Consider the following 70,254-nt stretch of genomic DNA (forward strand, 5'->3'; position numbering starts at 1 on the left):
TCCTTTCTTCCTGGAATGCTCTTCCCCGATATCCACAAGGCTATTCCTTCCGGTCCTTCAATCTTTGTTTAAATGTCACTGACCAAAGCATGCCATGGCCTTCCATTTAACCATGAACTGGACACTTCACTCACCTTGCTTTACGCTTTCTTTTCTCCTAGGCCTTGAGAATCCTTTTAGCATCCAATATAATTTACATGTTATGTTTGTCTTTTGTTCATTATTTCTTCCTCCTAAGATACAAGGTCCAGGAGGATCTTAGTCTGTTTTGTTCACAGCACCAAGAATAGTGCCTAACACATTACAGTCAATCATGAAATTCAAAATGTATTAAATTGTGTTGATTCAAAATGAATCAGTCAGTGAACTTACCATGTGGCTATTTACATAAATGCCACCACACAACACATTAGACACTTAATTCACTTACTCAACGAATCCTGATGAAACACATGCTTAACCCCAGGAAGTATGGGGATTAAACCCTGAGATGTGACTCGCTCCAGAGAATGGAATATTATTCAGCGATAAGAAGAAATGAGCTATCAAGCCACGAAAAGACACGGAGGAAACTTACATGCACATTACTAAGTGAAGGAAGCTGGTCACAAAAGGCTACACGAAGTATGACTCCAACGATCTGATATTCTAGAAAAGACAACACTGGAGGCAACAAAGAGATCAGAGGTTGGCCCGAGTTTGAGGAACGAGAAGGAGGGTGAATAGTTGAGGCACAGGGTACCTTTAGGGCAGCAAAACTATTCTGCAGCACGGCAATGGTGGATACGTGACATTACACGCTTGTCAAAACCTCTCGAAATCGACAACCCAAAGAGTGAGCCGTATGGCCAACTATGGACCTTAGTTAATAATACTGTTCCCATATTGATTCATCAGTTGTAACAAATGTAGCACACTAGTGCCGACTGGGAGAAGGAATGTACTGGAGCTCATCGTACTTTCTTCTCCGCTTTTCTGTAAAACTAACCCCACTGTCAAAACAAATTAAATAAAGTCTAAGGGTTAAAACACCAGCACCAACGCTCACCAGCTAACTTCTCCCTAAAACCCAGGAATCCGGGAGTTGACTTGATCCCTTCCCACACTCAATTCTGCGTGTCATTCATCAGCAAGATGTGCGGCCTTGACCTCCTGAACGGTTCTGAATTCGCTCTTTTCACGTCCACCACCCTTCCTGTTCGTCACCATCACATGGACCGCTACGGCAGCCTCCTCGCGGTCTACCTGCCTCTGTCTTGACGTTTCCATTCTCTTTTGCATGGCGTCTACCGTGACTTCAAAACACAAACCTGTGGGGCGCCTGGGTGGCTCAGTCGGTTAAGCTTCCGACTTCGGCTCAGGTCACGATCTCACGGTCCGTGAGTTCAAGCCCCGCGTCGGGCTCTGTGTTGACAGCTCAGAGCCTGGAGGCTGCTTCGGATTCTGTCTCTGTGTCTCCCTCTCTCTGACCCTCTCCCGCTCATGCTCTGTCTCTCTTCCTCTCTCAAAAATAAATAAACATTAAAAAAACCCCTCCACAAATCTGAAAGTATCAGTTCCTGCTTAAAACCTTATGCCTTCCTATTCTTTTTAGGATGAAGACAAACCTTTTTTTTCTTTCCTTCCATATGGCTTCTCTTCAATATCTGTCCCTGCCAACTCTTCCGGGCCCATTTCCCGCCGCACCCCCTTGTGTATTTGAGGCATGTCCAGGGTCACTCTTTTTCACGACTCACCTTTGCACATTCTGTCCCTTCCCCTGGAATGATTCTTTCTCCGTTCTCCTCACTGGGTGGCTTCTCCTCAATCCCGTAACCTTCAGTTGACTTACTACGTCTTTAGAGAAGCCTTCTCTAACCCTGGATCACCTCTCCGCATTTATGCTTCAAGCACCTTGGACTTGGATGTTAATTTGTGATCGGGGCCAGTCTGTGGGCTGTACAAACCGCACACCAGGAAGGGCCCCACGCTCCCGGAACGTAGAACGGAGCCCGCTTTTGCGGATTGTTGTTTCTCGTCCTTGACCACAGCGCTCAAAACAATATCTGTCGATGGGTGGACAAATCAGCAAATAAAGCGTCACTGATGATTTCGAGGTGGTGAATATCCACTCAAGCTCTCACGCGTGGCCATCACCTTTGCCTCTGGTTTAAAGCCAACAAAGAGACTGTGTCCTTCGTGTCTGCGTCCAGGCAGCAGACCTGTTCGAATGATTCAGAATTTCAGAGGGAGCTGCAGGTGTTGAATCTGTTATTGAAAACAATTTTTTAAGGTTTATTTATTTTTGAGAGAGAGAGAGAGAGAGAGAGAGAGAGAGAGAGAAAGACAGAGCACAAGTCGGAGAGGGGCAGAGAGAGAGAGGGAGACCCTGAATCCAAAGCAGGTTCCGGGCTCCGAGCCATCAGCACAGAGCCCGATGCGGGGCTCGAACTCACGGACAGCGAGATCGTGACCTGAGCTGAAGTCGGACGCTCAACCGACTGAGCCACCCAGGCGCCCCTCGAATCTGTCATTTTAGAATGCTGCTTTTTCAGAAAGCTCACCGACTCAGCTGTAAGTATTCACTCCGTCCGTGATCTCATTCAGGGAGGGAGCCTTTTGGATTTAAACACATTTGGCTGTTGAAGAATCCTGATTTCAAAATAGGGTGACTTCATGCTCGTCATTACAGCCCCCTTTAGAAAAAGCACAGCTCTCTTTGCACTGGGCCAGCCTGGTGAGAAGTTCCCTGAAGGAACAGAAAAACAGCCTTTAAGAGACATCCAGTGCTAGCTTCATAAAAGGACCATTGTAGTGGGGTGTTTGTGTGTTTTTTTTTTTTTTTTTTTTTACGTGTCCATTTGTAATGAAATTTCCATGTGTCTGTTACAGAATGTCACAGCATCAGGCATTAGGTTTTCCAGTTTGGATGAAATTTTTTATTACCCCCTTCCTGGGGTTCAGAGACCCACCCACCTCTGCAGATACCTTCCCATGCTTGGCATTTACTACCCATTTCTCCTTTTTTGTGGAGGGGGTGGGGAGCGGGGAGATTAGAACTCTGGTTTTCCCTGGGGGGAAAAAATCCTCATCCTACTTTCAGACCCTGGGGTAGTGGGTGGAGGCCAGCCCTACGCCCAAGATTTAAGTCACTGACACTGGCTTCTAGGTCTTTTGTTGGAATTCCTTAGAAAAGAAGCTCTCCTCCCAGAGGGCTTGACCCAGGAGAGTTGTGGGTCTGTCGTGTCTGAGAGTTACCATGTAGCGACAGCTTGCCTGGGAGTGGAGCCCAGACTGAGGAGAGCCCAGCTTAGAGAAATCGAGAAAAATCGAGTTCTGATGACCCGGCGTTTTCTGCTTTAGCTGGTGTCTATCCGTGTTAGTTTCCCGGACCTGTTGCCACAAAGTATCGCAAACCGGGTGGCTTAAAAGTCGGCTCATTTGGGATTCAGGCCCACCCCGATGACCTCATTTTAACTTGATTACCTCTGTAAAGACTCTGTTTGCAAACAAGGGTCACCCACGCAGGTGCTGGGGGTTAGGGCTTCCAACATTTTGTCTTTATTTGGGACGCAGTTCAGCCCAGAACACATGTCATGCGGTCTGAGATCTGTCCGTGCGTCATGTTTCAGTTCCGCGGAGCAAATCCTGTATTTTGCGGGCGGCCATCCAAATGAAGGACAGGGATTTCCATTTCTTTTCATACAAGTTTTCTATGTCACCGGGAGGAAGGAGGCCAGAAACAAAACAACAAGACGGCAAACTGGATTTGAGGGAGAGAAGGCAGCACTGTATGTATCTTTTTGTTTGTTTTAATTTTATGTTTATGTTTGAGAGAGGGAGTGACAGAGTGCCAGCAGGGGAGGGGCAGAGGGAGAGGGAGACACAGAGTCCGAAGCAGGTTCCAGGCTCCGAGCTGTCAGCACAGAGCCCGACAAGGGGCTCAAACTCACGAACTGTGAGATCAAGACCTGAGCCAAAGTCGGACGCTTAACCGACTGAGCCACCCAGGGGCCCCTGTATGTGTCTTGATAAACATAAATATCCATATACACACACGTAAACACACATATATGTGTACTTATATGAATTCTATATAATTCTATCTTATCTATCTATCATCGATCATCAATCAATCATCCGTCATCTCCATGCTTATGGTACAGAATGTCTCAGGGTGCAAATGCTTTCTTTCTCATGTGTTAATCCCAGGATAAAAACAACATCTAACCTGACTACTATTCGTCCCCTCAAAAAGGGGATTCTTCTTATTTCCCTGAATGCCTTTTGGGGGGACCAATAGCAGTCTCCCCCTGAGAAAGTCTCCCCCTGAGGCCACAGGTCACCCCGCCCAGCAGCCGGAGGTCTGGCAGAAAGGCGCAGAAGCTGGAGTTGGAGGCTACCCCAGCCCGGGGCGGCTGATGTCGCAGATCGGGTCTCCTCTGCGGCAGGTGCCCCAGGGGCTGAACCGACGCCCGATGTCGACATTTCTCTCTCAGGCTGGTTTCTTAGCAAGTCCACAACACCATCGCAAGAAGCTCTTTGGTGTCAGGCGCTCTTCTAGGTGCTGAGGACCCGGAAGTAAGCAAGAGAAACAGAGACTTGGATGTTACGGAGCTTACGTTCCGGTGGGGTTAGTGGAGTCTTTGTGTCATTCTAGGGAAGCGGGTCCAACACCATGAGCCCCCCGGCCCCGTCTTAGGGAGAATGCAACATAGAGAAAGGTCTTCCTTCCTTCCTTCCTTCTTTTCTCTTCCTTCTTTCTTTCTTTCTTTCTTTCTTTCTTTCTCTTCCTTCCTTTCCCTTCCTTCCTCCTTCCTTCCTTCTTTTCTTTCTTTCTTTCTTCCTTCCTTCTTTCCTTTTCTCTTTCTTTCTTTCTCTTCCTTCCTTCCTTTCCTTTTCTTCTTTTCTTTCATTTTCTTTCTTTCTCTTCTTTCTTTCTTTCTTTCTTTCTTTCTTTCTTTCTTTTCCTTCCTTCCTTCCTTCCTTCCTTTATTTCTTTCTCTTCCTTCCTTCTTTCTTTCTCTTCCTTTTTTCTTTCTTTCTTTCTTTTCCTTCCTTCCTTCCTTTTTTCTTCCTCTTCCTTCCTTCCTTTCCTTTTCTTCCTTCCTTTCCTTTTCTTTCTTTCTTTCTTTCTTTCTTTCTTTCTTTCTTTCTTCCTCTTCCTTCCTTCCTTTCCTTTTCTTCTTTTCTTTCATTTTCTTTCTTTCTCTTCCTTTTTTCTTTCTTTCTTTCTTTCTTTCTTTTCCTTCCTTCCTTTTTTCTTTCTTCCTTCCTTCCTTTTTTTTTCTTTCTTTCTCTTCTTTCTTTCTTTTCCTTCCTTCCTTTTTTTTCTTCCTTCCTTTTTTTCTTTCTTTCTTTCTCTTCTTTCTTTCTTTTTTTCTTTTCCTTCCTTCCTTTTTTCTTCCTTCCTGCCTTCCTTCCTTTTTTTCTTTCTTTTTCTTTCTTTCTTTCTTTCTTTCTTTCTTTCTTTCTTTCTTTCTTTCTCTTCTCTATGTTTACTTATTTTTGAGAGAGAGAGAGAGAGAGAGAGAGAGAACGAGCAGGGGAGGGGCAGAGAGAGAAGGAGACACAGAATCTAAAGCAGGCTCCAGGCTCTGAGCTGCCAGCACAGAGCCCAATACATGTCTTGAACCCACAAGCCATGAGATCATGACCTGAGCCGAAGTGGGATGCTTACCCAACTGAGCCACCCAGGCGCCCTGACAAAGGTCTTGTTTTCATGTTACCCGTGGGGACTGTGCCCATGTGCCTAGCATCTCTCACCAGGCTTCCTTGGGATATATGTCACCTAGACCCTCTTCCAAAGGGACACAAAATCCAGTAACGAGTCTGATTTTTAGTTGTCATTTTTGGCTGCTGCAGTTCCCATACTGTCGATGGTTTAACCTATCTCCAGTCCTTTGGCACCTCGAACCAGCAAATACCATGAGAGTCTCTATCCTTTTATGTACAGTAGCTTTTAGCTACCACTGTGAAAAAAATTTTTTTACTCATTAGATGTACCACATCAGATGCATCAAACATAGTGTGTTTTGAATTTCTTTTCTTTTTTGTTGAAAAGTCCTTCAAGCTTTCAGGAAAGTGGAAGTGATCTCTGCTCTGTCCCAGGAAATGAGAGTTTAGAGTGGCTTCTCACCGAGGGTTGAACAAATCTATGGACGGCCAGGGAAACTTGACCACTCTCTCTGGGATGGGGGAACCACGTAAGGCGGGGAAAGACTGTGGCCCCACGGGACACCTTGCTTTGAGTCTCAGTCTGACTGCTTCACAGCTGTGAACAATTTGGGGTCAGGTCCACTGGACTCAGCTTCCTCATCTAAGGACTTTGAAAAAAATATCCATTTCGTGGGCTTGTTTAGAAGTCACTCGGGAGGACTCTGGGGTCTTGAGTGGGTACCAGCGGGGGGCGTCTGAGAACCATTGTCGGGCGAAAACCCAACTGAAATTGATTCACATGATCAGCGCTATGTTGGGGAGTTGGTTAAACCAATCAGAATTTAAGGGACTCAAAGTCTGGCTCTGCCCCTCTCCAGCTGTGTGTCTGAGCGAATCGCTCACCCTCTCTGTTGAGTTCGCGTCTGTAAAATGTTTAGATCGGGGCCTGGCGCATAATACACTTTCAGTACATGTTAGCTAGTATTATTATTATTTTTTAAGTTTTATTTTTATTTATTCTGAGAGAGAGATAGAGAGCCAGTGGGGGAGGGGCAGAGAGAGAGGGAGACAGAATCCCAAGCAGGCTCTACACTGACAGCGCAGAGCCCAATGCAGGGCTCGAACTCACGGACGGTGAGCTGAAATCGAGTCGGACGCTTAACCGGCGGAGCCACCCAGCCGCCCCCAATTTTAGCTGTTATTATCAATCCCCCCCACTTGGAAGTAGCTGATAACCCCAAGAGTGGCTTTCAGCTGGGGAATCATACTGGAATCATGATATTTAATTTCTAGTATTTATTTATTTGAAACTTCAAATTGCATGAAGGATCTCCATTTTCATTTTCCAAAAGAAGTATGGGATTAAAAAAACGGTTGTCCTGCTACATAGTAAGATTGGGCTTGCCTAGTACTGTGCGCATTACTTAGCTCTTGCTTCGTACGGTGGTGAGTCTATTCTGTGTCAAATGTTTTATTTTGCACGTAGATGGAACTATTCTCCGTGCCAAGCCTGGCTAATCCACTTATAAAGAAGAAGCTGATAGCAAAACTCGTACATTGGCATGGTCCTTGGACAGTTTATGAACATTTCCAAATCTATTCTTTAATTTAATGCTCCAAGTATCCTTGCAAAGTGAAGAGAACACGTGCTATTATGGTCTCTGTTTTATTTTATTTTTTAATTTAACATTTATTCATTTTTGAAAGGCAGAGAGAGACAGGGCACGATGGGGGAGGGGCAGAGAGAGAGGGAGACACAGAATCCGAAGCAGGCTCCGGGCTCCGAGCTGTCGGCACAGAGCCCGACGCGGGGCTCGAACCCACGGACCGTGAGATCATGACCTGAGCCGAAGTGGGCAACTCCACCGTTTGAGCCACCCAGGCGCCCCACGATCTCTGTTTTATCATGAAGAAATTGTGCCCTTTGAGAAGGAAAGGGTCTTTCCTAAGGCTCCTAGGTTAGCAAAAAAAGCAGAACGCAATCCCTTCCCCACTGCCCGGAACAGGAATACTTTCCGCCTGGGGTTTATAGGTGATCAGTGGCCACGAGAGCAATATGCTGGGAAGAGACCACGGCTATGTTGGGTCAGTAGGCAGAGACATGACTTATGGGATTATTATAGGCACACGGCATCCTGTCATCTAGGGCTGGAAAGGAAATGGAAATGGTATCACCTTTGTCTCATAGAAAAACCACCAACTCCTGGCACTGGTCCCTCTTAAAGGAATTTGGCAACAACGTAGCACGTTATCAGCGGTTATTTCCTGAATACTCTCTATGTGGGACTTGGATGTGCGCGCAGGGTCTGTTGTAGGTCAAGAGGGCCACAGGCCGCTTGAGGGTCCCTAGTTTTGTCAAACGCAGAAATGACAGGTTTCCAAACGTGCTGTGGTATACGCTCTTAGTATATGAACCGGCAATTCATTCCTGGGTATTTATCCAAGTGAACGCGCGCCTCGGTCCGTACAAAAAGCTGCACACACGTGTTTATAGCGGCTTTATTCATAATCGCCAATACTTGGAAGCAGCCAGTGTTGTTCTTTAGTAGATGAAGAGTTGAAGAAACTGTGGTGCCTCCAGACAACAGAATGTTATTAGCATTCAACAGAAATGGTTGAACGTCCTGCCTGACTCTTGATTTTTGACTCAGGTCGTGATCCCAGGGTGGTGGGATTGAGCCCCCAGTCAGGCTCCACGCTCAGCGTGAAGCCTGCTTAAGACTCTCTCTCTCTCTCTCTCTCTCTCTCTCTCCCTCTGTCCCTCTCCCCTGCTCGTGCTCTCTCTTTCTAAAATAAAAATAAATAGGGGCGCCTGGGTGGCTCAGTTGGTTGGGCGTCCGACTTCGGCTCAGGTCACGATCTCGCGGTCCGTGAGTTCGAGCCCCGCGTCGGGCTCTGGGCTGACGGCTCGGAGCCTGGAGCCTGCTTCCGAGTCTGTGTCTCCCTCTCTCTCTGACCCTCCCCCGTTCATGCTCTGTCTCTCTCTGTCTCAAAAATAAATAAATGTTAAAAAATAAAATAAAAATAAATAAATTAAAAAAAAAAAGAGAGAGAGAGAGATGAGCTATCAAGCCATGAAAAGCCATGGAGGGACCATAAATGCGTATCAGTTATGAGTGATAGCATCTGAAAATGCTGCCTACGCTGTGATTCCAACTATGTGATATGGAAAAAGCGAAACTATGGAGACCATTAAAAAAAAAAAATCCACGGTTGACAGGGGATGGGGAAGGCAGATAAAGACGTGGAGCCCAGCGTGTTTTTAAGGCGGTGAAAATATTCTGTGTAATATCACGACGACGGACGTATGTCACGCATTTGTCCGAACCCAGAGAACACACACCACCAGGAGCGAACCCTAAGATAAGCTACGGGCTCCGGGTGATTCTGAGGTGCCCGTGTAGGTCCGCCAAGCGTTAACAGGTTGTACCAGCCTGCTGGGGGATGTTGATCACGGAGGAGGTGATGCATCTGTAGGGGCAGGCGGTACATGGGACATCTCGGGGCCACCCTCTCAACGTTTTTTTTTTTTTTTTTTTTTTTTTTTGGGACAGAGAGAGACAGAGCATGAACGGGGGAGGGGCAGAGAGAGAGGGAGACACAGAATCGGAAGCGGGCTCCAGGGTCTGAGCCATCAGCCTAGAGCCTGACGCGGGGCTCGAACTCACAGAACGCGAGATCGTGACCTGGCTGAAGTCGGACGCTTAACCGACTGCGCCACCCAGGCGCCCCTTAAATAATTTTTTTAATGTTTATTTATTTTTGAGACAGAGAGAGACAGAGCATGAGTGGGGGAGGGGCAGAGAGAGAGGGAGACACAGAATCGGAAACAGGCTCCAGGCTCCGAGCCATCAGCCCAGAGCCTGACGCGGGGCTCGAACTCACGGACCGCGAGATCGTGACCTGGCTGAAGTCGGACGCTCAACTGACTGCGCCACCCAGGCGCCCCGTCGGGGCAACCCTCTCAATTTTGCTTAGACTAGACATCACGGCAAGAAAAAGTCTTTGAAAACCAGTAATGCTTTTCAGTATACTAAGAGGGCCGTGCAATATACTTGCGTTCTTTGCATTCGTTCTGGGATTTCTAAAAAGTAGTCATTCAATCGTGCACAGCGGGAGGTGTGGCCGGCCCTGTGCCAGCCCTTCCTGCCTTGGATACAGTGGTAACTAAAACACAGCCGCTGCCCTCTGGAAGCCGCTGACCCCCTGGAGTAAACAAATGAGAAGGGCCGCCAATGTCCCAGTGGGGTAAGTATGAATGGCCTGCTAGGGGAAGTCCGAAAGGAGTGGGGAGCTTTGCCCGGGGGGATCAGAGGGAGCCTCCCAGAGGTGAAGCTGGCACTGAAGGATGGGTAGAGCTTTGCAAAGTAGAGGCGAGAACATTCCGGATGCGGGCAGCAGCGTGAATGTTCCTGATGTAGCCAAGAACGGTAAGCGTCCTGGACCGTACCCCTGACACTCAAGAGCGAAATCCTATGATATGTGTCCATTTTAAATGGTTTTAGTTTCCGTGGGGCAAGATTTTGCCTACGTGCCTCCGACTCCTTACGAGACAGTTGAGTCCTTCCTTCCGCTCGGTTCTGGGGACTGATGAACAGTAGACGGCCCTAGTTGATGGGTCGGTGAGGGTCCCCAGCGGACGCCAGCTGGACACAGGGTCCCTTCCTCTCAGTGCTTCAGGACTCTTGGTTCAGAGAATCTCTCTTTTCTCCTGTCTCGCTTCCTGTTCCCTCTGCTGGCACCCTGGGTAGCTCCGGGCTTTCTTCTGGGACCGAGAACTTGTGTGAAGAGTTGCCAGTGAAAAATGGAATTAGGCGAGCGGGTCTCTTGCAAAATAGATTACGTAAAGTGTCCCAAAGATAAAAGAAATTCCTATGGGTTGGCTATTCTGGATAACTGTATTACAACATTGCTTCTTCATTTCAAAGCTGAACGGTGGCCGGGTGAGATATGCCTTATGCTCCAGCTGGATGACGCGATTCAAAGGGGGTAGTTTTGAGGTACATCTTAAGAGAAGTAACAGGCACCCCGAATGATTGGGGGCACCGGAACTGGTGAGAAAGTGCCAGGGGAGCTGGCGGAGGAAGGACTGTGTCTAGATAACTTGGTGTTTATTACTACCGTCTTTGCTGTTTGACATTTTCTTATTTTATTTTATTTTAATTTAATTTAATTTAATTTAATTTAATTTAATTTAATTTAATTTTATTTTTGAGAGAGAGAGAGAGAGAGAGAGAGATATGGCGCATGAGCGGGGGAGGGGCAGAGAGACAGGGAGACACAGAATCCGAAGCGGGCTCCGGGCTCCGAGCCGTCAGCACAGAGCCCGACGCGGGGCTCGAACCCACGAACCGTGAGATCATGACCTGAGCGGAAGTCGAACGCCCAAGCAACTGAGCCACCCAGGGGCCCCAGAAGAGCATGTGATTTTTGATCTTGGGGTCATGAGTTCAAGCCCCACGTGGCGTGTAGAGATGACTTAAAGAAAAGAGTTTTATTGAGATATAACTCACATTCCGTATAAGTCATCAACTTAAATCGTACCGTTCAGTGGTTTTTCATATATTAATAGAATTGTGAAAACGTCCCCACAGTCAACTTTTAGGGCACTGTTATCACCCCAGTGAGAAACCCCATAGCCTTTGGCTGCTCCTTTCGAGATTGTTCCATCCCTCACTCCCCACCCCCCCATCATCCTTGGAAACTACCACTCTACTTTCTGTCTCTGGGGATTTGCCTATTCTGACATTTCAGATAAATAGGATCGTACAATATGGTGTCTTTCATGAGTATTTCCGCTTAGCCCAATGTTTTCGAGGTTTAACCAGATAGTAAGTGTTGTTCTCTTTAAAATTTTTTTTAATGTTTATTTATTTATTTTTATTTATTTATTAAAAAAAATTTTTTTTAATGTTTGTTTTTGAGAGACAGAGAGAGACAGAGCGTGAGCAGGGGAAGGGCGAGAGAGAGGGAGACACAGAATGTGAAGCAGGCTCCAGGGTCCGAGCTGTCAGCACAGAGCCCGATGTGGGGCTTGAACGCACAGACTGTGGGATCATGACCTGAGCCGAAGTCGACCCTTCACCGACGGAGCCACCCAGGCGCCCCCAAATTCAACACTTGCGAGCAGGCAGTCACCCTCCTTCATGAATTAGGCTCATTTGTTTGGGACATTTATGTTCCCAGCCTGTTCCTTGTGGCCCTTGAGTTCTGTGCCCCGCTGTGGAAGATGGCCTTTGACCTGGAGCTTGAAGTCTGGATCTGAATTAGCCAGACAGGGGGCAAAAGGGGGCAGGATGAAGGGGTGAGGATTTCTTATTTACTTACTCCCAAGTAGACAGTCCCACAACATGGATTAGTGTCACATACTTCCTTTTAAGAGTTAGTTTTTTGGGGCGCCTGGGTGTCTCAGACGGTTAATCGTCCGACTTCGGCTCAGGTCACGATCTCGCGGTCCGTGAGTTCGAGCCCCGCGTCGGGCTCTGTGCTGACGGCTCGGAGCCTGGAGCCCGCTTCCGATTCTGTGTCTCCCTCTCTCTCTGCCCCTCGCCCCCTCTCAAAAATAAATAAACATTAAAAGAAAATTTTTTTTTCAATTAAAAAAAAAAAAAAGAATTCGTTTTCCCACAACAAAGAAGTCATGCAGGCACGTGGTAAAGCAAAACTGTGGAACCCAAAGCAAGGCTCCCATCTTGGTCTGTGGTCTTCCTCTCTCTCCTTGGCTGCCGTCGGAATTTTGGAATTCCGCAGCCCCCCAGAAGCCGATCACCCGTGCGGATTCAAACATTTACACGCGCGTGGATCCCCTCTCCTCCTTTTGGCTTTTCTTTGAAAAGGGCCACGCTTTGAAAACACTTTTAAAATAAAAAGTGAGGGAAAACCCACAAAAAATGAAAACACAGCCCAGAACCCTGTGGTTTTGTTTTGGTTTTCACTTTTATTACAGACGTTTTTGCAGAGTACAAACGAACAGAGACGCGAGCACAACGAACCCTCGCATACCTCCCATCTGCGCCTACAGTGAACTCCCTTTTGCCCTTTTTTTTTTTTTCATTCATAACCTGTTTTCTTTCATTTTGCTCGTTTTCCCTTGGGGTTGGAGTATGTTAAAGACCTTGCCGTTTTTGCGTAAATATGTGTTGTGATCGTTGTGTAGAGAGATTTGCCTCGTTCGTGGAAACAGAGATGTAAAATGTCCATTACGTGGATATTCCATATATTAAAAAAAATCTTTTTTAGGTTATTTACTTATTTTGAGAGAGAGGGCGAATGTGAGCAGGGAGGGGGAGAGGGAGGGGGAGAGAGAGAGAATCCTAAGTAGGCTGCGCATTGTCAGCGTGGAGCCTGATGTGGGGCTCGAACTCACTAACCGCGAGGTCGTGACCTGAGCTGAAATCAAGCGTCTGACGCTTAACGGACTGAGCCACCCAGGCGCCCCTGCGTATCCCGTATTTTAATCCACCCCCCTTCCTCCTCTTATATCAGCATTGAGTTCGTTTCCAGACTCTTGACATTATAAACAATGTCACCAGATGCATTCAGTTTCAGGACATGATGTCATCATTTGACCTTACCCAGGCCATGATGTCATCATTTGACCTTACCCATTCTCCTGCCTGGGAAGTAGCACTGAGTGGCAGAGTTAATATTCCCCACCACTAGCCGGAGGGTCCGTACATGGTTCAGTGGAGAAGATATTTGCGTTACATTTTGCCTCCCCACTCCCTGGGTAGGAGTTTTATCAGTTAGGATTAGGTTCAACTGTGAGTGGCAGAAGATCGCAAGCAGTGGCTGAAGCCAGATAGAGGTTCACTATAGAAGTTCGTTTCTGTCTCACGTGAAAACCTTTCCGTACTGGCTCCAGGGTGGGAGTGACCCTCCACGGTGTCAAGAACTCGAGCTCTTTTTACCTTGTTCTCCTGTGAGTGGTTTCCATTCCCAAAGTCATCGTATGGTACAAAGTGGCTGCCCTAGCTCCAGCTATCGTGCCTGTATTCCAGGCAGCGAGAAAGAGGAAAGAAAAGGAAAAAGCACACTTCTGCTTTAGGCGCCTTTCCTGAAAGTTGCACATATCACTTCCACTTACGTTTCATGGGCCAGAACTTAGTCGCCACGGCCATCTGGTTGCAAGGGTGGTGAGAAAGGCAATCTTTATTTGGGGTGAATGTGACCTCGGCTACAAATCAGATGTAGGCATTTCACTGCTAGTGTGTGAACAAGGTGTGGTGGGGGCTGCCAACGACGCCTGAAGGGAGATCAGGAAAGGCTTCCTAGAGGAGGTGATACAGGAATTTGCCTAAGACAGGCGAGGTTTGCTTTTTATGAGATGAAACAGAATAAGCTGGGCATTAACGGGAAATTCGATTTAAAAACTTGAAGTTGTTCCCAAACCTTTCTCATTTTCTAAGAAATTCTGTATTGAGTCCATGGCAAGAGTTAACTACCCCAACTGAGGAATTATTTGTTGCGTGGATGAGTGAATGAGTGAGGAGAGAGGGTTGTGAATGACTCCCAGCGCTCTGACCCTGGGGGGTTCCTGGGGCAGACCTTCTTTTCTGAAGGTAGCCACGATCATCCCTCTCGCCTCACGGGCCCTTGCGCAATTTGTCCTTGTCGCTCCTCCGGAAGGTGGGATCTATCGCACGACCCCTGGGAATCTGGGCAAACGCTGTGGCTCCTTTGGCCCACAGAGCCGGGCACACGTGATGCTGCGTTAATTCTAGAAGAAGCCCTTAACTGGCCTTGTGGTTTCCACCCCCTGCTTCTCGTGACGACCCGGCTGGTGAGGAGCCCGAGTCACATGGGGAGGCCTGGAGGAGGAGACCCCACGGAGAGAGAGACAGAGAGACAGAGAGAAAGAGAGAGAGGAAGGGAGAGACTAGGGCGGGTCAAGATGCCAGGCAAGTAATAAAGAAGTTACTTATCTTGGAAATGGACCTTCCAGTCCCGCTGCCCTGGCTGATGCCACGTGGGTTGGAGAACCGTCCCGCCGAGTCCTCCTTGGATTCCAGACCCACAAGTGCTCACGTGAAATAAATGTGGTTTGTAGCAGAGCAACGGATCTCTGGAAACCCGCCTTGAAAGGCTAGGCTATGGAGCATGCTGGGCTGTCCCTGGCAGAGCCCCATGACGGAGGGCCAGTGGAGGACATCTGGGGTGCGCTGACGGGGTGACCAAAGCCAGCCGTGGGCGTAAGTCTCGTGTGGCCTCCGTCAGCCACCAGCCATTCTGCACGGGGAGAGAGAGGGCTCCTTAGAGGCACTATTTCACGTTTTAGATGCGCCCAGAACTAGCCTGTCAGAAAAACAGCAAGGGAGCTCTCAGAACACATCTAGGCTCCTATCAAAAGGACTCAGGAACCCGCTCGAAAAGGTCCAGACTGGCCAGAGAAGAGACAATGTGAGCCTTCGTGAGGACAAGAGCCGGGATGGGCCTCGCCCCTCCCGGGAACTCCTCTCCCCGCCATGACACGAGCCTGCCTTGACTGCCCATGAGCCGGAGCCCCGCTCGGACCCTTCCTTTGTGTCTGTCGTTCTCCAAAAGGCTTGCTCTGTCTTCTCGATCCTCCCTTCTCTCCAGACGCCAGATCGGCACGTCTTTCCCACCCCGTGACTCCCACAGCGGTGGGGCCATGGCCCCAGCCTCTCCTCGGGCATCATGGAGGCCACTCCAAGCAAGGATGGAGTGCGTTGGGCCTGGCAGTTCGGAGGGGCCGTAGGGCATGCATGCGCAGGGAAGGAAACGAGGTCTAGGCCCGTTCCGTCCTGTCTCCTGGTGAGTCCGGGGAAGACGGCGGGCGTCTTTGTGTGCAAAGGCCAGGAGCAGGGATGGGTTTGGAGTGCGGGGGATGGCCGGTTGACCTACCCCACGGTCTGGCAAGAACCTCCAAAGGAGAAGCCTTTAAAGCTTTTGGCAGCTTGAAGGGGTTGAGTTGCTGGTAAGCCCAATGCCACGGGTGACCTGGACTGGAGCCCGGATGGGAGCCAGATCTATTTTCCTCCCACAGGACCTGCCTGGCCTTTGTCGGCTGTAGGGAGGTGCATTTCCCCCTCCTCTGTGGGCAGCAAATTCCCCACGAGTCAGCAGGAAGTGCCTCTGGGCTCACCCACCGGCTTCTATTGGCTTGTGAGATGGACGAGCCAAGTGAGTGTGCAAGGCCTCTGTGCCTCCCTGGGGCCCACCAGCCCGGAGACGCCCGCGGGTGTCCCTCAGTGTACCTCACCAGCCCGGTCACTGGCCCTCCTTGTCACCTCCCGACATCCAGGTGCTGAGCATGGGCTCCTTCCCTTCATTCAGTGGAGAATAAACTAAGGCACCTGGGGTCAAGGCTTAAGGCTCTCGGTCCCCTGTGCACGTACCCCGTGCCGGGCACCGTCCTCAAGTTTTCACGCGCTAACCGGCCCAACGTCCGAACTCTGTTGCACGGACCCAACAGGTACGTTCTACTATTTTACTCCCCGCTTCACAAATGCAGAAACCGGGGCGCAGAGAAGTCAGGCGAGCGACCCAAGGACGCACGGTGCCTCGGTAAGATAGCCAAGTCCCGCCTGGCTCCCAGAAGCTGTCCCAGGTTGACACCCGCAATGACCGTGCCTTGTGTCCCAGCCGGCTCTGACTCTCCCCATCCTCTTGGGATCTTGGAGGATCTTTCAGATTTGGGGTCACGGGTGAGGCTAGAAGGTGCGTCCCCAGCCCGCTGCAAACGTGGTCGGGTCGCCGGAGTGGCGGAAGAGGGGCCGATTCCAAACAGCTGCTTGGTGACAACAGTTCTCTCCTCCTGTTCATCCGGAGAGCATTTCGTTTCACAAGAATGCTGTAAGGGGCTGGCCGGAGAGGGCTCCCCGCCCGCGTCAGGTACTGATCAGAAACTCCGGGCTGGGACCAATAACGCGCTGTGTCTTCATAAGCTCTAGATGATTGTTGGCCGTAAGGAAGCTGACCGTTGGTCTCATCCGTCCCTGCACCTGGCCAGGGGTGGCACAGAATAAGTGTGCGTTACAAAGAGTGAGATCAATAGCTCGTCTGCTGCTCTGCCGTCAGAGACCTCAAATGAGACCGTGGACATAGAGTGCCTGATTGAAGGCTCAGCACACAGTAGGCCTTCACTAAGGGGGGGCAGGAAGGATTGTCCCGGCACCAAGGTTGGAGGGCTGCGCGCTGGGAGCCGGTGGGGCTCGCCGAGGAGGGAGAGAACCAGGACGGAAGATTCAAGGTTGGGGGGCATGGCGACTGCTGATGTCACAATGCCCCCATTTGCCTGGATGTGTCGGGCTCCTGGACCCCCCGAGGGTGGCAGAGGGGATGGCCGGCAGCAGCGAGAAGATCACCGGGGAAGTGGAATCCAGGACCAGGGGGACATTTGCGGACCAGAAATAAGCACGGGGCAGAAGAAGCACCAAGATACTGGCGGAGGCATGGGGAATCACCGAGACCTGTCAGGTACTGGTCCGGGTGGACCGGCAGGTGTCCCTGACGGGGAGAGTCCAGGGTCCAAGTGAAAGTGCACACCCCCAGCTACCAGGAGGGCACGTCCTTCACAGGAGCCCCCCCCGTTTGTTTGCGGGTTCCCGGGGCATCAGGCGGTCGTTTCCTGGAGCGGCCTCAATTCTGGTCCCACGGCCTCCCGGGGACTCTGTCCAACGTACTGATGTCCCAGCCCCACCGCTCAGACCCTGATTCATTTTGCAGAGGGCTCGGGCACGGGTACATTTAAAAAAAATGGTCAGGTGATTCTACTGTGCTTTCAGGGCGACAATTCTACTTAAACAAGAAAACAAAACGCACACACACACACACCCCTACACGATCCAGCTATGTCTTCTAATGAGCAGCGGGGGTCGCGTGTCGTGTCCCCCCAGAGATGCTCAGACTCTGGACAGAGCTCAACACCAAGAGAATGTTAAGCTAGGACTGGTAAAGTCATGAAACTCACTATCAGGAATCTATAGGCACCGGGGCGCCTCCGGGGTGGCTCAGCCGGCTGAGCGTCCGACTTCGGCCCAGGTCACGATCTCGTGGTTTGTCCCGCGTCGGGCTCTGTGCTGACAGCTCGGAGCCTGGAGCTTGCTTCGGATTCTGTGTCTCCCTCGCTCTCTGCCCCTCCCCTGCTCACGCTCTGTCTCTCTGTCTCTCACAAATAACTGTTAAAAAAAAATTAAAAAAAAAAAAATAAAAGCAACACTCAATAAACCTTATGACCGGTGAAGGCAGCGCGGTGTAGACGGGGTAGCAAGGAGAAAAGGCACCTTCTGCTGGGCCCAGCACCCAGGCAACCACCCCATCGTGGTGTTGCTGGAGGCCACAGCCCCAGAGGCCCCTCCGTGCCGGCCTCTCTGGTTCTATGCTTGATCCGGCTACACTGCGTCCGTCTGAGAAAAGCCGAAAGGCAAGAATATGAGAAGCCAGAGTTCTTGGGTTCAAATTCAGACCCTGCCGCTTGTCTGGGGGAGAGCTGCTGACTGTGTTCAGACAGCTGGTCCCTGCATGCTTGGGTCCCGGGGTCACAGCCTCCAGACCCCCTGGCGGGCACTTTTCTCCCTCCGTTTTAGCGGACGTTACTGCAGGGATGCCTCCCCCGTGCTTGACGCCTGGACTTGTGCAGGGCACAACGGTGGCTTCCTCCCCAGCTGAGCAATGTTCAGGCCCCGCAAAGCCCGGGTCTGCTCTGGGTGTGACAATTGTAGAAGGCTTGCTTTGGTCCCCGGGCTGAGCAGTGGACGGCCCTGGGCTTCCCTCCTCGCTCCCTCTGGTCAAAGCGAGAGCCCCTTGGTGCCATATTGGAATCGGTCAGTGCGTGTCTGTGTCTCCATGTACGTGTGTCTGGGTGTCTGCGTGTCTGAATGTTTATGTGTGCGCACGTGCCTGTCTCTGTGTGCGTGGCCTGCCCACCCACGCCTCCCGGAGTCCCCGATCGCTGTGCCTTCTGCTTACGTGTCACCCCACGGGCTCCTTCCTGCCCAGAGGTGGTCATGGAGCTGTGAGGACGGACGCCAGGCTGCAGAAACTTGGGGGGGGGCGGGTGAGGAAGAGGGCAACAGTTAGTACAGGCCACTCCCTGGGGAACTGCGGCCGAGAAAAGGAGCAAAACAGAAGTCAGGGAGGCTCGGGGTCAAGGGAAGAATTTGTTAGAGATGGGGAGATGCAGGTTGTTTGGACACAGAAGGGGAGGAGCACAGGAGAGGGGCAGTTGGGAAATGCTGGCGGGGAGGCAGGCAGTGGGGCTGGATCGGAGAGGCTGAGGAGGGTGGGGCCGGTCCCAGGACTTGTTTCCCAGCCCCGAGGCCATGCGTACCCCCAGCGTCTAGTGCTGTCACTGCCTCCGGAATGAGCGCTCACCTGCAAAGGGGCGGACGGAGGCCAGCTTTGCCAAGGCAGCAAGCACTCAGTGGGGTGGCGGTAGTGCTCTCGACCTCCCGCGGGTCCATACCCTCAGTTCAGCCCGGCCAAGTCCAGCCAAGTTCACGCCTGGGCTGGGAGCCCATCTAGGTCTTTGACGGGCTCGGGATCCTCGAGGACACAGATGTGTCAGGCCTCTCACACCTGAAGGCTTGCCTGGCTCCTGGGTCTGAACCTCTGCCTAGGCCCAGCCCCAGCTCCGTAGCCATCCAGTCTCCCTTTCTGTGCCCATCCCCCTCCTTCACCTGCCCCATGCTCACCTCCGTGCTCATCCCCAGGCTCACCTCCATGGTCATCCCCATGCTCACCTCCGTGCTCATCTCCGTGCTTGTCCCCAGGCCCATCCCCAGGCTCGTCCCTATGCTCATCCCCAGGCTCATCTCCAGGCTCATCCCCAGGTTCATCTCCAGGCTCACCCCCATGCTTATCCCTAGTCTCATTCCCATACTCATCCCCAGGCTCATCCCCAGGCTCACCTCTGTGCTCACCCCCATGCTTGTCCATGCTCATCCCCAGGCTCATCCCCATGCTCATCCCCAGGCTCATCCCCAATCTTGTCCCCATGCTTGTCCCCAGGCTCATCCCCAGGCTCATCCCCAGCCTCGTCCCCAGGCTCATCCCCAGGCTCACCCCCATGCTCATCCCCAGGCTTGTCCCCATGCTCATCCCTAGGGTCGTCCCCAAGCTCATCTCCAGGCTCGTCCCCAGGCTCGTCCCCAGGCTCATCCCCAGGCTCATCCCGAGGCTCATCCCCAGGCTTGTCCCCAGGCTCACCCCCATGCTCATCCCCAGGCTTGTCCCCATGCTCATCCCTAGGGTCGTCCCCAAGCTCATCTCCAGGCTCGTCCCCAGGCTCATCCCCAGGCTCATCCCGAGGCTCATCCCCAGGCTTGTCCCCAGGCTCACCCCCAGGCTCATCCCCAGGCTTGTCCCCATGCTCACCCCCATGCTCACCCCCAGGCTCACCCCCATGCTCATCCCCAGGCTCATCCCCAGGCTCATCCCCGTGTCCATCCCCAGGCCCATCCCCAGGTGCATCCACAGGCTCACCTCTGTGCTCATCCCCATGCTTGTCCCCAGGATCATCCCCATACTCGTCCCCAAGCTCGTCCCCAGTCTTGTCCCCAGGCTCGTCCCCAGGCTTGTCCCCATGCTCATCCCCAATCTTGTCCCCATGCTTATCTCCATGCTCATCCCCAAGCTCATCCCCAATCTTGTCTCCATGCTTGTCCCCGTGCTCATCCCCAGACTCACCTCTGTGCTCATCCCCATGCTCGTCCCCAGGCTCATCCCCATGCTTATCCCCATGCTCATCCCCATGCTCATCCCTATGCTAATCCCCAGGCTCATCCCCAGGCTCATCCCCAGGCTCATCCCCAGGCTCGTCCCCAGGCTCATCCCCAGGCTCATCCCCAGGCTCATCCCCAGGCTCATCCCCAGGCTCGTCCCCAGGCTCATCCCCAGGCTCATCCCCAGGCTCGTCCCCAGGCTCATCCCCAGGCTCATCCCCAGGCTCGTCCCCAGGCTCGTCCCCACCTCCGTCTCCAACTCTGTGCCCATCCGCACTCGTAACCCCAACCCCACGCTCATTTTCAACATCTTCCTGTCTATACAATTCCCACTTTGCCGGAGGGCAAAAGAGGTCAGTAACAAGCCCAAAGTTGTACCGCTGGCTAGCCAGATCCAGCACTCGAACCTGACACCATTGGACACCAATGGTCAGGCTCTGAACTCCCACGCCACACTCCGGCATGGCATCGGTCCCCGGGTCCCCGGCCTCTGGCCCTTGTATGACCTCTGACCGGATTGCCCGCTTGACCTCCTGACATCACTTTGCCGGCTCCTGACTTGGTCCCGATCGGTTCAAACTTCAGCCAGCCTGTGCGTCTCAGCTCAGTTGTACCAGCTACTGGCCCCTGGCCGGACCCTTAGCCCTGTTGCCTCCCCAGGACCTCATGGGGCTTCCCCACTCCCAGGTTTCCCCAGGCCACCACAACTCTGATGACAGGACGGACAGGCAGGTCGGAAGACAGGCTCAGGGGAGGGTGTCACGGAGGAGGTATTTCGGGTTGGAACGGGTCCGTTCACGTCCACGGCCTCCAGTCAATGGCGTGGTGGGCTCTCCACTGCAGAGAGAGAAGATGGGGAGGAGAACCCACGGCTCCACAGAGGGTGGGGCTTGTGGAACGTGCCAGGGCATCAGCGAGGAAAGAATGATTTCGTTCCGGTTTCAGATGCTTGCTTTTGGCCGGAGGGAGACAGGGGCCAATTGGCTAATTATAGCCTGAAAGTCACTGGCTGACGGCCAGATCTCTTTTGATAGGTGCGGCCACCGGCACTCTGTTCTTCTGCTAATTTCGTTGCTATTTCACTCACCTTCCCAAAGACCCAACCCTCCCCCACCCATGGCCGCTGGTTTTTCCAATACACTCGATCGTCTGTATCTTCTTCTGCCTCACCCCTGGGTCTGAGTCTCCTCACCGAGGCTAAAGAGAATCTTTCACGCAGGCGCACCCCCCCCCCCACGTCCACCCCACCCCTCCTTTTGGCAGCTTTTGTTCCATTTCTGCCCGCCCCACCCCCACTCCCTTCCCCCGCCATCCTGAGATCTTAATTTTATTTCCTTATCCTTTATTATTATTATTTTTGAGAGACAGAAAGTGAAAGTCGGGGAAGGGCAGGGAGAATGTCAAGCAGGCTCCACAATGTCAGTGCGAGTCTGACGCGGGGCTCGAACCCACAAACCGTGAGATCATGACCCGAGTCAAAGTCAGACGCTTAACCGACTGAGCCACCCAGGTGCCCCTGATATTGTCTTTTGTGACGAGCCTCTTCAAGTCTCTATTAATTTTCTATTTTTAAACAGATTTTATTATTAATTTTTTAATGTTTATTTTTGAGGGAGAGAGAAAGCCAGAGAGAGAGAGAGCATGAGTGGGGGAGAAGCAGAGAGAGAAGGGGGAACACAGAATCCGAACCAGGCACCAGGCTCTGAGCTGTCAGCACAGAGCCTGACTTGGGGCTCGAACCCACAAACCGTGAGATCATGACCAGACCCAAAGTCAGACGCTTAGCCAACTGAGTCATCAAGGCACCCCAGTTTTTTCTTTCTTTCTTTCTTTCTTTCTTTCTTTCTTTCTTTCTTTCTTTCTTTCTTTCTTCCTTCCTTCCTTTCTTTCTTTCTTTCTTCCTTCCTTTCTTTCTTTCTCTTTCTTTCTTTCTTTCTTTCTTTCTTTCTTTCTTTCTTTCTTTCTTTCTCCTTCCTTCCTTCATTTCTTCTTCTTTTCTTTCTTTCTTTCTTTCTTTCTTTCTTTCTCCTTCCTTCCTTCCTTCCTTCATTTCTTTCTTTCTTTCTTTCTTTCTTTCTTTCGTTCTTTCTTTCTCTTTCTTTCTTTCTTTCTTTCTTTCTTTCTTTCTTTCTTTCTTTCTCCTTTCTTCTTCTTCTTCTTTCTTTCTTTCTTTCTTTCATCTTTTTCTTATTGATTGTAGGGTTTAAAATTTTTTTAAAATACATTCTGGGGCACCTGGGTGCCTCAGTCGGTTCAGTGTCTGAGTCTCTTCTGAACTCAGGTCTTCATCTCAGGGTCATGAGTTCAAGCCCCACATTGGGCTCTGTGCTGAGCATGGAGACTACTTAAATTTTTTTTAAAAAACTTTTTAAATGCATTCTGTATACACACTCTTTTTGATTATATGGAGTACCACAGTCCATTTGGACGGACGCTTGTCTTTTCATACTCTCAGTGGTATCTTCCAGTGAACAGAAATTTAACTTGAGGGGCGCTTGGGTGGCTCAGTCGGTTAAGCGGCCGACTTCGGCTCAGGTCATGATCTCACGGTCCGTGAGTTCGAGCCCCGCGTCGGGCTCTGGGCTGACAGCTCAGAGCCTGGAGCCTGCTTCGGATTCTGTGTCTCCCTCTCTCTGACCCTCCCCCATTCATGCTCTGTCTCTCTCTGTCTCAAAAATAAATAAACGTTAAAAAAAAAATTAAAAAAAAAAAAAAGAAAAAAGAAATTTAACTTGAGGGGCGCCTGGATGGTTTAGTCAGTTAAGCATCTGACTCTTCATCTCTGCTTCTGTTGTGATCTCACTGTTTGTGAGATCGAGCCTGGCGTTGGGCTCTGTGCTGACAGAGGGGAGCCTGCTTGAGATTCTCTCTCTTCCTCTCTGCCCCTCCCCTGCTTGCTCTCTCTCTCTCTCTCTCTCAAAATAAATAAACATTTAAAAAAAATGTTTAACAGTAGAAATCTTTTTCTACTCTGAGGGCATGGAGATATTTTCCTCTGTTATCTTCTAGAAGCTTTATTGTTTTACTTGCAACATTTAGAGGTACGACTCATCTGGACTTGATATTTTGGGTATTATGAGAAGGCAATTATTTTTCCATGTGGATCAAGTGATCTAGCACCATTTAATGAAAATACCGTCCTTCACCCACTGCTCTGTGGAGCCATAAAGTGGATCTTTTCTGAGCTTTCTATTTTTTTTTAATGTTTATTTCTGAGAGAGAGAGAGAGAGAGAGAGAGAGAGAGGCAGAGCATGAGTGGGGGAGGGGCAGAGAGAGGGAGACACAGAATCCGAAGCAGGCTCCGGGCTCCGAGCCGTCAGCACAGAGCCCGACGTGGGGCTCGAACTCACGGACCACGAGATCATGACCTGAGCCCAAGTCGGATGCCCAACCGACTGAGCCAACCAGGCGTAACCCGCCCCCCCCAACTTTGATATCTTTGAAACAATTGTACAAAGTATCTTTTTAGACATTTTATGCTTATGGCTGATGTTTAGAAATGCAAATGATTTTGATATGCTGTGTTTACATCCAGCAACCTTCTAGGTTTCTTTGCGTTTCTACCTATGTAATCAGGTATGCTAGTTGAAAACTCTGGTTTTAGAATCTGATTTTGTTTTGACTTTTTTTTTTTTTAACTAATTAATTTACGTAAAGTAGGCTCCATGCTCAATGTGGGACTTGAACTCACGACCCTGAGATCAAGAGTCGCTCGCTCTACCAACTGAGCCAGCCAGGCACCCCCTTGGTTTTCAGTTCTAACCTCATCATTTACTAAACGTAGGACTTTGAGAACATTGCTTCATTTTTCTGAGTCTTGTTTCTTTTTCTACAGAGTGGTGATATTCTCTCATAGGCTTATAGTGAGGCATAACGAAACAAAGCACGCATCGTCTTGAGCCAGTGCTCATACACACTGGCACAATCCATTTGTGATTTGTTAATACATTCCTCGCCCTTGATTTCCCCTTTCCCGTTTAACTCCATAGCTCTCCAAATTCTGGCTTTTACCCTGTCGTTTGACAGAATTGCCCTCAAAGGTGTGTTCCTAGTGTCTACTTTCGTGGACTGCCCTGTTTCAAATGCTGGTTTCAAGTCCCATCTGTTCCCCTGGCTGACTATTAATTCGGGATTTCCCACAACCCCTTCATCCGGTTCGACGCTTTCCCGGAATGACTCCTAGAACTCAGGAGAATGCTTTACTAGGTTTACCAGTTTATTATAAAGGATACAAGTCAGGAACCGCCGCGTGAAAGAGATGGGGGTGGTTTCCATGTCTTTTCCGGGCATGTCACCTTTCCAGTATGTTGATGTGTTCACAAACCTGGAAGTTGCCTGAACCCCATCACTTAGGAATTTTTATAGAGATTTCGTTAGGTAGCCATGATCGATTAGATCATTGGCCATTGGTGATTGAACTCAATTGCCAGCCCCTCTCCCTTTCACGGAGGTTGGGGGTGGGGCTGAAAGTTCGAACCCTCTACTTACCTGGTTGGTTCTTCTGGCCACCAAGCCGCCATCTTGAAGCTATCTAGGCTCCCCTACGTGTCATCTCATGAGTATACAAGAGGCAAATTCCAAAGGCTTCAGGAGCTTTGTGCCAGGCACAAGGGACAAAGATCATTTTTTAAAAAAAATTATACTACAGTCTTCTCGGCAGATACCTTCCCTTGGCTTCTTGAGACTACTCCCCTACTTTTCCTTCCTCTTGTCTGGGATCTCTGCCCAGTCTCCAAGTGGGCTTTTCTTTCCTCCCGTGCCTTAAGTCCTGATTTCTTTCCATGGTTCAGTTCTCATCCCTTTTCTCAACTTTTTTGACCTCATCTTTTATCAAATTTGTCTATCTGTAACCATGGCCGTTTTTCTTGGATACCAGGTTCATATGGACAGTGGTTCACCGGGCATGACCACCTGGCTTTTCTATAATGCCCCGAATGACACGAAGCAGGTTTCCCCAAGCCTGCTCTCCCTCTCTATTAATTCCGTCCATCCCCTAACTCTGGGACCTGAGCATCACCTAGACCCATCTCACTCCTTCATCCCTACCTTTAGCTGTGGCCATGTTCTTTCCCTCATGTTTGTTTTCATTGCCATTGACTTGGTTCACTTTCCCACAATTTTTCCCTCCAGTTGGCAACACCAGCTTCACCTGGAAACTTATTAGATTTGCACATTCTCGGGCTCCAGCCAAGATCTATTGAGCCGGAGACTCTGGTGCTGGTACCTGACAGTCTGTGTCTTACTGGGCTTTCTAGGTGATTCTGGTACCAGGGAAGTAGACTACTGGTCTTGCCCAACTCTCTACGTGGCAGGTCTGGCCCCAGAAAGACGACTCACTGAAATGAAGTCAGTGCTGCCCCTGGATGTTATCCTGACCTTCCCAGGCTGGGTGAGACATCACTCCCGTCTCATGACACCTTGTGTCTCCTTTGGTTGTGACCCACCTCGTCCTGTAGTGGAACTGCAAATGGTGGCCCCGGAAAGGTAGGGATTCAGCCATATTCACCGTTCTCAGTAAGCGTTCATACAGTTTTGGGTCCTGAGATATATGTGGAAAAAGATAGACAAGTGCCTTTGTCCCATGGAACTGAAATTCTGAGAGGGCAGGCAGAAAAGAAATAGTAAACAAATTTAAGATAATTTCAGATGGTGGTAAGTGCTGTAATGAAAATGAAACAAGATAATGTGATGGAAGGGGGCTGAGGGCTAGTGTAGATAGAAAGCTAAGGAACGCCTTTCTTGGAAGGCGCCATTGAGTTAAGATCTAAATGATCAGAAGCCAGCTATGGGAAAATGTGTAGGGAAAACCATCGTAGGTGGAGGGATAGCTGGAATTTGGTGAGTTTGAGGGCAGAGAGAAGAGCGATGTGATTGGAGGGGGAGAGAGGAAGAGAGAGAGAGAGAGAGAGGCAGAGGCAAACTCCTAACTCCATGGTCAGAGTTTGTTGGGATTTCACTCCAAGGGCTGTGTGGAAACCCTCGGGGAGGGATGTGAGTACTGGTGTGTGTTTTGGGAAGACCACTCGGGCTGCTGTGTGTATAATATAAATCCTATGGAGACAGGAGTAGAAGCAGGGAGGCCAGTTTGGAGGCCACGTGAGTATTCCTAGTGGATACAGAAGCAACCCTGGGAACGTGTGTTTAATCACGTGGATCCTGGTGCCCACCTCCAAATCCTGAGCCCTCCACAAAAGGGGTGGCTTTGGGCAAGTGACTGAACCTCTCTGTGTCTCAATTTTACCCTCTGGAAGAGGGGATAAAGGACAGCACTTAACTCATAGGTTTGTGGGGAAGGCTCAGTGAGTTAATATAGAAAAGCATGGGCAGAGCTCTATGAGTTATTATCATTATTACTGGTGGTTGTTCTCATTATAGCATGGAGGGAAAACAACGGGTTCAGGGTATTTCTACTGGCCGAGTTGACATGACTTGAGGATGAACTGGATCTTAAGGATGAAGGGGAGAAACGACTCCCTGGGTTTTGGCAAAAGGTTTAACACAATGGGGAGGGGCAGGTCTTGTGTGTGTGTGTGTGTGTGCGTGTGTGTGTGTGTTGAACAGGGTTCTGAGGCACCCCTAAAACATCCAAGAATAGATGCTCGGCAGGAGGTTGGATGCATGAGTCTGGAGTCTAGGGGAGAGCTCAGGGAAGCCTGGAGACACACGTGTACGAGTCGTGGCGGAGTGATGGTGTCCCCACGGGAGAGCGTGCAGACGGGGAAGAGAAGGACACCCATTAGGACAGAGCGCTGGGCTCTCAATCCTCTCCTGGACGGCCAACGAGGATTCGCTGAGCCCCAAAGACAGCGGACCGAACAGCTGCCACGGAAAAGATCCCACCTGCTTCATGGCTCCTGAGCAGAGAAACGGCCCTTGCCTCTTCTTCACCATAAGGTTTTAGGACCCACCAGTGAAAGGGGACCAAGCTGAGGTGGAAAAAGCGTTTCCGAAGCTGGACTCAAACATTTCCAATGGCACCACGGTGGGGCACCGCTGTTTTGAATCCGGGAGCATGTTAACGCACCATTTCTAAGACTTTCCCGCATCAGACCCGTAACCTTTGACGCGAGTCTTTTCCCCGTTATCCATGGAGGTGCGGACGGATCAGATCAGTGGTTCTCAAACTTTCTCGCCCATCGGTGTTGGCTGCGGGCTGGCTAGAGGGCAGGTGGCCGAGTCCCGCCCCACAGTTTCTGATGCGGTTGGCCAGGGTGGGACCGGAGAAATTGCTGACAGGCCCCCACGTGATGCCATCACCGCTGGGGGCGCCGAGGTCCCTGGACCACCCTTGATAACCTCTGGTCCAGATTCCGTGCTCCCTGAAAGCAGCAATGGCATCCGTCTTGTTCACCTGGTTCGGTAGGAGGCACTCAATCCGTGTTAAGTGAGGGAATTAAATTCCCCTTCTGTGGATCCCTCCGGGCTTAGGAATGGGGCGGTCAGGGTCAAAGACAGGCTGTCCCCTGATTTGCTGTTGCCCCTAAGCTCCCCAGCAGCCCCACCATCCTCATGGAAGCCTCAGAGTTTTGGGTGGCCAAGAGCCATCAAGAACGCTCTGCGTTGTTCCCCCTCGAACCATTCCCAGCCCATACGTCTCATCCCACACATTGATTGTCGGAAAACTTTTAACAACTTGGTTCGTGCCCTCGTCTCCGTGGGTGGAGTTTAGGCAGAATTTGAGGCAGAGGGACACCGTGACACAAGTGATTTAATGTGTAACGTCTTTCTTGGATCCATTTAGGCGGCCCCTGGGTGAAGCCAGTCCTCCCTCTCCGCTCTCCAGGGCCAGGGGAGATGGGGTGGGGACCTGGCACAGGGCTTTGGAGGGATGGAATTAGTTAAGTCTCAGTCCAGGCGGGATGAACGCTGGTGGCCACATCCCACGGAGCTCACACGTCTTCTAGTTCGAGGCCCAGCACCCAGGCCGCGCACACAGAGCCTTCTTTCTTCGTCGAGGAAGAGTGCCCCTTTCACAGCCTGCCACAGGCAAGGGAAATGGAAAATCCCGGAGCATCCCGAGCCCCTCTCAATTTCCAAGGGCACTTCGCCTCTCCCAAGTTCAGGGACAGGACAGGGCGTTTGCATGTGGGCTGGGTCCTGTGGCGAAGCAGCAAGTTCTGTAGCTGGAGGGCTGCGGGCAGCACCGGCCGTGTCTGCCCGGGAGAGGAGAGGTCCCCGCGTGCCGACCGCCCAGCCTTGACCGTGTCGTAGTCAGAAAACAGCTCCGGAGCCCCTCCTGGCCCTCCTGGGCCACAGCCCCGAGCAGAGTAGCAGAAGCGATGGCTTTTCTGAGAAGCTGCTGATCTCAACCCTGCTGGCTGTACATTCCTGGATGATGAGGGAGGGATTCCAGTGTTTACTTTGAACAATGTTTTCCTGTGTCTGAACCGACTGGGTGTTAAATTCTTCCAGATTTCTGGCTCCGTGTTGCAAGTCCAACGGGACAGAAACAGGTTTACGGCAGTTGGCAGGGCAGCAGAAGCGGGGTCGGTCTGGGCACCTTCTGCGTCTAGAATTTCCACTCGGTGGATGGAAAAACCGTCAGTGCCAGCTCTGTGGGCTTGGCGCCTGGGAGGGGGGTTTGCTGTGGTCCCAGCTCGGAGCCTTGCACATTTCCCAACCGAGAGGGCAAAATTAGCTTGTCTTTTTTTTTTTTTTGAAACACAGCAAGGAGGGAGAACAAGCTGAGTTTTGAAGGTCAGGCCTTGCAGTGTTTTCTCCGTTAGTATAAACCCAGAAGTTGTGCTCATAAGGAATTCATTTGGTGGGATATTGGGAAACCGGAGTGAATTCCGGTTCCTGGGGCCTGCGGTGTGAGGAGGTTTCAGGGACACGCAAGAGCTCAGGGCTGGACGGGGGATGGGAGACCCGAATCCTTACTTTTACACAGGGGGAAACGGAGGCACGGAGACCCCCCCCCCCTCCCCCCAGTGACATGAGGGTTAGGATGTTGAGTTGGAAGGAACTGTCCCCGATAGAGCTGGATGGATCTCTGCAGGGGTTGGGGGACTGTGGCAACTTGGAGCTATTGCTAATCCTTTTTGCCCAGGAGGATGACCACATAACCACGTGGGGCCACGGGAGGAGGCATTCTTCATTACGTGTTCATAAATCAATGACTTTAATGATAGAGAACTTCAGGAAACCAAGTTCAAAGATAAGGGCGCTCTTGACTTGCACCGCGCACACGAGCGGTGTCTCCATTCTCACGTTCTCAGATGTGCGCGATGCAGGGGGTGTCTCCCACGGGACCCCCCCCCCCCCAAGGACTTGCTCTCTGGAGAGTTCTCGGGGAAGCTCCAGCCTCTGGGCTGGTGCCTGTCAGCCTATTTGATTGGAGCAGCCCAAGTCCCAGGAGGGCATGGGGCGGAGGGTGGCCTGGACACTCACATCATTTAAAAAAAAATTGTTTTTTAATGTTTATATTTATTTTTGAGACAAGAGGGAGACAGAGCATGAGCAGGGGAGGGGCAGAGAGAGAGAGAGAGAGACTTCTGCTGTAGCAAAATGGCCTCCTCAAAATTGGCTTTTAGAGGATGGCCTTAATTCTGTGGTGTTTTGTAGCCATAAATTCTTTACCGTACGCGCTCCCTTCTTCTAGCGGAAATTGCTTCTAGTAGAGATGGGAGTGGGATTGAGGCGGCGAAACCACTCCCACTGCTGGAAGGATAGGACGTTGTCTCCCATCTCCGTCTCTGGGGTTTCCTTAACATGACTGGGAAGGACCCTGTATCAGTTATCTCTTGCTGCGTAACAAAGTACCCCAAGACTCAGTGGCTTAAAACAAACATCTGTTATCTCGCAGATTCCGTGGGTCAAGAATCCGAGTGTGGCGCGGCCGTGTGCCTCCGTGTCAAGGTCTCTTCATGAGGGGGCAGTCGTGGCTGAGGCTGGGGCTGTGGTCCCTTCTGGAGGCTTAACTAGGGGGCGGGGGAGGATCTGCTTCCAAGCTCACCCACATGGCCGTTGGCAAAATTAAGTTTCTCACAGGCTGTTGAACTAGGGGCCTCGCTTCCTTGTTTGTTGTTGACCACAAGTCTTCTCCAGAGAGCGGCTCACAACATGGCGGCCGGCTTCCCTCGGAACGAATGCCTGGGAGAACAAGAGGGAGAGGGAGCATGCTCAAGATGGAAGGCACAGCTTTTGGTAAACTAGTCTCACAAGTGACGTCACACCATTTTACCGCGTTGGGAGGGAGTCGCGTTGGTGGCTTATACTCAAAGTGAGGATGTGAATACCAGGAGGTGGGATCATTGGGGGCCATCTTGGAGGCTGCCTACCGAAGGCCTTTGGGCCGGGCTGGTTTTGAGTCTGTTCAACCTGTGGGCCGTGACACCTCAGCAGTTCTGATACGCCAGTGGCTGTGAGGGGCAGAGGGAAAGGAACTCTGTGGTCCCCCCTACTTCTCCTCGGGGGTGGGTCCCTTCACTGGCATAGCCTTCGGAAGACCTCTCAGGGGCAAATGATTCTAAATTTCTAAACTAGGTACACTTACCCTCCACTCTCCCATCCCGTCCCACCTTCCTTCTAAGGGAAGAGCCCAAGGCAGCCCTCTCTCTGAGGTCTTTGTCACTTCTGAGTAAAGCTCCACGACAGGGCGGCTTTCCCCAGATTTCACCTGGTGCTCACCTTGGGCGCCAATGTTAGTCCGTATTCTTGTCACCGAAATGAGCCCTGGTCACAAACCAGAGAGTGAAAGCTCTGCCATTCGTTCAGGAGTTCATGGTCTTCAACACAAAAGCAGAATGTTATAAATATCTTCATGGGTCACGGAATACTCGCGTCTCAGGTAATCGGATCGTCCTCTCGTCCTCACATGAGGCAGGATGTTTCTCCTCCTGGATATGAGGAAACTGAGGTTCAGATAGATTAAGTAACTTGCTCGAGATTGGACAGAAAGAAATGAAGCTGGGGTTTCGAACCCGTTCTCCTGACTCCAGTTCTGTGCTCCGCCCCGCGTCCCTTTTAAAGTTGTTTGCAGCCCCGGGTCCCCAGATTCTTCCCAGTAGGAATCTGGCGAGACTTCTCGGCCCTGGTTTGCTCCTTAAGTCATTCTAGAACAGGGCTGCAGTGACCTGAGAAGAGAAATAGAAGCTGGGCTGTTGGGGCCTGGAAAGTGGGGTAGGGTGGGTGAGACGTGGGCTCGGCAGTAGGGCAGCAGTTGCGTTGGGGGCGAGGGGGTCCCCTGAGCCCAACCTCTGCCCTCTCACTGCGCCAATCTCTTCCCCGATCTTCAAGTTATTGTCCCATTTTTGATGAGACACATTTGGCCCGTGTCTCCAGCCGGAAAGCCGGACCACCTTGTTTTGGCATTTGTGAGAGCTGTCACAGTCCTGCATTCGTGATGATGATAACGATCCGCCCCCCCCCCCCCCCCCCCCCCCGCCACCAGCGGGTTCTTACCACGTGCTTGGGAAGCATCTTCCCACGATGCTTCGTGGGAATTATCGCATGACCAGCATCCTCGGGGCCATCCAAGGATAAGCTCTTGCTATTGCCTCAATTTTATAGATGGGCGCACAGGGATCAGGAAGTGAACCTGTCTTATTTCTGGTCACACAGCCAAGGAGCAGCCGGCCTGTCCTGAGCTCGTGTTCGTCGTTCCACGCCATGCTCTGCTGCAAACAATTGTCCCACACGCAGCCTCGACTTTTTTAAGAGCTTTGGCCGATTCTCTCATCAGCTGCCCTCTTGAGATGTTGAAACACACAATGAGATCACAGGAACACAGCAAGAACAGCCAGGAGGGAGTTGGTTTTCCTGCAGGGATTGCACGAGGGTGCCTCTCGAAGGCCAGGCCTTCGCCGGGCAGAGGACGTCCACGCAATGCCCTCCATGAGGGCCCTGTTCCCGGAGTTTCAAAGCATTCGATGCCTCCCTCCCGCGTGCCAAGGCCTCGTTGTTTCATTGGGCCTCTGACTCCACAAAAACTCCCTTTGTCAGAACTTCAAAATTTCCTGGCATGTTCCCCACACATATTTTCGATGTGGATGGCTGTGATGTTTCACTATGCATTTACTTGTGTCTATTTGTGCCTAGAAAGATTCGTTTGAAGCTGGCAGCTAAATATTTCTCCCCGATTTCTTTTTTCTTTAGGTTTATTTATTTTTGAGAGAGAGAGAGAGAGAGAGAGCGAGCGTGCTCACGCACAAGTGGGGGAAAGGCAGAGAGGGCGGGGGACCCAGGACCCGAAGCAGGCTCCAGGCTCTGTGCTGCGATGTGGGGCTCGAACCCACGAACGGTGAGATCATGACCTGACCTGAAGTCAGATGCTTCACCGACCGAGCCACCCAGGCGCCCCTATCTTTCTCCCCAATTTCAAGAGGCCCCCCCCCCGCCCCGCCCCACCGCCCCCACTTCCTCCTTGACCTCTGGGAGGTTGGCAATTGCTATTTTCTCTTTCACCTGGAGGGAACAGTATTCTATATATTCACTTGTCTGCTTCCCCGCCCCCCAAACTATCCATGTTAGTTACACTATCTTATGTTTTACAAGTTGACCTCTCTCATTCCTTCCCCCCAACCCCTCCAGAAACCTAGTTAAATGAACTGCACCAGGGACTTGTAAGAGCTTCCAGATGGGAGAAGGGAGGACCAGAAGAGATCAGAACAAGGTAAGCAGGTGTGGCCTTAGGTCTTGACCGTGGTCTGTCCTCAAAGTAGGCGACGTGAGGGCCAGGAGTTGTTTGGAAGTCAAAGATCTTCCTTCGGAGCTTTAAGAAACACAATTTAGGAAGGGAGAGAGAGCGGTACCAGCTCGGTAGCATGCAGTGGGGATACGCGACCCTGACTGGTGAGGCGTGTGTGAGCCCATGCGCAGGGCTGGCCACCCGCCAAGGGAAGAGTCCCCGGAGCAGCCGTGGAAGGAGAGATAAAGGGACCTGTGGGGGGGAGGGGCGCGCATCTTAATTTGTGATCATTGTGAGGGAGGAAAACGTCTCACATCCAGCAACTACGGATGGAAGATCCCCCAGGTGTGGCGTCCGATGTAGGCGACACCTGGCCGTGTCTGGGGGGCGGGAAGCAGCGGGGACAGGACACAAGCTGTGCCGGAAAGGGATACACAGGCAGGTTGGCAGGGAAAGCAGACTCGGGCCTGAGCTGGAATTCCGTGCATTGAGGCCCCGTGGACTTTTCCTGCTAGATAAGGTTTCACTTAGCCTCTGCGAGAAGCCCGAATCCTGGAGGTCACAGCTGCAAGGGATCCCATTGTTCTTTCTGGGCACTTCACGCGAAGTGTCTCATTTAACCTTCGTCAGAATCCTACAAGGGAGGCGAGTCATCCCCATTTTACAGATGGGAAAGACTTCAGGCTCAGAGAGAGAGGGGAAGTGATTTGCCCGCACTTAAAAACAGTGAGGGATGGTGCCAGGAACTGAACCCAGCTCTCGCCAGGAGCCGTTATCTGTGTGTCGTATTTATTAGGGCGATGCCCCGCTTTCCCCGATGAATCTTCTTATCTTTTTCCCCCAAGGTTTTTATTTATTTTGACAGAGACAGAGGGGGTGCAAGCAGGGGGAGGGCAGAGAGAGAGAGGGAGAATCCCAAGCAGGCCCCGCGCTGTCAGCACAGAGATTGGTTGAGATTTTCGAACTGGGCAGTGTGGTGCAGGGTGATGGCTTTCTCTGAGATGGAAAAGACCAGAGAGGAAGACTTCCGGGGGTAAGGTGGAGAGCTCTGTTTGGACCCTGAAAAGTTTGAGGTCTTATTAAGATATGCAAATGATGACAAAGATGGCCGCTGGATATATAAGTTTGGTCTTTGGGGATTGGCCACAAGATTTGGCAAACAGATGAGCTTTGAGGCAACAGAACTCAGCGAAGCCATCTTGGGGACATGCAGGGATTAAAAAAAAAAAAAAGAAGGGAGCCCAGAAATCATCTGTGTGGGGACTGAAAAGGAGCGATGGCACCACGGGTCTGAGTGGCGTTAAGTCTGTTTGGAAGCCAAGTTGGAAGATGTTTCAGGAACACGAGGGGGGTCACCTGTTACCCATGACCACTTTTGGAAGGTAATGAGGGAGAAGCTTGGGCTGCAGGGGAGAGGTGTTTTGTTGACAAGAGTCAAAAGGGAAGTGGGAGGGAAGGCAGCACGTATGTGTCATTCATGAGACGTTCGGAAACCACTGTTGACGATAAGGGTGACGGTACAAAGGGAAACCAGGGTTCCAGAAACTGAGGCTGTCGGTGGCTGAGGACAGAGGCTGGCAGCAACCAGGTGGGAAGGGGGTATGGTCTGATAGGATGAGCTTCAAAGGAGAGGGAGGAACATGGTCTGAGAATGGCGGTGGGGATTAAGGCGGATGAACACCCACCTCCGGGTCCAGAAACCTGCGGGTCACGAGGGGAGAAACAGCCCTCCATTGAGAGGAGAGAGGGTCTATCCTTTGGTGGTGATTTGACAAAGCATTCTTGGCAGGAAGTCCCAGGGATGTATAGGGGTGGGGGCTTCTCCAAATTTCGGGTTCTGATCCTCAGCTTTTCGGGTTTTGAACACAATTTTATCCATTTCCTCAAGGCTCCAAATAAATCCCACACCTTTTGCTCCCTGGCAGTTCTCTTCCCGTAATGTGGTGGATGCCATTTGTAATAGGGTCATTTTTTTCCTTCTTTTAAGAGCACAGGGGAAGGGTAGGGTCTCTCCTTGGGAGGAGTTAGGAAAGGCTTCTCTGAATGGTTGAGCTGTGCTCTGGGTTTTGGGGGACATGCAGCCCATTAGAAGTGGGAAGTGAGGAGAAGGACTCAGGACATGCCCATGAGAAGGACCCACGCCCAGGGCTCGAGTGCGCAGGGGGACAGTCATGGTGACAGGAGCCCAGATTGGAAGGCGTTTCTGGGACTAGATTGTGGGGGGGGGGGTGCATTTTGACTCTAGGAAATAGGTAGCAAATACGTTTTGAACAGAAGCGTGACCTTCCCGAGACCGGGACCTTCTCGGTTTTTCTCTGATTAGAATGTCATGCCTGGCGTAGTGCTCGAACAAGCACTCAGTAAATATTTGTTGAATGGATGAATGGATGTATTGATCAATGATGCCTCTTGCAGCCGCCGAACGGAGGATGAGCTGGAGGGAAAGAGAATAGAGGTAGCAGGACGTATTTGGAGAACAGAGCCTGAATTTGGGGTGTGAGAGGGAAGGAGGAGTTGAGTTTCTACTTTGAGGGCACGCGATTTGTCAGCTTCTTGATGGCTCAGGGACCTTATCGAGAGCATGTACGGTTTCTGCTGGGAGTGATAATGCCCGGGATGGCCTCGTTACAGCCGGGGGCTGGAGTGGGGAGTTGGAACCGGTGACCCCTTCACTAAATGGCTCATGCCCGTTGTGCTTTTCTAGAAAACCGGTTGGCTTTTTGAGGTTCTTTGGTTCCTTCAGCTGTCACCCAGGGTCCTGACAATTGGCTGGAGTAGTTTGTCCCTCCTCGTTTGGAGGTGGGGTGACATTCGTTGAGAGGCTTTCACTTGAGTCCTACACCTTGAACTCTAGGCCCCGGACCTTGAAAGTTTAGAGCACTTGTCATTGATCTCACTGCTATCTCCTTGCTAGCATACGTAGTCTTTTTTAATTTAAAAAAATGTTTATTTATTTTGAGAGAGGGAGAGAGCGAAAACACATGCCTGTGAGTGGGGGAGGAGCAGGGAGAGAAGGAGAGGGAGAATCCCCAGCCGGTTCCTTGCTGTCAGTGCAGAGCCCAATGCGGGGCTTGACCCCTCAAATTGTGAGATCACGACCTGAGCCTAAATCAAGAACTGGGCCCTCAACCGACTGAGCCACCCAGGCACCCCTAGTTCTCCGCTTTAAAGGACAGTGTCATCACTTATAGTGGCTAAAATTGGAAACATCTTAAAATCCCCAAATGCAGGCATGATTTTTTTTTTTTCAACGTTTTTTATTTATTTTTGGGACAGAGAGAGACAGAGCATGAACGGGGGAGGGGCAGAGAGAGAGGGAGACACAGAATCGGAAGCAGGCTCCAGGCTCCGAGCCATCAGCCCAGAGCCTGACGCGGGGCTCGAACTCACGGACCGGACCGCGAGATCGTGACCTGGCTGAAGTCGGACGCTTAACCGACTGCGCCACCCAGGCGCCCCAATTTTTTAAATGTTTATTTATTTTTGAGGGAGAGTGAGTATGAGAGAGGGGGCGGGGCAGAGAGAGAGGGGGACGCGGACTCTGAAGCTGGCTCCAGGCTCTGAGCGGTCAGCGCAGGGCCCGATGTGGGTCTCGAACCCACAAGCCATGAGAGACCACAAACCTGGGCTGAAGCTGGGTGCTCAACCGACTGAGCCACCCAGGCACCCCAGATTCTGATGGGTTGTTAGGCGGCCTCTAACATAACTATGAGGAATCTCTAAGAACATGAGAAAATACAATCAGATGTTTGGGCAAAAATGATGGGTTCAGAAGGATACGGACATTTTGCGGCCACAATCACATAAGCCAGGAAGGAGAGCACGAAGATAAATGTTGTGTGATGGTGATGGGATTATGAGGTTCAAAAAAGAACCCTTTCCAAACTTTCTATAATGCGGATACGCAATTTCTGTTACGAGACCACATGGGAATAAATACAGCAAAATGCCACCGGCCGTCATCGACATGACTCATGCCTAGAATTGCTTTTCTAGGAAGGCTGATGATTTTTGTTCTGGTTCCTCCCCACAATCTGCTAGCGCAGGAGGGGGCTGGCCACGGTGCGGGAAGGAATTTGGGACCCTGCTAATCGGATAGAGCTGTCTTGGCCCGGCGGCGGAATTAACCTCCTTCACCCCACTGGCCACAGCTCCCCCCAGACGTTTGAGAGCTTTGCTTTCATCGTGGTCGGGAGTTCTCTGTGACCCAAGAGTTGGGTGCGGGATGGATGGATTTGTTTACCTTCTGGTGGGAACGGGGATAACTGTGTCCTGAGGACACGCGGGCGATAGGCTGGCGGAATAACTGAATCCCACGGAAGGCAGCTACCTTCGTGCTTTGCTTTGAGGCCACGCCTCAAATACAAGTCCCGTTCTTCAAGACAAACGCCGGCCTGGATTCCTAGTGCGTTGAGCATTTTAAAAGGGGGTGGCCTGGCCCATTGATTGAGGCCAGTCCTGGGAAATCCCTGCCTGTTTCCACTATGAGTTCGCTGGGTTCACAATGACCCCATTGTTCCGGGGAAGCGGGACTTCCTTCTTCTGATTGATTGAACATTGTGGGGCCACACATTGTCATAGTCCCGCTGCTCACGAGCCGGCGGTCTGGCAGAGAGAGGGTCTCCGAGCACAAAATGCTGAGAGCCTTCCTTATCTGGTTTCCTGAATGTGAAGTTATAAGACTGTTTCTCGCTGCCTGTTTTTCCACATCTCTCCCACCTGTCTAGCCTATCCATTTACAAGTGTCCCCCAAGCGTCCACGGAAGGGAAAGGTTGAAAAGCTCTCTCCTCTGATGTTGCCTGTTTGGTTTGTTCTGGAAGTTTCGTTTTGAAATTTGGAACTTGATCTCCAGACAATAGGATCCCACGTGCTTTGTGCCTAATGGGTCTTCATGTGACATCATCTTAAAAGGGAATTTTAATATTTATGGTTGGCTATTCCCTGGGTAAATATGAAATTCAAATCCGTAGTTTTACCGGAACGACGTCACAACGCCCAACACCCAACGCTTCTTCCGGTAGTGAATTTGTAAAGCGGTCGTTTAGCCAGTTCAACACTGTAGTTCGTATGCAGAAGACGTACCGTTTGGAAACAGGCTTTAAGATTTGCATACTGGGGGCGCCTGGGTGGCTCAGTCGGTTAAGCACCCGACTCCGGCTGAGGACGTGTTCTCACGGTTCGTGGGTTCGAGCCCCGCGTCGGGCTCTGTGCTGATGGCTCAGAGCCTGGAGCCTACTTCTCATTCTGTGTCTCCCTCTCTATCGGCCCCTTCCCGGCTCACGCTGTCTCTCAAAAACAAATAAATGTAAAAAAAAAAAAAAAAAAGATTTGACTACTGGAAGAAGAATGTGGGCCCTGATCACATCAATCAACATTTGAAAACACTGGAGGCTGGCATTTGAACCATGCCCATGATTTCCCTTGTCTTTCAAGACTCACCATAAACCTCTTCTCTTCTTGAATCTTGTTCCTTGACCTCCCTCCCCACCCGGCTGAGTTAGGAAGCTTGTGCTCTGTCTACTTCAAGGGGCCGTGAGTTCCTTGAACCAAGGCTGTGCCTCGTTCTGTTTTGTGTCTCCAGTACCCAGCACAATACTCGGTACACGGAGCTGCTCAGTAATCATCTGCAGAGCGGCTGCCGTGCCTCGCGTTGGCCTGTGTACAGGGAACTTCTCCGCTTTATTTTTCTTGACATAAAGACAACGTGGATTATTCTTGTTTGATTCGTTATTGGCCTTGGCAGAAAACAAATCTGCCTTGTGAGCCTTTGACATTGAGAAGGGTGGATCCCAAAGCAAGAGGTGAATGTGGAGAATCGGCCAGATGTTTGGGGTGAGCACAGAACTAACTCACAGGCATTACAAGTCTCGTGTTTGGAACTCAATGTTGAAGGCATGCGTGAGTGAATGAATGGATAGTCTACGGCCGTAGGTACTTGAACTTTGTTGCCACTCTGCGTCTCTCAAGGCACACACGTGACTATAGGTAGCGTACAGAAGCGTTTTCGAGAAGCAGTGTACCCCCCTCCCACCCACCATAAACGATGAATCAGGAATGCCAGGTCTGTGTTAGAAGATGGGCATTTCTTCTCTTTTCTTTTCTTTTCTTTTCCTCTTTTTTTTAATTTTTAAAAAATGTTTATTTTTGAAGGAGAGAGAGAGAGAGAGAGAGAGAGAGTGTGAGCAGGGGAGGGGCAGAGAAAGAGAGGGAGAGAGAGAATCCGAAGCAGGCGCCAGGCTCGGGGCCGTCGGCACAGAGCCCAACGCGGGGCTCGAACTCACGGACCGCGAGATCACGACCTGAGCCGAAGTCGGACATAGCTAACAACTATGCCATCCACTGTGTGCAACTTAATAGGGTATAGTAATAGGCTCATTTCCCCTCTCTTTAGAGCGGAGTGTGTGTGTTTGGGGAGGGGCAGGGATGGGGGGGGGAAGGTGGCCAGCATATCGTTGCATAAGGAGATGGGGAGACCAGCTTGCTTCTCCCCACCCTCGCTCTCCTCTGGCTTAACGGTTCTGGGATTCCCCACACTCCCGGCCTCAGTGTTTCTAAAGACACATCAAACCCGTATGTTGTAGGTGCCCCCCTGGAGCCCATCAGGGAGAGGTGAGGCTATGGCAAGAGTTTCCGTAGCGTCCACAGGGAGGCAGGGTAGAGAGGTGGAGAGAGTCATGATGAGGCAGGGCTCCTGGGAAGCTCGTTGGGTGTGCACTGTATTTCCCTGGAACACAGGGGGTCAGAGCATGCACTTGGCCTGTAAGGTCGGGGGGGGGTGTTCTATGTGTCTCCCGGGAGGGCCACTTGGGACGGACATCAGTGCGTCAGCCACGCACTGCACCGGGAACATTTCTGCTGATCTTAGAGGTAAACCTTCCAAGATGCTAACAGCCTAAGTGGCAGCTTCCTCTTCAGCCAAAAGAAATGAAGAGTAGCCAGAAGGCAGAAAAGGAAACAGAGGGCAGGGGTGGATAGGCAAGGTCGGGGGGGATAACGCGCAGAGGTGAAACAAAACTCTGCATCCGCTTCCCGTTTGGGAAATTGTTCTCCTTCTGGGGCCAGACCAGACTCTGGGGTGTGGGGAGACAAGACGCCTGCAGACTGGAGCAGGGGAGAGAGGAAAGGGTTTGAACAAAGGAAAATAGGGCTAGTTCCCAACGGAGCGCAAGGCTCTCCCGTTGGCCTGTTCCTCTCCGTATGGATGCTTTTGGGGGACCAAGCCTCTGAGGCCGATTTCAGAGGAAGTGAGTCATTGAAGACCCGGCTGTCCCTTGAGCAAGTTCACCCTTCCATTCTCTTATGTTATCACCGTCTATGGTGCTCCGGGTTCCAAAAGAAGGCTGGGGAAGGACGTTGCTTTGGAATCCACACCCATGTTCTCCTGGTAACTAGTTCCAGGACATGCTCTACCCAATGGATGGATGGATCCTTCCCTGGTCAGATGAGGTTAGGGGGTACTGCCTAACAATTCCCCCTTTTGGAGGGTGACAGAGCGAGGCAACATATTGAGAGGCTCTGAGAAGTGCTGTACTAAAGGCATTTGTTTAACAGCTCATTTTCCAAACTTCCCTGGCCGAGGGCAGGCTTGCTGTATTTATATTGCATAACAACATAGACCGCGTGAATGGTGTCCCCTGGATTAAATAATCTATGTGGGTTTACAGGGTGACCCTTGGCACGGACCTCCCCTGTCCCCTTTTTAAAAGAAAAAAAAAATTTTAATGTTTATTTCTGAGAAAGAGAAAGACAGAGCGAGAGCAGGGGAGGGGCAGAGAGAGAGGGAGACACAGAATCCGAAGCGGGCTCCAGGCTCCGAGCTGTCAGCGCAGAGCCTGACGCGGGGCTTGAACTCACAGACCGTGAGATCAGGACCGGAGCTGAGGTCGGACGCTCAACCGACTGAGCCACCCAGGCGCCCCGTTTCCCCCCTCTTTTAAGTAAGTAACATCAGTTAACATCTTGAGAGACTCTTGCTTTCTGTGGGACACGGCTTAGGAAACACTGGATTACGATAATGTTTTGATCATCGGGAGTGTGCGAATGGCTTCGCCTCCACAGCATTAGCGGGCTAGAAAGTCTGAGCGGAGTTGACTGGTATCAATGCGCGTATCTCTCAGTCCTGCCTGGAATCCACAAAATCCCTTTGGAAGATGGTTTCCTGAGATAAGGATGCGGCTTGTGGCCGCAGACAGAGGGTGAGATTAGCTTTGCGTGAGATTACCACCCGCAGCCACGGTTTTCTTAGCTCAGTACTTGAAGGCTCTGGCTGTCCTTTGATCGAAGTAAATTCTCGTATTGGCAGGTGGTAATGGAAATGTACTAGGGTCCTTTTAAATGTTTAAAGGCCACTGACATTCGGTACTATATATATATGGATCCATATCTATTCATGAATGCATCAATGAAAATATGTCTTAAAACAACGAAAGGGCTGAATGATGCCCCTGATCTGTTTCCTAATAAGGCTAAGTTTCCTAAGTGGCTAATACCCTCTAAATCTTCAGTGTTTTTTTGACTTGGTCTCTAAAAATGGTGGTTCCCAAACCTTGCAGTACATTAGAACCAAGCTTTCGAATTCTCATGGTTGTATTGCGTCTCATTCCGACTAAATCACAATGCTGCCAGGCATAGGACTTTTTTTTTTTTTAAATGTTTATTTCTCTTTGAGAGAGAAAGACAGAGCCTGAGCGGGGAAGGGGCAGAGAGAGAGAGAGAGAGAGGGAGGCACAGAATCTGAAACCGGCTCCAGGCTCTGAGCTGTCAGCAGAGAGAGCCTGACGCGGGGCTCGAACTCGGAAACGGCGAGATCGTGACCTGAGCTGAAGTCGGTCGCCCAACCGACTGAGCCACCCAGGTGCCTCCTGGCATATGAATTTGTAAAAGATCCCCGGTAATTCCGACGTGCAGCAAAGGTGGCGGACTGATGACTTGGAAACCCTTTAAGCTGCAGACAGCTTATTATAACATCCATACCTCCGTAAGAGAAATAGGACAGGAATTCACATTCATCTCCTAAGTTGAGATAATGGAGGTCCTAAGACCATGTCAAGGAACGTGACCAAGGTCACAGATTTGTGTCTGATTTCAGGCAAGTGTCTGGAGGCCCTTCAGGCAAGGCTGGCCGAGGCCAGCATATCGGGCAAGATTCTGGAAATGGTAGGACAAGAGATTGGGTTCGGGTGGGAGGAGATGGGCTTGGAAACCCAGTGGACTGAACACAGGCCTTTGTGCCTAGAGGAGAAACAAGAAAAGCACTTCAATGTTATGCCTCCTGCCCCTCCCATCAATGCTGTTTCTGTCTGTAGCCTGCTGGTTTGCATTTCGTTTATAGGGAGACAAAATGGAACCTTTGTGCCGGAGTCGAAGGAGATTGTAAAAGCCCACAGCTTGTCTTCAGACTTAATGTCAACTATGTGTGTCTTTTATTTTCAGACAAACAAGTCCTCACCATGAGTTCTGAGGCCGTCTCAAATACTCCCTGCCTTGGCCTTGTAGCGTCCTGGTTCTTGCATCAACAAGTATGACAAAAACCCACCATTCTGGAGAACCTGTGTGTCAGCCACGGTGGGCTGCCCTTGGGGTCCGGGGACATAGGGTGGGAGGGCTTGAGCAAGGTGTTGGGCGAAACGAATGCACGCTGGTGTCGACACGAGCGATTCCCTGAGAACCGAGCTTCTTTGAGGCCTCGGGGGTTTCTTCACTAGAAACACAGAACCGAGGATGGAAGGCATTCTCCGCAAGTCCCCGGATATCGCGAACTCACGACATCTCCCTAATGTTTCCCAAACGTGTCCCATTTCTCAAAACGTTTCAATCTGGCACGATTGATTAACCCTAGCGTACGTATGGGGCGGGGTACAAACACATTTCTAACAGTTCTGTAGACAAGGGGATAAGTCAAAAAATCTCTTTCCTTGGAGGGGAACAGGCATGGGCCGGGTGATCGCTGGGGCGACACCCTCTACATTACTGGGGACTTGGGATGGGTGACCCACAGTTCTGAGATCCATGGTGGGTCTCAGAAGGACAGATGAGTTGCTCCAACTCTCTTGTTTTTTGTCATTTATTATTACACAAAGCCTTAGGTTAGAGGTCTATGTGAACGAGTTGTTTCTTCTGTGACCTCAGAAAAACGATACTGTGACTTCTCCTAACAATGTGTCGTCATGGGGATGCCTGGGTGGCTCAGTCGTTTGAGTCCGACTCTTGATTTCGGCTCAGGTCATGATCTCATGGTTGTGAGATCGAGCGCTGTGTCGGGCTCTGCACGGACAGCATGGACCCTGCTTGGGATTCTCTGTCTCTCTCTCTCTCTTCCCCTCCCCCCACCCCCCTCAATAAATAAATAAATAAATGTGTACAGATGCATATACGATTAAATGTCACTTATTCTTAGGTAGTTTTCACTTTTCTTGTTGCTATGGGAATACAGTTTCATATTTTGAGCTTTGTATATGAAGGGAAGCGATTTTTAATTTCTGTAATAAAAAATACTTTATTCTCTTGGTTTTTAAAAAGTTGTATCATCTACAAACGATGGTAACTGTCTTTTCTTACAGGTAGGCATGCTTCTAATTTCTTTTTCAGGCGTTAGGCTAACAGCTACCACTTTTCTTTCTTTCTTTATTTATTACATTTTTTAAAATTTATTTTTGAGAGACAGAACACAAGTCGGGGAGAGGCAGAGAGAGAGAGGGAGACGCAAAATCCAAAGCAGGCTCCAGGCTGTCCTCACAGAGCCCGACGCGGGGCTCGAACTCCCGAACCGCGAGATCATGACCTGAGCCAAAGTCGGACGCTTCACCGACTGAGCCACTCGGGCACCCCAACAGCTACGACTTCTAGAACAATGTTAAACAAAAGCGACACATGGGACAACATAAGAATGCCCTGTACTGTGAAATGTGGTATTGGCTATTGGGCAGATTTTTGACAATCGTATCGAGAAAACATTGCTCTTGTAGTAAGAGTATTTTTAAACATCAATAGTGACTATTGAAAGGACGTGGCTTTTAAAACACATTAATGGGGGCATCTGGGTGGCTCAGTGGGTTGAGCATCCGACTCTTGATTTTGGTCATGATCTCAGTTTGTGAGACTGAGCCCTGAGTCGAACTCTGCACTGACCGCAGGGCACCTGCTTGGGATCCTCTCCCTCCCTCTCTCTCTCTGCCCCTCCTCTGCCCTCTCCCTCTCTCTCAAAATAAGTAAGACAAACTTAAAGAATGTGTTGTCATGAAAGATCGCCACTAAGACAGAACAGTGGGGCCTCTGTAAAGCCTGGATCTGAGCCGATTTGACAGAAAGTAGCTTTTTTTTTTTTTTTTTTAGAGTATGAATAAATGTCTAGAATGCGATCCTTTGTTAGGTGTGTAATAATAAAATGCTGACATTGGGAATAACTTACTTTAGAACTATAGTGGGATTTAAGGTTGCCCCCATCAATAACGCATTTACTTGCATACCACAATGGTTCCTTGGCTAGGAGAATAAAGGGGGCGGAAAACCTGGAGATTTGCTTCTCTCGGGGGAGCGTTTCACACACAGCAGGGCAGCCCCTACAGATGTTGCAGCTGAAAGAAAGATATAGAACCATTAGTCCATCTAAAGCAGCTCTACTCAGTGTGTGGTCCTCAGACCAACACTGTCCCCTGGGATCTTCTTGGCAAATGCAAATTCTCGGGTCCCCAAAGCAGACCTACTGAACCAGAATCATAGGGTGCCCCCCACCCCCGCACCCCGACGCTGTGTTTTAACAATCTCTCCCGGCAGTGTCAGCCTTCACTGAGGTTTGAGAAGCCCTGCTCTAGGCTGATGGTTCCCATAGTGTGGTCGCCTGACCGCTGGCACGAGCATCACCTGAAAGCTTGTTCAAAAGCCTCTGAGACTTTTCCCACAGCAGAAATGCTCCATGGCGTTCCAGACGTTCAAGTTCAGATGTTCAAGGACCCCAGAGATGCACAGCCCTGAGTGTACCAGATAACGAATTCTTGGATAAAAATTCTCCGATGCGCGTGTTTCCAGTCTTAGCACTAACTAGAAGGGAACTACCAAGCTCTCCCGGACCTGTTTCCTGTCACTAGGTGGTTAACGATAAAACCTTACAAACCGTCCGCATCTCCCGCCCCGCCTCTGGTTTAGGACGCTGGTTGTCGAATCTGGAGCTCCGGTGGGGAGTGCTCAACACTGCGTTCTTTTCTTTTCTTTTTAAAAAAAATGTTAACGTTTACTTTGGAGAGAGCGACAGACTGTGAGCGGAGGAGGGGCAGAGGGAGGGGGAGACACGGAATCCGAAGCAGGCTCCGGGCTCCGAGCTGTCAGCACAGAGCCCGACGCGGGGCTCGAACTCACGAATCGTGAGATCGTGGCCTGAGCCGAAGTCGGACGCTCCACCGACGGAGCCACCCAGGTGCCCCTCAACACTTGTGTCCCAACCAGCCCTTCATACAGAGGCAGCCGTCCTCCAGTTCGAGAACCACTAGACCACAGGTCCCATCAAACTACCCACACGCGTGGCCTCATAGAGCATTGAGACTTCTCTATTTCAGCCTGTACTTGGGGCACTTGCGTCTTGACTCTGGGCTGTAGCCCGTGTCTGCCCCTCCCTCTCCTCTGTGCTGGCTGAGAAGTGTAGCCAGGAGGTGGAAATTCGGCCCAGTAACAGCACAGTGGGACTCTGGTAGCAAAGATGATGTCTACTGGGACTTCCCGAGCTGAGCTCCCCTGCCCTCTCCCCCGCTCCACGGGAGACCTGTCCTCTTCTTGAAGATCGCCCTGTGGTAACCCTGGCTAACAAGTGTGTTTTCCCGAAGGTATCTGGGCCTTGAATGTGAAGAAGAACTCTTTAATGATGGAGATGATTGAAGCAAGAAAGGCGAAGAGACACAAAGGTAGGGCTTGGGGCTTAGCAACGGGAGCTCCTGCTGCAGGGCTGGTCGAAGCTTCCAGACCTGGGGAGGGAAGGCAAAGGGGTGGGGCTCCGGGTGGCGGCTCCTGTTATACTCGTAGAAGAGTATAGCCGCGGAGGACTGTGGTTCATCATGACCTTCGCCTCTGCCAGAGACAAGCAAACGCCTCGGCCCGCAAGCTCGTTGCATTCTTTAATAAAAATATTTTATTTTGAAGCAATCTCCGTACCCCCACACGGAGCGCAAACTCATGACCTCGAGCCCAAGGGTAGCCTGCTCTACTGACTGAGCCAGCCAGGTGGCCCGAGACCTTTGCATTTTGCGTTTGCTTTGAGGGCACAGAAATGAGCCATCGAGTCTATACTTGGAAGCTTGGGTGTGCGTGTTTTGTTTTGTTTTGTTTTGTTTTTGGCGAAAGGTGATGTTGCATGTCTTGCCTTCCTTGGGCCGAATAATACACAGTTCTTGCAGGGGAATGAAACCTTCCACAATCCGTTCTTTATTGACAGAGCTGCTCCTAAACGAGCTCCAGCTCAGGAAACGTCCGCCAGGCAGCCTGGGAATAACTGTCGAATCTGCATTTTCTCTGGTTATCCCCATGGCTAGTGTTTGATTTTTGTTTTTTTGTTTTTTTTTTCACTGAATTTAGGTTGGACACGGCGAGACCAACCTTTTAACTTCCTTGCCTTCCCCAACCCCCAAAGGAACGGGCTGTTTGGTACACTAATGAACAGACTTTCTAGTAAAGCCTCCCTAACCCCAAGTGCTCAGAACCTCTGGCCAGCGAAAAGCTTGAGGATTTTTGATCCCCTTAGATTTGAGTTCAACGCCCCCCATTTGCCAGTTGTGCAAGCTAATCCGCTTCAGTAAAAGCTTTACATAACCTATTTCTTGTAACCCGCAAGAAGGCTCTATGAGATCAAATCTTGCTCTGCCCACGATTTGACCCAGGAGGCAGCTACGGTTTAGAAGGGCTACCGGGCTTGCTCGAGGTTCGCGGTGATCTCGCAGGTAGAGAAGGAGTTTGGACTCAACCGGTCTAATTGCAGAGCCCGTGTGTCTCAGGGCTGAGCTATCGCGCGAACCTGTTCCAAGCCCTTCAAACGTATCGTTAGCTAATCCTTACAATTGCCTTCCGGTAACCAATTTTATCGGTGAAAAAAACATTAGACGGTCAGAGGGCGCACAATTTGACGTTCTGCGAAGGTCTGAGGCTGAGCCTGCCAGCCTCCCAAGGTCCCCGCCTTTTACCACCACGCTGTTCTTCAGCTGGTAGACACTCTGGAATGTCACTCTGTCTCCCATCTTTGGATTCGCTCTTATCCCCGCTGAATACAAGGGGTGTAAAGGCCGTTAGGCATGATGGGGGAAACGTTCAAAACGTGGTTCCAAGACCCTCCGATTCGTTGAAGAACTGGTCTGTGGTACCCGAGTGCCTCTAAATCACCCGTGTTTCTCTTTGCTGGTAGAACTCACAGAGAACATCGGGCTTCCCCTGAGTCTGCTTGAAAAGCACAGCCCGTGGCCAGCCTATGTCACCTACACGTCCCCGATGGTGGAAAAACTCATTGAGAAGAGCAAAGCCAGGGACCTGGGTTCTATGCAAGCACTTGAGGAAAGCCAGCGGGCCTCAAGGCAGAGCCAACCTTCCGGCATCGCGCAGCTGAAAAGGAGAAAGTCATCTAAGTCCTCCGGAGACACGCTGTCCAAGGACAGGAGGTCAGAGACCATGTTATCGGTATGGAGCACGTGTTCGGTGACGAGCCTGGGGCCCGCCGTCATGCCCGAACTGATACGCTTTCATACGGAGTCCAGAGAAAACCCCACTGCAAACTATAACAAGATCATCTTCTCTCGAAAACCTATGATGAGGATCTTTCCATACAGCTCACTTCTAGCCAACAAGGAGACACATTCGAATATTTAGCAGGGAATCCCTGCAACCACCCACCCCCCCTCCCTTCCCAAGACGGTGCAGCAACGAAGCTCCATTTGTCACCAGTTTTGCTACGTCCTCTGAATGTGAACTTGCCCCTGCTTGTGCAGAGGTTGGCCGGAGACAAACCAGATCAGAATGTGGGCCGTGGGTGGGGGGTGGGGGGTGGGGGAACCCTCTCCAGCGTCACCATCTGGTAGGGATGGGAAGTGCCATGTTCTAGTTCCTGCCATAGATGCTTAGAACCTAACTGAGGGTGAATCAGTCCTGGTCTAGGCAGGAGACTGAAATCACCCCGGTTGTGATGCCAGCGATAATGTAATGTAGAGAATTACTAACCAGGTGGCTGGAAAAGGCAGGGGGGAGGCCACACAGGTATTAGGGGCGGTAGCACCTGTAGGAAGCAGTTTTCACAAGGCTGCACGAGGGAAGATATCGGACTTGTTAAAGTTAGGCACTTGGAGAAGGGGTATGCGGGCTGGATCTCAGATTTCTGAGATGTGGGGGACAGGGGTGCTCCTCAGCAGGTTCTCGGGGTCTCTGAGCTCGGAGAAAAGTTCCTGCGGGGCCGGTACCTCTGAATCTGAGGAGGAGAAGGTCTCTGGCTGAGGCGGGCTCCGTGGTTGCTGAGAAAACCAAAACGCCGGAGTCCGATGCTTCTGGAAGGGATTGACCCTGCCTGAGTGAAAAACAAGCACTGCGAGTGGAAACAGGGACAGGAAGCCAATAGAGGTAAACGGGAAGAAGACCTGGAGAGAGCTTCTCCCTCCTTTTCCAGCTTCGTGCCCCCTCTCCCCAGTCCCCCCGATGGGCAGAGCCTATCAGAGAAGAGAGCAGGCGTGCGGTCTGCAGAATCCCAACCCCAGCCTCTCCCAGCAAAGTATAAAAGGACAGACTTGAGGCCAAGAGAATGTTAGCTTCAAAAGTAACATGGCGGGGTTCTGAGTGATTCCACCTTGCTGCACCTGGCCCCCGAACTTGGCATTGGGATTGTTTTCCTCGGAGGGTTTACAAAGTGGCCGTGGGGACGTGAGTGTCCCCTGTTGAACCATGGAAGAGTTTTCTCTCCCGTATTTCTCCAAGGCTTGCCTTGTGGAGCCGAGCTGGCAGGGGAGAAATTCCTGGCCGGACCTTCAGCTGTCATTTGTCAGACCACACTTAAAATTGGTCCCCCCCCCACCCCCCCGTGCTTTGAGCAGTTCCCAAGAGGCCCCAGGGCAACTGATGTTAAACTGAGTCTCGAGGCAGTCAGGCCTTGTCTTTAGATTCAAGGGGGATCTTGTCAAGAGAGGGAGACCTAGCTGATCTTACCTTTGGGGTTTGTCTGTTGAGCATGGCTCCCCTGATCGCTCGTCTCTTCTTTGACCTCTATAGTCACATCTGTGAAGCAATGAACACCCACCTCGCTTCCCTCAGCAGAGGCATAGAGGATGTGATGTGCAAGTCGCTATGAGGGCCATTCGAAGAAGTTGGATTTGCCATCCACGTGGCCACTCTCTGCATACACGAATCGTGCAGAAACGTCGGCACTCACCTCTGGCTGCTGTGAGTGGTGTTGGGAAAGCTGCACAAATGAGGAGCTCCGGGCCGATTCCTGGGGTATCCGACCTTGGCCAGAACCAACTCTTGCACAAATACAGGTGGTTTCCAGCTGAGTGACTGCATTTTGTATCCACGGGTCATTTATAGACGTGGAGGCAGGTGATACATTTCTCCAACGAGACTTACTATTTCTTCTATCCTTTGACGGGAATTTATAGCCAGAACATATCTGGAGTGTCTTTGGGAGCGTATTTACCCATCCTGGGAGCACCAGGCATGTCTCTCGGGTTCTCGTGGGCGAAGCTAGTCCCACCAAATGTCTAACATGGAGCGTGAGAGTTGATGGAGATTTGGGATTATTTCTTCCAATCCCTTTGAGGGCAGAGCGGTTACGGTTTGAGACAAAGCTCTCTAGGTCTTAAATACTTTTTACAAACGTGTCTGTATGCTCTCTAAATTAAAATGGTTGTCTTTCTTTTTTAGACAGATAACATCGTTTAGGTTAAGGTAATTCTCAGCCCGTTGTAACAACACAAACACGAGCGGAAGGACATTGACGCCTTAGGTCGTCATGAAAATTGCTTGTGTCTGTGACTACAGCCCAGACACGCTGCCCCAACCCCCCAGCCCGAGGCAATTGTAAGAAAGAACAGGTCTAATTCTTTTTTGAAGCGGGCGGTCTGTGTTCGGGCCCAAGCCGGGGTTCACGGGCCCAGCCACCGTGGGGGTTTGACCGGCTAGGACCACGTGTGGGACTGAGGTGGCTTCGGGGAAGAAGCCGTGTTCGGACGAGACCAGCTGGACCCAGCAGTGAAGCCTTGGTCACTGGGGGAGGGGGAAGGGGATCCTGAATGATCTGTGGAGTCTGTTGTTTAGATTTGCAATTTGGTCCAGACCTCCCTGCGCGCGATGGAGGTGGAGGCCCATGAGTCGCACCGTTAAAAGGCTCTTTTGCTAAAACCCGAGAAAGCCCCAGAATATGCACGAAAAGGGGGAGGAGAGCTTCTGGATTTCACAGCACACTAGCACGCAGGGTCCTGGGTCTGGCCGGGGTCGGCGGATTGCTTGGTGGGAAAGCTTTGTGCGTAAAAACTTAGAGACAGAGCAGGCGTGAAGCCCTTCTGGTGTTGGGGGCGGGGGGCATGGAAAGAAATGGGGATTCTTCCTAGTGTAACCTCATCAGCCTGTTCAAGCTGGAGAGGTCTGGGCCATCTCCAGTTCCTCCAAGCGTGTTGAACTTCCGTCGCCCGGAGGGAACTAGCTCTCTCTGACGTTTCCCAGACCACAGCCTCTTCCAGTTTATCTCCTCAGCATCTGGAATGTTCCGTCTGGCAGGGGAGCGGCTTCTCTCGGTCTCCCTGCTGTAGTAGGTTTAGGAAACACCCGACTGTGTATTTTGTTGGCCCTTCCGGGTTGCTCTGTCACCAAGGCCTCGTTCTGACACATACCGGGGAGCTGTTTTTGAACAAAAATCTTGGGCTCCTGCACACGGCGATGGTATGTATCCATTCGCAAGTTCTAACGTTGCTGTTTCAACGGTTTAACCTGGGCTGCTGGTCGTTTTCACTCTGGCGGGTCCGTACGGGCCTCAAAAGGTCCCACGTTCTGCAGTGTCTCAGCCGGGGCCCCAGAGCACGTCTTGAAGATCAGGCTACTTGCCAGATGAGATGCCCTGAAGGAGGTGACTGCGGAAACCCGCTATGCAGGTACATGCAAGCCACATGTTTGGGGGTAGTTTGGGAGCTGTCTGCCTGGGATAGGAGGCCTGGAATTATGGATCTCAAGAATTAGGGACCTTAGTAACAGTGCATGGGACTAACACAGCACGAACCGTTTTCTTTTCTCGACCCGAGGTCCTTATGCGGGAGACAACGACTTTCACGGTGGTCCCCTTGGCCATTCTGCTAGGACAGGGAGAACAAAACGGGTACCCTGAGGTAGGGCTTTTGACCCCTGGGCTTTGCTAAGGGTCCTCGGAGGAAGCCGACAAGTTCCCCGGAGCAGGGAATCCGGCACAGGAATCCCCATCAGGGACTGAAGGTGCGAGAGAAAACCTCAAGCGGGCGTCCCGGGCCTGTGACTTCGCCCCACCGGCGACAGAGGCGGTGAAAAGATCCCCAAAGTGCTTTTGGTGAGGTGTGTGTGTGTGTGTGCAAATGTTTGCATCTAGACCGTGTGGCTCTCTTCAGCCTTGGCTGAGTCATTCGTTCCTAGAAGCTCTTTGGTATCCCCACCCTTCTCGAGTGACCGCGCATTTTCAGAGGCCGCGCTTCATCGGGGCCAGATAAGAGAGGACCGAACGAGAGGTCGGAGGCGGGGAGTGCACGGGGACAGGGGATCTGCTGTGATCCGATGCGGTCAGAGCCCGACTGAAGCTCAGGCCTGGGTTTATGTTCATCCAGTAATCAGGAAACCCTTTCTCTGCCTCCTTCACCACTCCTCCCCCATCCCAACCTCTTACCGGGGACCCCGAGCCTCAGCCAGCTACCGAGGTCACACGGCAGTGTCCCAAACCTGGGCCAGGCCTGTTCCTGGGCCAGGCCTGTTCCTGGACGGAGCGTGTATGTGAGTTTTCTCTGGGGCTTTGTTGATAGGCGGCATGCAGGAACACCTCAATTGTAGGTGGAACCCATGCTACCCCATGCTCTGTGCCTTGATCCTGACCATGACCCGATTTGCATACGGCACAGGGCAGAGTAAACAGTGGCAGGAAAAAGATATTGTAGGACTTGGGGTCGAGACCCCTATCTCTCCTTCCGGGCTCTGTATCCCAGGGGAAATAAAAATTGCTATTCCCCCCCTCCCCCACCGCCCCCCCCCAGGCCCCTCTAGGAAGAGCTTCCGGCTGGGGGAGCCCAGCACGTCTCACATCAACTCACTTCCTTCCTAGAGCCTGCTTGGGATTCTCTCTCTCCCTCCCTCTCTGCCCCTCCCGGCTCGTGAGCATGCTCTTTCTCTTGCAAAATAAATAAATAAACTTTAAAAATTATGTAAAAAGAGGGGCGCCTGGGTGGCTCAGTCGGTGAAGCGTCCGACTTCGGCTCGGGTCACGATCTCGCGGCCCGTGAGTTCGAGCCCCGCGTCGGGCTCTGGGCTGACGGCTCGGAGCCTGGAGCCTGCTTCAGATTCTGTGTCTCCCTCTCTCTCTGCCCCTCCCCCGTTCATGCTCTGTCTCTCTCTGTCTCAAAAATAAATAAAACATTAAAAAAATTTAAAAAAAATTATGTAAAAAGATAAAGTTCTTTCTAGTGCCGATAGCATGGTTCACACTGAGGCTCCCGATGTGTTCTCTCCGGTGTCATGGAAAAGGGATTACGGCAAGAGGCAGGATTAATATCAGGACAGCTGCTCATAAAAAAAAAAAAAAAAAAAAAAAAGTGAGGTCATGGCAAATTTGGGGCCAAGCTGAAATTTTTTTAGTGGCCTGGTGAGTTTCTCGAACTTTGCAGATCTGCCTTTAGTTTACGCTTGGCCCCGACTTTTGTGTTTGTTTTTGTCGCACCATGGAGCCGTCCTCTAGCTCGGGCGTGCTTTGGGTTAGGGCGTCTCCCTCGCGACCCCTTACAACAGCACGGGGCAGTGTCTCACTTGCACACTGCTCGTTCTACGACACTCCCTGCCTGCCCGCCTTTCTGTCCTGGAGGCCTGGGCTGGGCAGCTTCAAAGGAGACCTCGGGGCCCCCTTGCTGTCCCCACCAGACCTCGGGCAGGCCTCCGGCGTTGGCCCCCGGCCCGCTGAGCCCGAATGCAACTTCCCCAGGTCTCCAGAGCAAAAAGATGAATTCTGCCTTTCTGCTTCTTGTCCCTGACAGACGGCCCTGCTTCCCACCAGCGTTTCCAGGCGTTTGTAGGCCCCTTTGTGGAGTTGGGGCAAAGGGTGCATTTGGAGCCGGGGAGAAAGCCGTGTGCGGTCTCATGGGTCCCCCTGCTCGACATTGGCCTTCCTCTATCTCCTTCCTGCATCTGTCGCACCCGCGGAGCGCCTCCCCCTCTCCACCTCTTCCTCCCTCTTTCTTCCCTTCCTTTTGACCTCGTTATCTATCTAATAGTTTGTTGTCATTTCAAAGTCAGATGAGGCTTGTTTGCAGTGGTTCGGACTCCCGGAGGTGTGAGTGCCCAAGATGACCTTGACCTTGTAAACTTCAGGAGAGGCACCTCCCTTTCACGTTCAGACACCGAGAGTCTGAGCCTCCAACCCGAGGACAGTGGGAGGTTCCCAGGTACTCTGAGGGCAGCCCGGAGGAATGCTTGCATATTCCACAAGAACTTCCTCATGGCCACCTGTCACCCTGGCCATCCGTCTCCCCCCAGAAGCACTGCTTCAAGGTCCTGGGTCCCTGCTGTCTTGCTTCTCCCCAGCCGAGCCTTTGGGGACCCCTGAAGCCTCCTGAGGCCCAGCCTGTAACTTCTCTGAAGACTCAGGATCCCAGAAGCACAACCAAATAAGTAATAATTGCTACGAGGAGCGTCTACTTTGGGAGGCCTACAAGCCTCGATCCGATTTCTGTTCCCTGGTGAGGGCCCCCTCGACCTCCAGCATGGATCTCAGTGCCTCTCCATTGAGTCAGAATCCAGACCCAATTCGACCTTATTCCTGGAGATACTGGAACCACCTACACCTTACTTTCTGCAGTCAATAGCTGCCTTCTGTTCTTTTCTTCTTCCTCTCCCCCTCCTCCTCCTCTTCCTCCTCCTTTTTGAGACAGAGTCAGAGAGGGGCAGAGAGAGAAGAGAGAGAATCCCAAGCAGGCTCCACACCGAATATGGAGCCTGATGCGGGGCTCGATCTTACAACGGTGAGATCATGACCTGAGCCGAAATCAAGAGTTGGACGCTTGGGGCGCCTGGGTGGCTCAGTCAGTTGAGCATCCGACTTCAGCTCAGGTCATGATCTCACACTCCGTGAGTTCAAGCCCCGCGTCGGGCTCTGTGCTGACAGCTCAGAGCCTGGAGCCCGCTTCCGATTCTGTGTCTCCCCCTCTCTCTGCCCCTCCCCCTCCCCTGCTCATGCTCTGTCTCTCTCTGTCTTGAAAATAAATAAAAACATTAAAAAAAAAATAAAAAGAGTTGGACGCTTGACTGACTGAGCCACCCAGGCGCCCCAGCCCTCTGTTCTTCATCGCAAACAAAATTGCCACCAAGAATGCCAACTGCCTCATTCAGGAGATAGGGTTTAGTTTTCCTGGCCTGGAAAAGACAATCACAATATTCAACAGAACAGTGACGTGTTCGCGATAACTGTGACTTTGTCACCGGCAGGAATCACGGACATTTTCAGAGCACAGGATGGTTGTGGACACCTTGAGGTACTGTGTATGCTCACTGCTTTTTTGAAATGATGGTAGGCATGAGACTTGCTGCTACGTCTTGTTATTTAATGCATTAATACAACCCACAGTCCACTTCAGAAAGATCTACTTTATTTTTATTTTATTTTATTTTTTTAAATGTTTTTATTTATTTTTGAAGGAGAGAGACACAGAGCATGAGCTGGGGAGGAGCGGAGAGAGAGGGAGACATAGAATTTGAAGCAGGCTCCGGGCTCCGAGCTGTCAGCGCAGAGCCCGATGCGGGGCTCGAACTCACGAACTGTGAGATCATGCCCTGAGCCGAAGTCGGACGCTTAACCGACTGAGCCACCCAGGCGCTCCCAGAAAGATCTATTTTAAAAAAACGCTTTGAGGGACACCTGCGTGGCTCAGTCGGTTAAGTGTCCGACTCTTGATTTTGGCTCAGGTCATGATCTCACGGTTTCGTGAGTTCGAGCCCCACATCGGGTTCTGTGCACTGACCACGGGGAGCCTGCTTGGGAGTCTCCCTCCTTGCTCTCTCTACCTCTCCCCTGCTCATTCTCTCTCTCTCTCTCTGTCCACTCCACCAAGCAACCACTATTTACAGCTGGCATATCTCCTTGCAGACTCTTTCTTCGATGCAGATACAGTTTTATTTAGTATGTGGATATACAAAATATATGCATATCATAATACACACGGTTATTTTTTAATGGGATCGCTCTACATATTCTGCAACTTGCTTTTTTCACTCGACAACCATCCCTGTTGAGGTACGTAAGTTGCCCCCATCCTTTGGGATCGCTTTGAGGTGCCAGATTTCCTTCATCCGTTCCTGATGGAGAAACAGGTTGATCCCAATTTTTCCCTCTTCTGACTAGGGCTGCCATGGATCGCCAAGTCTTTCCTGAGCGTTCTTTCCCCTTGTCTTCTCTTGACCACATCCTTGAATGTCCTGGCCACTTTTGAGGGGCTGCTCCTGAGGAAATTGAGGTGGGTCGGCTCTCACGTATGGGAGCCCCAGATTGAAGCTGCTTTTCCCGTAGGCTCTTGAGACATCTATGTGTCTGTTGGTGGGAGAATTCTGCCCTCCCGAATGCTCAAACAGGATGACCAGAGATCCTGGTGCTCAAGTGATCGCAAAAGAGGATAATGATGAAGCAAGGCAGGGTTGGTGGCCACTTCGCCCTTCTTTTTATGACGTCTAAGTCCCTGCACAGCGTCTTATTCAGGGATCCTTGTACAGTTGCGCAGGCTGAGAACTGCACCACTTCACAATGATGGGTGTAGGGATGCAGTTTCACATAGACTCTAATGAGAATGAAACTCCCTGAGTAGCGTGTGACACGACAACCCTGGCCTTATGGGTAGAAATGGCTGAATTAATGTTTCCTTTAAAAAAAAAAATCATTGTTTTTATAAAGACGGGATCTTACAAAATACCTCTCTTAATGGAAGGTTTTGTTTTTAAGTAATCTCTACACCTAATGTGGGGCTTGAACTTCCAACCCTGAGATCACGAGTTGTCCGCACTACCGACTGACTCAGCCAGGCACCCCACAAAATACATTTCCTTGGCTTTTCTCGCGTAACAGTGAGATGTTGCCTCATGGACGTCTTTGAAGTTGACAGGTAGAGATCTAACTCACTTTTCTCAACAGCTGGGTGACTTCCCACCGTAATCAATCCTTCCCGATTCGATTTGCTGGTTTGATTTCTGCAAAGTCTTGGGGCTCTGGATTTCCTTTCTCTCCAACCTGCCCTCAGATTTGGCTCAGTGTGGTAACACCTTACGTTTGTAGGAAACCCATGAATTCTCAAGCGTGTTCACACACGTTACTTCATGCTTCAAGCATCCCGAGAGGGATGATGTGCTCACGCGAGCACAGAAATTGCATCTAACTCCCAGGCCTCAGTTGTCCTCACCAGACAGCGTGGCCTCTCCACCCAGGCATCCACGAGCCCCGCCTGATTCACAGTACCTGCCCTGGGTCATCTCTGATTTGGTGGCTCACGGCTCCTCCAGTGAGGGCATGGGGCAACCGCCCACATGGGGACGCGTGTGCCCAGAAAACGGTCATGGAATTCCGCCCTGTAGAACCAGAGCTAACATCATCACTGCTGGTAAGCCCCCACAGGGCCACGACCTCAGCCAGCATGTTGGGTTTGGGCCGGTGGCTCCCCGTGGGGGACGCACGAGGTAGGAGCTCTGCTGTGAGTCTGGGGCCTGGCAGTGGGCCACACGGGGTGGGGCTGCGAGGTTCCTGAGATGGCTCTTCACTGGCCTGTAGCCAGACAAAGACGTCCCTGAAAATCGGGAGAGACGTTCGAGAGGATAGGCCTCTTATGGTTTCAACCACCTGCTGAAAAGTTGTTTTAACGAACACACAAATCTACAACGACTCCCGGGCGAACGGCGTCACCTGGGGTTGTGCAATTACACCGCCACCGTGTGACCACACAGGGAGGCCCAGGAGGGAAGGGATGCCTGACTCGACACTTGAAGGGCAAGTAGGATTTAGCCTGGAAAGCTGTGTGTGTGTGTGTGTGTGTGTGTGTGTGTGTGTGTGTGCAGGGGAAGAGAAGGCCTTTCACTTAACTAACCGTATTGGTGAAGACACTGAAGTAGAACAGTGTTTTTAGAAATACGTCCACAGGGGCGCTTGGGTGGCTCAGTCAGTTAAGCGTCCAACTCTTGACTTGGGCTCAGGTCATGATCTCGCGGTTCGTGGGATCGAGCCCCGAGCTGGGCTCGGAGCTGACGGCGCAGAGCCTGCTTGGGATCCTCTGTCTCGCTCCCTCCCTGCTCTCACTCTCTCTCAAAATAAATAAATAAGCATAAAAAAATAAAACATTGACAGATCCTTTGACACCCTTCCCTTCAAGCCACGGAGCTTGATTTCTCTCCTCTTGAGTGGGGGGCCGGACTTAGTGGCCTACTTTAACGAGTAGAATGTGGCCGAAGGGAAGATTAGGTTATGAAAAGACCATGACTTTGGTCTTGGGTGGCCCACTCTCTGCCTCAGATCCCTTGCTTGTGGGGGAAACAAACTCTCACATGGTGTGACCAGCCCTGTGGAGAAGTCCGTGAAGACTTGTGCCAACAGCCGGTGAGAGAGCTCGAAGGCGGATCCCCTGGCCCCCTCAAGGGACGGCGGCCTTGGCCATCCCCTCTGAAATCTCATGAGAGACTTTACGCTCGAACCACCTAGCCACGCTGCTCCCCAGGTCCTTCACCACTAGAAACGCTGTGACGTAATACGTGTCGGTTGCGTTAAGCTGCTATATTTTGGAGTAATGTTTCACAGACCCTTCGATCATTTAGTGGGAAGGAATTTAGCCCATTCGCGCCATTCAACGAAGGTCAGGGTGGCTGGGCAGAAGCGGTGTTTTTCACACCTCAGAGTTCTTACAAGGTGCCTTATGCATGTGCCAAAAACGCAGAGTCCCGGGACCCACGTGGAGAGAGCATGACTTAGTAGGTCTGGATGGGGCCCAGAGGTCTGCATTTTATTTGCTTGTTTGTTTATTTACCGAGAGGGAGACGGAGAGAGAGAATCTTAAGCAGGTTCCACCCCCAGCTCGATCTCACCACCGTGAGAACATGGCTTGAGCGAAAATCAAGAGTTGGACCCTTAACTGATTGCACCGCCCAGGTGCCCCCAGAGATCTGCATTTTCAACAAGTTTCTCAGATAATTCCAATGCAGGTTCCCTGGAAAGCACTTTGAGAAGCAAAGGTCGGTAGGCTGAGGGACCCCAGTGGAGGCTGGGGGTGGGGGCAGGTAGAGGGTAAAGGTGGGTCACCTTGGAAAAAACAAAACCAAAAGGCAAACCTCTTTCCTAGAACGACGGACGGCCACAGCAGAGTTTGGGGCAAAGCAACAGCTAAATCCGTAAGCAGAGGCTGAGACCTGTTTGGATTTCTTCTCTCGTTGACCTGGCTTATCAATAACTCAATGCTGAACCTTAAAGATAGGGTCGGTGAGGGAAAGCGGGGCATAAGGCCTGTCTTTGAGGAACTCACAGGTAATTTTAAAAAGTCATCAGTGTGAAAGGTTGTGCCCTTATTGCAACAAAGCTGGGCCTGCTCAGAGCCTTTCAGAACTCCATTTCTGGTAATCCTTTCCTGAGTGGGGTCATGGGCTATGCCAACCGCCAGTTGCTTTAGAAGCGTAGAATGATCGAGTGAACAGACTCGCTTGAGATGATTTTATAGAGATCCTTTACTCTCATGCAATCGTTTCGAAGACGAAGAGACAGAGGGTCAGAGAGGCCCAGTGATTTATTCAAGCATTCGAGTTCAATACGTCCGAAGCGGGCTCCAGGAGAGGTAGGACGTGGGTTTGGTGCAACTCCTTGAGCTCATCTCTTAGCCCACCCTGCTTCCTTCTGTTGTTTTCCATCTTTGTGTGCAAGGCATCGAATGGCAGCATCCACGGTGGAAGGAAGTTTGTGCCCCCTCGGATTCCCGCGTCCCACCCCAGGCCCCTGCAACCCTCCACCTGGGAGCCTTCTCCTGATGCCGTGGACTGCAACCCACCCAGGCAACCCCTCGATTATTGAGCCATCCGGGAATGAGGGGGTCCCTTCCTGGGGGATGTTCTTTGATTTTGCATGTCATGCAGGGCAAAGGGGCTCTTAACGGAAAAAAGCAATTTGTGCACCGTGAAACCAAGAAACCAAATATAATACAGATGAATTCTCTCTCACACCTCCCTGCCCGCCCCCCACTCTTCCCCTTCTTGGAGGCGACCCCCATTACGGCTTGGCGTGCATCTGTTTGGAAATTTTCTCAGTCTGTCCTTAAAACCCGGGGTCAGATCGTGTCACATCTCCTCTCGGTATAAAGCCGGAGTCCCTCAAGCAGGGTCCGCGGTGTCAGCGCAGAGCCCGACGTGGGGCTTGATCTCGCGACCCTGCGATCAAGACCATCAAGACCGGAACCGAGATCCAGGGTTGGAGGCTTAACCCACTGGGCCACCCAGGTGCCCCCGCGGAGTATACCGTTGTGTGAAACTTCATACTGTGCGTCGCCGGTATTTAGCCGGTTAAACCCCTGGGTGGACATCTGGACGGAGTCCAGTCTCCAGCTATGGCAGACCGAGCTGCAGAGTGGCCCTGTGTCTCAGCTCACGTGAGCGAGGACATCTGCAAGACGGGATCCTGGAAGTGCAGCTGGCGTAAACGTGCGTCTTATTTGGACAGACATTCGGAACGGGTCACAGCTGTCTACGCTTCCCTCCACCGTCGATGAGATTGTTGACTTCGGCACATCTTAAGCAGCAGCGTGTATGAATTAGCAAAGTTTCGTGGGGCTCAGTCGGTTAAGTGTCTGACTTCGGCTCAGGTCACGATCTCGCGGTCCGTGAGTTCGAGCCCCGCGTCGGGCTCTGTGCTGACAGCTCAGAGCCTGGAGGCTGCTTGGGATTCTGTGTCTCCCTCTCTCTCTCTCTCCCCCTCCCCTGCTCACGCTCTGTCTCTCAATAACAAATAAAAACATTACAAAAAAGAGTTTTCATCTTTGTCGACCTAATTTGTAACAAAACATTTTCTTTTCACAGTGTGGGGGCAAAATTTTACAGATCTTAACTTGCCTTCTCTTTTTTCTTTGCATTAAAAAAAAATTTTTTTTACATTTATTTATTTTTGAGAGACAGAGCACAAGTGGGGGAGGGGCAGAGAGCACATGAGATGAGACACAGAATCCTAAGCAGGCTCCAGGCTCTGGGCTGTCAGCACAGAGCCCGAGGGGGGGCTCGAACTCACAGACCGCGAGATCATGACCTGAGCCGAAGTCAGATGTTTAACTGCCTGAGCCACCCAGCTGCCCTTCTTTGCATTTTTAAAATATGTCATTTCTATTTTCCTCTCTCTCTGTGTGTGTGTGTGTGTGTGAACATCTCGTTTCTATGTTTTGCTCATTAAAAAAAAAATTGAGTTGTTGGCCTTTGACTTGTGGTTTATGAGTCCTGTTTTCATAGTAAGCCCTTCATATATTGGTCCTTTATCCATAACCTGTCTTTCAAATGTTTTCCCCATCTTTCCATTTGTATTCTGACATCATTTTGGTGTTTTTGGGAGGGATGAAACTTTAAATATTTATACAGTCAACATCATCGATATTTTTATTTATGCCTTCTGAGTTTTTTTGCTTGTTTGTTTTTTGTTTTTTTAGAGAGAGAGAAAAAGTACAAGCAGGGGAAGGGGCAGAGGGAGAGAGAGAGAGAATCTCAAGCAGGCTCTGTGCCCAGCACAGAGCCCCATGCCTGGCTCAATGCCATGACCATGAGATCATGACCTGAGATGAAATCCAGAGTTGGAGGCCCAATTGACGAGCCACCCAGGTGTCCCTTCCCCTGGGTTTTTTCTTAATTAGAAAGGCTGTCTCCTCTTTCAAGGTTACATAAAAAACGATCTCCTGTTCTTTCCTGGTACTTCCATAACTTTTCTCATTTTTAAACGCATATCACAAGAACATTTAGCATATGGACATGAAAGAGAACTCAGGTGAATGATCCCCCCCCCCCCCCATGGTGAGTCGGTTTTTCCAACAATATTACTGAATGATCCACTTTTCCCTCGGTGGCTGGATATTTGCCCTTTTTTTACACATTAAATTATTCTGTGTTTTCCAGTATCTTTCGGGACTCTCGATTTTGGTGCATTGATCTGTCTGCCTGTTTATGTGCCAGAATCAAATTGTTTTCATTGACGCAACTTTAAAATCTCTCTTACCAGCCGATAAGAGGAAGCCCAGAGGGCTTTGTTGTAATGTTTTTCTGTCACCGAGCCTTTTGGCAAGAACGAATGTGATTTTTAGGTAGTAAAATCGCCCTTTTTCTTCCTTAGATGACCAGACGGGCGCGTGGAATATAGACTCCTTTCTTGTGTTAACTGACAGGCCTGTCTTCCCTCCCAAAGGTTGAATTTCATAACCAGGTGATTGCAGCCTAAAAGCCCTATTCCTTCCCTTCCCCTGAACTCGTAACCCTGTCTGCAACCAAATCTGTTGAGCTGGGTGCCGTGGCTGACGTTATTTCTAGCAGGTGTGATAGGGAGGGTCCAAACTTGAATTTACCAAGTCCTGCAGCTGTCTGAAGTTCTGCCTTTTTCACTGGAAAGAAAAAAAATATAGAAGAACGCAAATATCCCATCCTTGGCACTCTTGAAATATGACTGCTACAAACAATTCCATCAAATACTTAAAAAGGAAAAAAAAAGAAAAAAGAAAAAAATGAACTAACCAAACCAAAAAAAAAAACAAAACCAAAAAAAAAACCACCCAACCAACCCCCAAAACAACAACAACAACAGCAACAACCCCAAAGCACGGAGCATGGGGTCAAGGCTGTGGGGCTAACGCCCAACGGAGCTACTGTAGACCCGGCTGGTTTTCCTCGGCTCCTTCCTGGCCTGCCCGAGGGCCTGCCCGAAGTCCCTGGACACTGACTCAGTGGGAGCTTGGTATGAAGTTAATGTTTTGAGTGGGTGAGGTGTAGGAAGCAAAAGCAGATATTTAGACATTTTTTTCCCCTCTGCTTTTTTTTCTCCTAGAATATTCCTGGCGTCCACAGGAACAGGCCCCCATTGTGCACCCCTACCCCGGGCCGCTTGGCACCAGGGGCGCTGTCTGCGGCCTCTTGAGAGACCATCTTGGAGGGTGTGTGAAGACCCCCGGGGAGCAGACACAGGACAGCCTTGGACTCACCCCAACCTGGCCCGACCCTGATCTGGACTGAGCAGGCACGAGTCTGCCTTCCGCTCCCCTCCCCCAGGCATCTAGAGCCGCAGAACCATCCAGACCTCATGAACAGGAATAGAGGTGCCCAGAGCCTGGCGCTTGTGAGCCGAGCGCCGGGCAATCCTTCACCCCTTTCTTGAAGACCACGTTGATAAGTGTCTGAAAGGGACAAGGGCAGGTGAGGAGTGAGCGAGCCTTCAGCCCTCCCTGGCACTTCAGTGTCGAGCTCAACTAACAGGTATTTTGCAGAACCTGCCCCGGGGGTGAGGCAAGAGGGACCGAAACACCCGTAAGTGGCCTGGCCTGTGGGACGCCCTCGAGGGCGCCGGTGCAGAAGCACCCCAGGGCTCCAGGGACTATCTAGGGGGCCCTACTGGGCCATCGGAAGCCACTCCTGCCTTGCTCTCTCGCTCGGTCTTGTCTTTTCAGTTAAGTGTTCTTCTCTGTTGAAAAAGGTCCCTCTTCTTCCTTCCCAGGATTCTCCTCCTTATCGTAGAATTAGCCAGCGTTCTCTAGAGAAGCAGAACCAGTAGGACATATGGAGACATTTATTATAGGAATTGGCTCGTGTGCTTATGGAGGCCGAGAACTCCCATCATCTGCCCTCTGCGAGCTGAAAAACCACGTACAATTCAGCCTGAGCCTGCAGGCTCGAGAATGGGGAGTCCGACCTGTAAGCCCTGGTGGGGGTCCGAAAGCCAGAGAACCAATGGGACCGATGGCTCCAAGGGCAGGAGGTGGTGGTCGTCTCAGCTCAGGCAGAGGGAGAGAATTCACCCTTCCTTCACTGTTTTGTTCTCTTGGAACGTTGGCTGAAACCCCCCTGCCCTGGTGAGGACGGGTCTTCCCGCACTCAGCCTACCCATTTGGACGGTGATCTCTTCCGGAGACACACTCGGAAATTACGTTTTACCAGCTCTCTGGGCCTCCTGCAGCCTAGTCGGATTGACACAGAGAAATGAACCATCACAGTCATCCCCAGGAGGGCCTGGTAAAAATTGGGTGTTGGTGGCATGAAATGAATGCTTGGCATCGCCTTCCCCGGTAGACCAGCTGTCCGTACTCTCACCTCTAACTACACGGGGCTCGAACTCACGGACCGCGAGATCACGACCTGAGCCGAAGTCAGACGCTTAACCGACTGAGCCATGCAGGCGCCTCCCCCTCCCCCCCCTCCCCCCCCCCAAACTCCTTCAATGGAGGAAATATCTTCACCAGACTGATAATACAATCCGATCAGGGAAGAGTTTCACTTCTGTGAGCTTCCACTGTGGATGCAGGAGAAAGCCTTACGTGGGGTGGGCGGGGGTGGGGGGGGGGGGCTGCGATCAGGAGCACATGATTTGGAGAACCTCCAGGGACAGGTTGGAGAGCCACGGATCTGTCATCACCGGGAAAGCTGAGTCCCACGGGGCCTCGCGCCACATTTTTTTCTGAATAGGCCCGGGAAAGCGAGGACGTTGTCCAGGAGATCACTTGAGGGGGGCTGTAAAAAGAGGGGGTCTTTAGGAGAGGGAGCTGGGCAGGGCGGGTTTGGTGCTAGGTGATGGGGTCATCTGCAGCTCCAACCCTGTGTCCACCTTGCTGCAGGAACTCTGGGAAGTCACTTGGAATCTCTCTTCTTTTCCATAAAACACGGGGATGCGATCAGAAAAAGCTCCAGGGGCACCTGGGTGGCTCAGGTCATGATCTCACGGTGGTGAGATCGTGGAGCCTGCTCCACGAAAAAAGAAAAAAAAAGAGCCAAAAGGAAAATCTCCAAAAGCCATCTAGCCCATCACGGCACACACAGATGCTTCGTTCACAGATGCCCTGGTTTTCAGGACAACATTTCTCCTTATTTGAGCGTAAAACCAAGACGCATGCTGTCAGGAAGGCAGCCGGCTCCGTGTTTGGACGGAATGGCCAACGCGCAGAGAGAGGAGAAACAGACTGTGTGCACATTTTGTTTACCAAGCCAGCAAATGTTTACCGAGGACTCGTGGTTGCGGACTCAGTGTCTCCAACACCCGCCACCCCCCCCCCACCCTTCCCGCTCCTTTGCAGTGATTTGTTTTCATTTCCCTGTCCCCGGGGACCTGTGAGATCTGGGTGCGTTGAGGGAGAGCAGGGTTCAAACTGCATTCATGTCTCCGCTCACCACACATTTGTTGAAAACCTACTTCGCGCTTCGAAGGCTCTCAGGCGGTTGGAGCGAGATTCTTCTCTATTCGGGGCTTAGTGGGAGGAGGGTAGCCGAGAGGGCAGGTGGAAAATAGCAGGCAGGACGGGATGGTGCATGTGCTAGGAAGGCCCAGGCTGAAGGTATCATAGGTGCTCAGAACAGAAGAGGTCAGCAGGGAAGGCAGGGGGACGCTGAAGATCCCTGGGCAGTGGCAGAAATAAAGCCATGCGAGGGGCGCCTGGGTGGCTCAGTCGGTTGAGCGTCCGACTTCGGCTCAGTTCATGGGTTCAAGCCCCGCTTGGGGCTCTGTGCTGACAGCTCGGGGCCTGGAGCCTGCTTTGGATTCTGTGTCTCCCTCTCTCTGCCCCTCCCTTGCGAGTGCTCTGTCTCTCTCTTAAAAATAAATAAACGTTAAAAAACAAAGAGAGAAATAAAATGACGAGAGCTTAGGACTCTCCAAAGCAAGGTGAACAGCGCGTCTAAATAAAGCAGGATGCCCCCAAGGCTGAGCTGAGAGGCCAGCGGAGGCCCTGCCAAAGCTCTGGTTACCGCAGGCCCCACGGCAGGGGAGGGGTGCACACTGTGGGGTGGGGGGCACCGGGTGCCAGGCTGTGCCGGTTGCCCTGAGAGGCACCTGCCGTGTCCTGAGTCGCCGCGTGCGTTCAGAGCGACCGCCGGCACTGGCAGTTCCATTCCGACACTTGAGATGCAGCCCCAGGCCCCCGGATCCTTGTGCTTGGGGCCCTGGGCATGCCGGACAGGCCAGACACACAGGGGACATTATTCCACAGGCCTCACGCTCTCCTAAAGCTGGAAGCAGGCTCTGCAAAGCGGGGCCTCTGCGCGGGTGCCCCGGTAGTCCTGACCCCTCCCCGGGTGGTAGTGAGCACGCTGTCTTGAGAGGAATCAAAAAAAACCACGCTTCCGGGCCGTATCCTGGAGGGGCTTCTAGCATCAGACCGGCGGCGGGGTTAATGAACGTGACGCGGCTTCTAGTGCTGAAATTCTATCCTCCTGCGGAAGTGCATTTGTGCTGGCCGGAGGTATTTATAGACCAAGACGCCATAAAGCAAGTCCTGTGATGGAATGCACGTGAACTTGCCCCGGGAAGCTTCCCAGCACTTCCAGACCTGGCCCTGCTTCACCTTGGTGCTCCCTGGGCTAGAGGATTGCACCAGGTGGCTAGCACTTTCCACAGGACATTTGATCATCTGTGCGTGAAGCTCCCTCCCGCCAGCCCCACCCCGGAAGCCCCTCTCCTCCCGCCCCCACTCCGTGAGGCAAGGACTGCCCCCCTCTCCCCTTTGAACCCCAGCGCTTAGCACAGGGCTTTCCATGCAGGATGCGCCCCGCTAAAGGTTGGGGAGTAGAAGGAAAGTAGGTAGGCACCTCATGTGTCTGCCTGCATACAGGGTCCTACACCCCAATGTAAGAACTTTGTGCCCCAGGACCATGGACGTTAGGAAAATGGCCCCCATGACCTGGCAGGCTTCCTGGGGAAGCACAGGCTTTGGGGCAGAAAGGGACAAGCAGCTTCTGGGGAGATGCCCAGTCCTTCGAGCTCAGACCTTCCTTTCCCGGAAGGTGGTGTCCCAAGGAAGCAGCCAGATCCAGGGGACTTCCGGGCCTTGGCTCTCGTGACCCCTTTGGGGGACGAATGGCCGGTCCTCCCAGCTGGCTTAATTTTGAAATGCTGATTTGGTGCCCACAGGAGCCGTCACGAGCACCTAAGACAAGCTGATTCGCCTCCAAGAGATTTCTTGTTTTGGACGGCTGCAGCATCGTCCCTGGACGTGGCGTTCCTCTCGGATTCTGCGTCTCCCTCTCTCTCTCTGCTCCTCCCCCGCTTGTGCTCTGTCTCTCAAAAATGAAGAAACGTTAAAAAAAAAATTGAAAAACAGAAAAAGACCAGTTTTGAATCTGAAGTTCATCCAGAGCAGGGAATAGAATAGCCAGGCAAGTTTGGCACGGCGAATATGAATAACACGCCTGAATGTATGCTAATTAGTGGGTTTGGTGATAGAGTTCATGTTACCAAGGCCGGTTAGCCCAAGGGATAAGATTTATGCAATAATAGATACAGGCATTGGCAATGTTAATGGTTGTCAAGGCTCTCTGAGAACTAAACATAATGTATAGGTATTGCATATATAATTTAACCCCAGTCACGCAGGAAAAATACAAAACGGACCTTTCTCTCTGTCTAGGCCTAAAGTTGGTGCAGTGGGGCGCCTGGGTGGCTCCGTCGGTTAAACGTCTGAGTCTCAATTTCGGTTCACGTCATGATCTCAGTTTCATGAGTTCAAGCTCCACGTCGGGCTCAGCGCTGACCCTGTGGAGACTGCTTGTGATTTCCTCTCTCTCTCTCTCTCTCTGCTCCTCCCCTGCTCACTCTCTCTGTCTCTCTCAAAATAAATAATAAACTTAAAAAAAAAAATAAGATGCTTCTGCAGAGAAACTCAGAAACTCAGCCAGAACTCAGAACACCCCCTCCTCAAACTGCACACACACACACACACACACACACACAGACACACACACACAGAAACATCTTTAAACGGCCATCACATCCACTAACCATCCCCTCTCGTGCTTGTGTTTCCTTTAAAACTCATTCGGAGTTTTTGGTTTCGCGTGTAGTATGTGTTTAACTCTAGAAAAGAACAGGAAAAGGCAGCCAAAAGAAAAGAAAATTAAAGCTGTTAGATATGGCTGTGAACAGTTTTGTATATGTCCGTTCAGAGTTGTATTGAAATACACACACGGCTATCGATCTGCTTATTGTCTATCTCTAAATATGTATTTACAAAAGTGGGGTTAAACACACACCGTTTAGGTATTTACAAAAAACGGCATCGAGTAGGTACCATTTTGAAAGCTCCTTCATCGTTTCCGTATCAATACACGTATCTGCGCTCATCATCTGCAAGGGCTGCCTAGTCATAATGGAAAGTCTTTATTTTGAAATGTTTATTTTTGAGAGAGAGAGAGAGAGAGAGAGACAGAGCATGAGTGGGGGAGGGGCAGAGAGAGAGAGAGCGAGGGGGGCACGGAATCCAAAGCAGGCTCCAGGCTCTGGGCTGTGAGCGCAAAGCCCGATGCGGGGCTCGAACCCGCAAACCGCGGGATCATGACCTGAGCTGAAATCGATGCTTAACCCACTGAGCCCCCCAGGTGCCCTGAAAGTCTTCTTGATGAGGAGACGGGGAGATGGGAGAAGGTACTGGAACCAGGCGAATTGTCACATTCCGATACACAGGCACTCGTGAAATGATTGTTGATGGAGGGAGTAAAGCATCAAAGAAAGACTTCTCAAAGAGAATAGTTAACTTATCTACGGATGTATTATAAGGACTTTATTAGAGGGATTTTGGATCATAGGAGGCTTGTCCTTAACTGAGTCAAAACCTAATATTCTCCAGCCACTCTGCTAGCTCGGGGGCTTGGAGACTCATTTTTTTTTTTTGGGGGGGGACATAGGATATTCAGTAAATCTGGACAAACTTGAGGAGCCACCCACACTTTAGAGAACTTTTTAAACCCAACTTTCTGGGATTTATGCATCACCACACAAAAATTTCCCATGACTGAGATGACCGAGAGGGAATACAATACTGTGTTTCATAAACAGTTGAATCTCTTGGCTCAGGGAACAGGGGCCGAGGAGACATCATAAGTGGAGCAGAGTCTTAGAGATATCCGCGGGTTTTTGTCAAGGTCAGAGGCAGAACCACCGACGCTGCAGTCTGGGTGACGGTCCATGGTGGAGGTCAAGAGCAGAGTCTAAATAAATGCCCCGGTGGCTAAAAAGGATGGCCAAGATGTTGGGCATTCTTAATAAATATTCCAGGCAGCCCGGGGGCTTCTGGCCAGCCTGATGTGAATTTAAGGGGAAAGAAATAATTATTTTCTGGAATGACCCCATTACCAACATTGGACCCATGTTATCTTGTGTCTCTGGTGATGGGATAAGAGAGAACCCCCTGACCTGGACAGCTCCCTCCTCCCGCTCACCGATGTCTGAGGGTGACTCACCTCAGGCACACTGGAGTCATCTCCTCTGGGTGGCCTATTTCTTGTCGGTACACATAGGCCCCCTGTCCCGCTCTACTCAGGGGGCTCAGCTACACCTAAGGAAGAAACTTGGGGCTGCTTCAGCTATACAGTTGGGGTGGCCTGTGAGGTCAAGCCCCCTTAGTTTGTGCAAGAAACACCTTGCAAGCTGAGTGAGGTGGTCTTGAGAAATACATCCCCAGATGCCAAAGTGGATCCGATTTGCTTTTACCGGAAACGGTCCTTGCCTCCCCGGCCCCTGGGAGCTCTAGGCATGGATACGACCACCCAGATTTCCAGCTCCCTGACACGTTCATTGATTAACATTTTGGATCAAGGCTACCTCTGTGCTAATAGGTTGAGGTCCACCTTTGGGTGGCATAAGAGATCCATCCGAGTATGGGACGTGTTTGAGGTGAGCTCTGGGCACCGGAAGACCGAACTGGCCCACGTCTTGCCCAACACGTTTGCCAGGGACATGCCCTTCTTCTGCTTCTCTTATAGGTCAGTCACCCAGAAGCTAGACCTTGGCTTCCCTACTAACAAAGCCCATAGCTTACTGGTTCTACCTTCTTGAACAGGGTCACTTGGGAAAGAGAGTCATTGATCTTGAGGTCTAAGTCCCTGAGTTTTTAATTTTTAAAAGTTGTGGCAAAGTGCGCACAACAAAATGTCCCATCTTAACCATTGTTTAAGTAAAAAAATTTTGAATGTTTATTTTTGAGACAGAGAAGGAGAGAGAGCACGAGAGGGGAAGGTGCAGAGAGAGAGGGAGACTCAGCATCCGAAGCCGGCTCCAGGCTCGGAGCTGTCAGCACAGAGTCCGGTGTGGAGTTTGAACTCACGAACCGGGAGATCACGACCTGAGCCGAAGTCGGTCATGCTTAACCGACTGAGCCACCCAGGCGCCCCATAACCGTTTTTGAGAGCACAGTTCAGTGACGTTAAGCACATCCACACTACTGTGCGGCCGGCAACCTCCACCCGCCCGCAGAACAATTTTCCTCTTGCACAACTGGAACTCTGTCCCCATTCAACTCTGTCCCCCCTTTCCACCTTCTGTATCTATGAATTCAGTGACTCTAAGTACCTCATACAAGTGGAATCATACAGTATTTGCCCTTTGGGGATGGGTTTCTTTCACTCAGCGTGATGTCTTCAAGGTTCATCCATGTGGCAGCACGTGTTAGAATCTCCTTCCTTTTTAATATTTCGTTGTATGTATGTGCATATTACATTTTGTTCGTCCATGCCTGTGTCTGTGGACATTTGGGCTGCTTCTGTTGGCTACTGTGAAACACGGGCATGCAAATAGGGCCTTGGTTTTTTAAATAAATTTTTAAAGTTTATTTTACTTATTTTGAGAGAGAGAGAGTGAGGGAGATAGAGACCACACACTGATAGTGCGGAGCCTGATGTGGGGCTCGAACTCACGGACCGCGAGATCATGACCTGAGCTGAAATGGAGTGGGTTACTTAACCGACTGAGCCACCCAGGTGCCCCAGCCTTGATTTATTTTATTTATTTTTTAAAAATGTTTATTTATTTATTTATTTTTGAGAGAGAGAGAGAGAGAGAGAGAGAGAGAGAACGAGTGTGAGCGGGGGAGGGGCAGAGAGAGAGAGGTAGACAGAGAACCCAGAGCAGGTTCTGAGCTGTCTGCCC

General features: G+C 51.2%; 1 protein-coding gene across 3 annotated transcripts; it reads left to right on the plus strand.

Annotated features, from left to right (window-relative positions):
• Positions 1–14,134: 14,134 nt before the first annotated feature.
• Positions 14,135–47,860, plus strand: CDRT4 (CMT1A duplicated region transcript 4). 3 transcript variants are annotated; one of them, XM_053892873.1, is made up of 5 exons: positions 14,135–15,780; positions 15,902–16,076; positions 16,431–17,076; positions 45,764–45,841; positions 47,329–47,860. In XM_053892873.1, the coding sequence occupies exons 3-5, from the start codon at positions 16,860–16,862 to the stop codon at positions 47,784–47,786; spliced, it is 753 nt and encodes a 250-aa protein (XP_053748848.1). In that variant the 5' UTR covers positions 14,135–15,780; positions 15,902–16,076; positions 16,431–16,859; the 3' UTR covers positions 47,787–47,860. The 3 variants fall into 3 exon arrangements, with proteins under 3 accessions (XP_053748848.1, XP_019268934.2, XP_019268935.2); XM_019413389.2 differs by having other exon boundaries at positions 15,902–17,076; XM_019413390.2 differs by lacking the exons at positions 14,135–15,780; positions 15,902–16,076 and adding an exon at positions 32,854–32,935 and having other exon boundaries at positions 16,962–17,076.
• The last annotated feature ends 22,394 nt before the right edge of the window (positions 47,861–70,254 follow it).

This window comes from Panthera pardus, unplaced genomic scaffold (assembly GCF_024362965.1).
Source record: "Panthera pardus isolate Hobbes unplaced genomic scaffold, ASM2436296v1 HiC_scaffold_3, whole genome shotgun sequence".
NCBI classification, from domain to species: Eukaryota; Metazoa; Chordata; class Mammalia; order Carnivora; family Felidae; genus Panthera; species Panthera pardus.

What these genes read in the sequence shown, in the direction of transcription:
- CDRT4 (XM_019413389.2), top strand. Translation starts at nt 16,860, where the DNA reads ATGGCGACTGCTGATGTCACAATGCCCCCATTTGCCTGGATGTGTCGG. An exon ending in GAATCACCGAGACCTGTCAG is followed by an intron (nt 17,077 to 45,763) that starts GTACTGGTCCGG and finishes GTTTTCCCGAAG; the next exon opens with GTATCTGGGCCTTGAATGTG. An exon ending in AAAGGCGAAGAGACACAAAG is followed by an intron (nt 45,842 to 47,328) that starts GTAGGGCTTGGG and finishes CTTTGCTGGTAG; the next exon opens with AACTCACAGAGAACATCGGG.